The 62,098-nt window shown below is 49.9% G+C and overlaps 1 long non-coding RNA gene and 1 pseudogene across 2 annotated transcripts; both read right to left on the minus strand.

Moving 5' to 3' along the window:
• Positions 1 to 6,724, minus strand: part of LOC125098111 (putative elongation factor 1-alpha-like 3) — a 10,423-nt pseudogene extending 3,699 nt beyond the window's left edge.
• Positions 6,725 to 31,129: 24,405 nt separating this feature from the next.
• Positions 31,130 to 51,902, minus strand: LOC125098851 (uncharacterized). 2 transcript variants are annotated; one of them, XR_007126963.1, is made up of 6 exons: positions 51,671 to 51,902; positions 47,532 to 47,737; positions 46,805 to 47,314; positions 44,509 to 44,707; positions 42,038 to 42,111; positions 39,100 to 40,340 (listed from the first exon to the last, which is right to left on the minus strand). It is a non-coding gene; the product is annotated as an uncharacterized LOC125098851 (long non-coding RNA). The 2 variants fall into 2 exon arrangements; XR_007126962.1 differs by lacking the exons at positions 39,100 to 40,340; positions 47,532 to 47,737 and adding an exon at positions 31,130 to 32,026 and having other exon boundaries at positions 51,671 to 51,898.
• Positions 51,903 to 62,098: the final 10,196 nt, after the last annotated feature.

Consider the following 62,098-nt stretch of genomic DNA (forward strand, 5'->3'; position numbering starts at 1 on the left):
TATACACCCACTAAATGGTGGCCGTTACTCTAAATCTTGCAGGTGTTGCTCCTCACTTGAGCCAATATTTTTAGGAAGCAGAGATTCCTTGAATCTGATTAGTCCTTGGGTCTCATTTCATCTGCTCATTATACAGGAGGAGCAGAGAAAACATGCAGTACAGTTAAGTATGATTCAGGAATGAGAATGCAAACAAGACTCAAATACTCTAACATTTATACCTTCTAAAGACTAGTTGTTCCCCAACATCTTAGGCAAGGGCAGCATTATTGAGCATAAGGCCTTCTAGAAGGATATGACCTTAAGGATGACAATGCATTATATACAGGCCTTTTAAGTTGATACCATATTTGCTTCTCTAAAAACCTTGGCCAAAGCTCACCAGAGATATCATCTTTGCCTTCAGATATAGATCAGTTAACTGGGATTCCAGTTGATGCCTTTCTATGGGCCAACTTCCTGCTCAAACACCAGCCTCATTGATGAAGATAAGCTCTTCTGTTAGTTTGATGAACTTAGCAACTAACTTGGCTCTATGCCAACTCAGAGGCCTAACTAAGCCTATGAGGTCAGCATTATCCCCATCTTAAAAATGGGGAAACTGAGGTCTCTGATGTCACAGGTATTTCTTGAAAGTGGAGGCTAAACCCTAAATCTACTATCCAGTCCACTGACTGCATGTTTTGTTCTTTTAGCATTTAGAACATACTAGATACGGCACCTGGGTGGTTCAGTCGGTTGAGTATCTGCCTTCAGTTCAGTCATGACCCTGGGCTCAAGCCCCACGTCAGGCTTTCTGTTCAAGTGGGAGCCTACTTCTCCTTCTCCCTCTGCCTCTCCCCCTGCCTAAGCACGTACACACACTCTCTCTCTGTCAGATGAATAAATAAAATCCTTTAGAACATACTAGATGCCTAATAAATACCCAAAGGTACAAAGAATGAAATCCCCTATTTCACTAGCTGAACTATGTGGTAATACTTAGGAAATGAGGAAATGGGCATCAGAGCTTCAGGTTTCTGTTCTACTGTTGCTTAGTAGAGCCTCCCACTGCCCCCTTCACCACCCAATATAGAGGAACAGATCATACCATGCCTCCCTCACCCTTACCTTTTTCTTAGCACTTGTCATCATCCACTATATTACCACCATCTCCAGAAGACCATTAGTGTCCCAGCACCGTGTCATCTTGTTTGCTACCACACCTTCAGCACCAAGGACAGTAGCCAGCAGGCAAATATCAACCTACCACCCAAAGGAACACACTGCCCAGTGATAACTCTAATCTTTCCTAAGGACAATTGGGCAGTATGTGTCAGAAGAGTCGAAGATAATGCCTACCCTTTGTTTCACTAGAAACTTATTCTAATTAAGTTGAGGACACATGCAAGGATTTATTTATGAAGATGCTTATGGCAGTTTTTAACAAAACTAGAAACAATATTCTTAGAAGCTGGTGACCTTGGGCTATTAGTTAACTACACTGTGTCCAAGTTCTCTTATTTTACATGGGAATAAAATGCCTTCTTTACAGGGTTGTGTGCATGTAAAGTGTTTAGTCTGGTGTGTGGCACATAGTAATCTCTCAATACCATTTTCCCTTAATAAAGGGTATGACCACACAGTCTAATGCACCTCTGTGATCTACAACATAAAACACCCACTAAATATTCAACATGTTTAAATGGCAAAGGAAATTTTAAAAATAAGGAGTTTTATAGAAAATTACATAGTTTTAGTCCAGCTGTGGATATCTAGAAAGAACTGCATGAAAACTAGGTTATCTATAAGCCATGAAGTTTATGCTTCATATTTGCATGAAAGGGTCATTGTAAAAATGTTAGACATTACTTTTATCTTCAGAAAAAGATTATGCTATGTAAACGTGGAAGAAAAAGCTAAGAACCCTCAAGACAGTTGTGGAAAAGGTAGGCTTTAGGCAATAAAGTAGTAAGGGATAGCAGCTAGTATTTGAGCACTAACTGTATGCATGAGCTGATCTCATTTAATTCTCACAGTCCCATGAAGTGAGTCCATTAGGAATTAATATTAAGAATATTAATTCCTTATTGTGGGCAAGGGAGAAAGCTGGGGTTTGACCCCAGGTCTGATGCCAGAGATAGACTTCCTTTGTAGGGAGACACTCATTTAATAATTTTAAACATTGCTAGAATCTGGGATCCATGAGCACAGTAACTCTATCTTAGGCACACTTATATTGCCCTGACACTTCCTAACTTGCCTAGAGAAGTAGATGCTGTGAGCATGGACTAGAATTCCATACTTTGCGAGGACTGCTCAACAGAACTTTCTGCAATGATGGAAATATTTTGTAACCTCACTGTCCAATATGGCAGCCACATGTGGTTGTGCAGTCCTTGAAATATAGCTAATACAACTAAGGAACTGAAATGATTTTGTGCAACTTAAATTATTAAAGTTAATACCTGGATGGCTCAGTTAATTGTCTGCCTTCAGCTCAGGTCATAATTCCAAGGTCCTGGGATCAAGCCCTGCATCAGGCTCCCTGCTCAGTGGGGAGTCTGCTTCTCCCTCTCCTCCATCCCTCCCCTGCCCCACTTGTGTTCTCTCACTCACTCTCAAATAAATAAATAAAATATTAAAAAATAAGCTTAATAACCCCATGTAACTAAGTGCTACATTGCACAATGCAGCTCTATGCTTACTAGTTGTGTAGTCTTGAGTAACCTTTGTTCATCTGTAAAATGGGGATCATTCACAGTGATTGGCCCATTAGCATGCTATAAATTCTGGGTATTATATTCTCAAAGACACTCAAAGATTTGAGTAGGAAGGTTGCATTTAATTAATCCCATCCCAGTTCTCACCTTGGTGCTGGGTTCTATCATGTTGTCCCCATACCAGCCTGAGATGGGCACAAAGGCGACAGCTTCAGAGTTGTAACCAATCTTCTTGATATAGGCCTTCACCTCCTTGCTGATCTCCTTAAAGCAGGTGCTACTGTAAGGAGGCTCCATGATGTCCATCTTATCGACTGCCACAATGAGCTTCTTCACACCCAGCATGTAAGCCAGGAGTACATGCTCATGGGTCTGCCCATTCTTGGAAATGTCAGACTCAAGTTCACCTACACTGCTTGCCACAATCAGCACAGTGCAGTCTGCCTGGCCCAAGTGACAGAGGGGAGAAGGCCCAACTCAGACTTGGCCAGGGACACCCACTGCCCACCCCTGAAGCAGAGCCAAGACAACTCTGGTGGGACACCCACTGCCCACCCCCAAAGCAGAGCCAAGAGACACTGCCCATCCCTGAAGCAGAGCCAAGACGACTCAGAGCCAAGATGACAGAGGTGCCTGTGATCGTGTTCTTGTTGAAGTCACGGTGACCTGGGGCATTGATGATGGTGATGTAGTATTTTCTGGTCTCAAACTTCCACGGGAGATGTCAATGGTGATGCCACGTTCCCACTCTGCTTTCAGCTTGTCCAGCACCCAGGCATACTTGAAAGAGCCTTTCCCACCTGGGCGTGGAATAAGAGGGAAAGGCCCAGGGTCACCCCTATATCCAAAGCTGCCCCATCAACCAAGAAGGACGTTCCAAAATGAGTTGAGAGTCAAAGGGATGGGAACAGGGCGGTGTATGGAGAGACCTTTGAATTTTTCAAACAATAGAATTTATTACTTGTATAATTAAGTTTCTCTTTCAGAGCTGGTTTGAGAGTCACAGTGACCCAGGGCCAAATGATAAAGTGCCTAGGCAGGCATGTGGACCTGGCACAAGGTCAGCAAGCCTTCACATCAGTAATCGCAAACACGTAAGTAATGCTGACCCTGAACTTGGAGCTGTTTTAAGCACTTAACGTGGGTTAGCTCATTTAATCTCACAACAACTTAGTGAAGTATTACCCTTATCTTGCAGACGAAGTAACAGAGAAATTAACTGACTCACCCAAGATCATAGGATTAATAAACAATGGCATCAGGATTTGAACCACAAAGCATCAGACTCGAGTTCAAAATCTTAACCCCTACCCTATGTTAGTTAAGTGGTATCTATGACTGATAATTAACCATGGCAGCCTGGGGAAGTTGAGCTGGTTTCAGCCCTACCAGCTTCTGGTAGCATGTTCAAGTTAACATGCTGGTCTTGGGTATACTCTACCACTTGCCGGCTCCGGGGTCCTGAGCATCTGTTCATTTTGGCTCTAATTAGAGCGAAGAGTGGAGAAAAGGAAAGACTGGAGACCAGGTGGCTTCCTCAAGAAAACTAATTAGTTTGAAAGATAGAAATAGAACCCATGTGTCCTAACTTTCGCTACCGTAGGAACTTCTATTTTATGAAGTCCATTAGAGTTTAGAATATTCATTAGATAAGCAGCTATCCAAGAGTGGTCGGGGACGCCGAAACCTTTTAGGGTTTGCATGATCAAAACTGTTTTAATAATGCTAAGACATTATTTGCCTTTTCCCTCTCTCACTTTCTCATCATTGTGCAGTGGTGTTTTCTAGAGGCTACATGACAAGTGAAATCACAACAGGTTGATTGCAGAAACAGATGAGAATCCAGCTGTCTTCTATTAAGCCAGACATTAAAGATATCAGCAAAAATGTCACTTTCCCAAGATTCTTTGTTTTGAAAAACAGTTATTTTTCATACATAAAAAAGTGTCACATTTACATTAATATAAGAATTTATTACTACTATTTTTAAGTGAATGAAGCATTTTTATTTTATTTTATTTTTTTTTTTAAAGATTTTTTTTTTTTTATTTATTTATTTGACAGAGAGAGATCACAAGCAGACGGAGAGGCAGGCAGAGAGAGAGAGAGAGGGAAGCAGGCTTCTCGCTGAGCAGAGAGCCCAATGTGGGACTCGATCCCAGGACCCTGAGATCATGACCTGAGCCGAAGGCAGCGGCTCAACCCACCGAGCCACCCAGGCGCCCGAATGAAGCATTTTTAAACCTCAGTTTTAATTTTGAATATCATAAATATATAGATCTAATTTACATAAACAAACTCATTGGGGTGCCTTTAAGAATGCAGAGGGTTCCTGAGACCAGAAAGTTTGAGAACCACATCAGTTCATTTGTTTTTCCATAGCAAATGGCTAGGCTTCTACCATATTGGCTATGGATCAGTCTCTTTCTCATGGTTCTAATGATTTCCTTGGCAGCCCCTGCCACGTAAGCGCCCCCACAACAATTCTGACTGTACCCGAGGAAGCCAAGATGAGGAGAATAGCTGATGGCACTGATTTATGACCTGTTGATTTTTCTCCTCCATCCTATTTCTATCTCTGCAGCAGCTGGTTCTACAGACTACTCCGGTCTTGTCTGATGCTTCACCAGCTCTAAGATCCCTGGCTCTCCCTTCTCCTTCCCCTGCATGGGGTCTTGCTCCGCCCATCCCAGGGCTCTGTCCGTCACCATTTCCAATTCACTCCCATGGTTTAGTCTCTAGCCTGGGTTTCCGTCTTGAGCTCCAGACTTCAATATTCAGCTTCCCTCCTGGATGTGCGCACAGAAAGCCCCGTGGACACCTCAGATTTCCCACGTCTAGAGCAGACCTATTCGGACTCCAGATCAGCTCTGCCGCTGGTAGTTACTGACCTTCCAATTGCCAAAGCTGGAAACTTGGGGGTCACCCTCAACTCTTCTTCCTCCCTTGCCCCCTCCTCTACAGCTAACTCCTAAGTTCTGTGGATTCCCCACCTCCACATCCTTGGGTTCCACCCATTACTCTCCATCCCCACTGCTGCTGCCTGAGCCCAGGCCACCGTCCTCACTCCCGTGGTCGACGACAACAACCTCCCAACCTGCTTCTCAGCCCCTAGCATTGGGCCCTTTAGCCTGTTCTCCCCATGCTGCAGCAGTGTGCTCTTCCTAAAAAGATCTTGCCTGATTCCCATCACTCCCATGCCTGAAATCCTTTAGTTGCTGCAGGGAAAGTGACCAGGCTCTTTGGCAGGACGCTCAGGGCCCATGTCTCCTGCCCTACCAGGCAATGACTCTCCATCTCAGATGCTCTACACCTGCTGTTCCAATCTCCTTGTGGTCACAGACACTTACCCCATTTCCCCAAGGCCCAGAGGAGATCCCTTCCTTTGGGAGTCCTTCAAGGTTTCTCAGGACATGTTCATTGTCAATGACCTGGGCTCCTACAACACCCATGCTGTTATGGAGCTTATTGTGTGATGGAAGGGTGCGTGGCCAGAAGTTTCTGGGGGGCAAGGCTTGCTTGCCCTTACCACTGTATCCATGGGGTCTACCCTAAGGTCCATGGTAGATGCATGGAAAATAAATCCTTTCACTGCTTCTAAATGGCAGCTTTAGCTCCTGAGATATGGCATGGCAGCTGTGTCACAGAGATTTAAATCTTGGCACTATCCTCAGGTAAGCTATTTAACCTTTCTGAGTCTCATTTGTCTCACCTGGAAAATGGCAGCCACAGCACCTGCCTGGCATGATTGAGAGGGAAAGCACCTACCAGCCCAGCAGGTGCTCAGCAGAGGTGAGCATTCACCTCCCCCACAAGGAGGAGTCCCTCCTAGGGAATCCAAGGCTAGGAAGGAGGGGTGGGGAGGCGCAGGCAGAGCAGCCTCACCTCTGAAGTCTCCTTCTCAAACCTGTCAACTTGTCAATGCCACCACATTTGTAGATGAGAGGCCCTGTCGTGGTGGACTTGCCCGAATCTACGTGGCCAATGACCACAATGTTGATGTGGGTCTTCTCTTTGCCCATGCTGGGAGTTGCTCAGAGAGAGGACAGGCATGCTTTGGGGCATGAATTGCCCACTCCTGTCCCGAGCTTCTCTTCCTTGGGACTGGGTCAGCCAGTGGGTGGACTCTCCCCCTCCAGGCTGGGATGAGGGTGAGGCTGCTGCCCACCGAAATGAAGCTCCTTTGGGCTTTCAGATGCTGATTGATACCTCCACCCACCACCCCTAGTACAGGCTGGGCATTAGGAAGTGGCCCAAGGGTCAAAGACGGGCCTGGGGTGGGAGGTGGTCCCCGAACTTGCTGTCCCGGGGTATCAGGCCTGTGTGTTTGTGGGAGGGAGGCATCTTGGAAAGGGTGGGGAGAGAAGGAGCAAGGGGGTCAGAGCTCTAGCCTTTCACATAGGTGCCTCTTGGTCCTGCCTGGGCATCACAAACCACATGGATTTATCCCTGTCTCCAGCCGCCTGCATACGGCCTGACCCATGGCAAACCCTGAGTTTGGTGAATGATGCAGAATAACTGCTACCACCTGCAGGGCCCAACTCCTGTACGTACTGTCACCTTTATGCGACCGCTTACTCCACCTGAGCAATGAGGAAGTTGAGGGTCTGGAGCAGGTCCGCTGGGGAGAAAGTAGCAGGACTCAAGTTGTCTGACCCAGAGTCTCCACCAGAGCCCAGCGCTGCCTCTCAGTGAACCCATGCCTGAAGAAAGGCTGCAAGTCCGACCCTACTCATTTCCGTGGTCCCAGCCTCCAGCCCTGGCTTGCTAAATGAAAGTTTAGGGTAGGACCTGGGAAGAAGATGAGCAAGGACCAGGGGGCGGGCAGTCTCCCACAGGGAAGGGCTAGCCCCAGAATTGAGGACAAGCTACTGGACTGAGGCCAGTACAGTCCTGGCAGCCTCCAGAGGTTCTGGAACCATCCACACTCAGTTCCTGAGGACCAGGCCCTGTGCCTGGAGACCAGTTCGATGAAGGGGATGGTGGCGGAAAGAACAGGCTTCTGAGAAGGCTGACACAATCGGATCGGAGTCCTGGCTACGCCGCTCTCACTCAGTGGTCCTTTAGCCCCTCCCGGTGTGGATGTGCACCAGCTTCTTGTTGTGGTGGTGATTCAAGGAGATAAGCCCCTCCCTCATAAATCTTGATGATGCTGATAAAGGCTCCTTTCAAGAACTTATGACACAGTGGAAACACACGGGGGCGCTCTAACCACAAACCACAGGGTAACGTGCTCTTAGAACCTGGGCAACAGTTAGGTGGCACCTGGGGGCAGCTGGGGGGCTATTAGCACAGCACTGAGCTGATCCCACTGCCCCACCCTGGCCCTCCCTCTTCCAACACAGGTGGTGGCAGAGAAATGATCTGTGAAGTGGTGGGATCCTGAAGCTAATTTCCCGTGCATCTAAGCTTTGTTTGTCACTCATTATTTGGCATCTGGATGTGTCGACAGTTCCTTAGCTGTAAGTCCCACAAGTTCATTAGAGGTAAAGTGAGGCCCTTGGGATCATTGTGTTTATCACCATCCCTGGACGTTCAGCTTCTGATTCGGAGTATCTGTGGAGAGTTGGGAGGGAAACTGGTCTCAGGATCCAAAGACCCGGCGAGTCAGCTCTGCCAGTTCATGGCTCGTTCCTTTTTTTTTTTTTTTTTTTTTTTTTTAAGATTTTTATTTATTTATTTGACAGACAGAGATCACAAGGAGAGAGGAGGAAACAGGCTCCGTGCCGAGCAGAGACCCTGATTCGGGGCTCGATCCCAGGACCCTGGGATCATGACCTGAGCCAAAGGCAGAGGCTTTAACCCACTGAGCCACCCAGGCGCCTCCCGCTCATTCCTCTTGCTTCTGCCTCCTCTTCATTCTCACCAGGCCAGCCTCTTCTTGCAGTATGGAAGGAGGGAGCTTCCTCCCCACACCAGCAGGTCCGCAGCAGCCACCCCCTCCCCAGTGTGTATGGTACAGGAGGTTCCCAATGCATGGAGGGGCGCTCGGGAGCTGGGTCTGAGGGACAACCAGAATCTAGAGACCCCACAGAGTCACCAGCGTTCTAGAGGCAGGGGAATAAGGAAGGGGTGAGTGGGGGCAGAAGGGAGAGTGCTAATGGATCCTAAGCCATGTAAAGAGACAGCCCAGAGGAAGGCTTTGGAGACAGAGACCCCTCAGTGTGAATCCTGGCCTCAACCCTTAACAGGTGGGCAATTTGGAGCAGGCTGGTTGCCCTCCCTGAGCCACATGTAAAATGGAGATAACAATCCCTGCTCACATGTACTGAGCACGTATCGCGTGCCAGGTACTGTGCTGAGCCCTCTGCATGCATTTTCCATTTGCCCCTAGAAAACACCCTCTCATGTAGGTAGTCATATTAATAACAGACAAGGAAATGAAGGCTAAGTTGTTTATTCGGGAACACACAGGTCATAAAGGACGGAGGCATGATTGGCCCAGGCATTCTGAGAACACTCAAAACTATTATTTCACAAGGTTGTTGGGAGATTAAATGGTATAATTTACAGCTGTTAATTATTTTCAGCAGTTTGACAGGCAAAAAGGAGAGAGCTTAAGGCAATTTTTGTTTTAGATTTCCATAATTACTAAATACTTTTACGAAGTAATAGTTTTCTCCATGTATCTTCTCGCATGAATTCTCTGTTGTTATCTTTTGATTCTTCAACTAGTGGGGATTTGATGTCTACTTCTTTCCTGAGAGATCAGAAGACTTCAGGTTGTAGGACTATCCTGTCCAATACAGGAGTCACTACCCACATGTGGTGGTTTAAATCTAAATTAATTAAAATTAAATAAAATTTAAAATTCAGTTCCTCAACTTCAATGTCCACAGGTGAAGCACTCAAGAGTGGCCATTTTGAACAGGATGGACATGAAACATTTCTGTCATCACAGAAATTGCTACCAGACAGCACTGCTCTTGGAGAAATCGAGTCTGGTCTTCTGAGACCTAGAGATGGGGCCATAGTGCCAGGAGCTCTGGTTCCAGCTCAGTCACTGATTGGCTGGACTGCCTCAGAAAAATACATACCTCTGGGCCTCATTCCTTCTCTATAAAATATGGGCAGAGGTTAAACAAGGTAATGCATGAAGGTCTTTTAAGGTCTGACCTTCTGGGGGCAATTCTGGGAGCTCTGGATTCAATTTCTGGTCACCTCTCCCCTAATCCCTCTCAAAGCTTAAGCTTCTCAGCTGGCTCTGCTATAAAGAGGAACTTTGGTGAACTCCTTGGCCCTCTGGCAGTTACTTACTATGTATTTCTTAAGGGACAGCATCTGATTGGATGTGGCCAAATCTGGGCCAATCAAAATCTTTCTAACCAGATCCTGGTTTGAGCATCTAGGGTCAGTTAGTGGGTCTCTACATGCGGTAGAGACTGTAACGGAGAGAAGCATTTGGTGATGGCTATAGTGGGGGAGAAAGTCAGTCTAGAGCAAGACAGGGAGACAAGGAGAGGGAGACACATCAGATCTTCAGGGAGAAATAGGGAGAAAAATCCCCATTTCAACTCTTGGAATCTTTGAGACACCACTGAGTCTTTATAAGAAATTCTCCCCCACTTCCTTCTTTTCTGTTTTTTTTTTTTTTTTTAAATTCTATTTATTTGACAGAGAGAGAGCACTAGCAGGGGGACTAGCAGAGGGAGAGGGAAAAGAGGGAAAAGCAGGCTCACTGATCAGTGGGGAGCCTGGTGTGGGGCTTGATCCCAGGACGCTGGGATCATGACCTGAGCTGAAGGTGGACACTTAATGACTGAGCCACCTAGGTGCCCCTCCTTCTTTTCTGTTAAGCTCTAGTTAATTTCTTTTTTTTTTTCAAGATTTTATTTATTAATTGACAGAGAGAGACACAGTGAGAGAAAAAACACAAGCAGGGAGAGTGGGAGAGGGAGAAGCAGGCCCCCTGCCAAGCAGGGATCCCAGTACGGGCCCAATCCCAGGACCATGGCATCAGGACCCAAGCTGAAGGCAGACGCCCAACGACTGAGACACCGAAGTGCCCAAGCTCTAGTTAATTTCTATTGCTTGTCACCAAAGGCTTAAAACCCATGTGGGTTAAGGCAAAAAGGCTTGGTTTATTGTTGTTCTGAAAAGTTGAGTGAGTTTTCAGCTGAAAGAAAGAGAAAGCTAAACAAGGACACCCCTCATACATAGACACCAATAACAAACTGAAAGGAAAACAATCATCAGTTATTAGTGTGACGGATGCTTCTTGAGCACCTATACTGTGGCCAATGCCTTATAGAGATTATCTAATCTTCACAAAAATGCTTGAGAGGTAATGCTTTCCCCATTTCAGAGGGAGTTGAGGCACAGAGAGGTTAGGGGACTCATGCAAGGACGCACAGCTGGTGAGTGGCAGAGACATGGCGCATCAGGGTTTGGTGAGATGACAATAAGTGGGGTCTTCTCTGCAGAAGCACAGCTTGTGAGTGAGGAGGTTTCCTGGGTGGGGACCCACTTGGCCCAGAGAGTAAAGCAAGCCAGAAAGATCACATGAGGTATGACTCAGTTTTTCTGGCTACAAAGAACACAGCAACCTTTCTACAGCTCGGAGTGGGGAACGGTAGATTGGAGAGGAAAATCCTCTAAAATAAAAAGCCCTTGTAATCTCAGTATCTTTTGTTCTCCATATTAAGATTTCTCTTACAAAAAGCCTTTCCAGAATGAGTAAAAATCATTCCTCTCTTAACTCCGTGGAAAGCATTAAAGGGAGTAGGAGAGGGAAAAACAGTCCCCAGACCCCTTCTGGAATCCAAATGTTTACTTTGCATTTCCATCACCTTCATATTCAAAGGTCTGTTATTAAACAGTAAAAAGAGCCCCTACCAACGCACAAATAGGCAAATAGCCAATAAACCAAGAAAGAAACTCAGCACTTTGAGGAATGAAAGAGAAGCACATTGAAGCAATGTACCATTTTTTACCTTTCAGGTTTTTGAGCAAAAACAACAACAAAAACTACAAACAAAAAACATTGTTGGAGAAGACATGGAAAAATGGCCACTTTCATACTTCGTTGCTGGGAGTTTCAGTCAACATATACTTTCTACAGGGCATTTTGAAAATCTGAATCTAAAACCTTAGAACATGCATTCTTCTTTTTTTTTTAAGATCTTATTTATTTATTTGACAGACAGAGATCACTAGCAGGCAGAGAGGCAGACAGAGAGGCAGGCTGAGAGAGAGGAAGGGAGGCAAGCTCCCTGCTGAGCAGAGAGCCCAATGCAGGGCTCGATTCCAGGACCCTGGGATCATGACCTGAGCCGAAGGCAGAGGCTTTAACCCACTGAGCCACCCGTGTGCCCCTAGAACATGCATTCTTTTTACTCAGTTCAATTCTAGGTATTTACCAAAAGGTGGTACAATTATGGGGGTATTCTTTCTAGAATTATTTATAACAATGAGAGGGTCTCTGTGGTGGGCTGATCTACAGGGATGCTGGGGACACTCCCAGGGTTTAGGGCGGCTGTTAACATATCAACTGAAGGAGAAATATTTCCACAGCTTATCAGTTGTACCACCATCCCGTCTTATCTGTAATGCTGGCTTTATTTTATTTTAAAAAGATTTTTATTTATTTATTTGACAGAGAGAGACACAGCAAGAGAGGGAACACAAGCAGGGGCAGTAGGAGAGGGAGAAGCAGGCTCCCCACTGAGCGGGGAGCCCAATGTTGGGCTCCCTCCCAGGACCCTGGGATCATGATCTGAGCCGAAGGCAGAGGTTTTAACCCACTGAGCCACCCAGGAGCCCCTGTAATGCTGATTAAAAAAAAAAAATTAAATAGTCTCTTTGCCTGCTGTGGGGCTTGAGTTACAACCCTAAGGTCAAGATTCACAGGCTCAAGGGTTGATGGAGGGGTGGGGGGGTGAGGTAACTGGGTGACTGGCACTAAGGAGGGCATGTGCGGTAGTGAGCACTGGCTGTTTTATACACCTGATGAGTCACTGAATTCTACCTCTGAAACTAATAATATACTATATGTTAATTTAAGTAAAGTAAATTTATATTTAAGTAAAATAAATTTAAGTAAAACAAATTTATTTATTTATTTTATTATTATTATTTTTTAAAGATTTTATTTATTTGTCAGAGAGAGGGAGAGAGAGCAAGCACAGGCAGACAGAATGGCAGGCAGAGGCAGAGGGAGAAGCAGGCTCCTGCTGAGCAAGGAGCCCGATGCGGGACTCGATCCCAGGACACTGGGATCATGACCTGAGCCGAAGGCAGCTGCTTAACCAACTGAGCCACCCAGGCGTCCCAAAACAAATTTTTTTTAAAAAGAGAGACGCGGGCTCTACTGACTGAGCCAGCCAGGTGCCCCTAAAACAATTTTTTTTTAAAGATTTGATTTATTTATTTGAGAGGGAGAGGGAGAAAGAGCACAAGTGGGAGGAGGATCAGAGGGAGAGGGACAGGCAGACTCCATGCTGAGCTCAGAGCCCTACTCAGGGCTCCATCTCAGGACCCTGAGACCGTGACCTGAGCTGAAATCAAGAGTTAGACACTCAAATGACATCCTCCCAGGCACCCCTCTAAATTTTTTTTTTTTTTAAGGTTGTTTCTGCTTCTCCGTAAAGTTGGAGCTGGGATCTAGGATTCTGTTTCTCACTCTTCTGGTTGAGCATAGGTCCTGGGGCAAGATTATGTCATTACTCTGATGGGAAAAGGAATGTATGTGTGTTCTCAGGTTTTTAGCATGTCTTAGTTCTATTTTCCAGTATGATAAATACTGAAAGAAATAACACACATAAGCAAAAGATCTGTAGGGGCTTCAATAATGCTTAACAGTGTACAGGAGTCTCAGGAAGTCTGAGAATGGCTCATCCATACAGGTGAATGTCAGGGTCATTTTCAAGGTAAAAAAAGTGGGGCATGTGGATTGCCCAGGGTCGCCGACTAATGAAGACCGAAGCCTGGATGCAAATACAGGCTTGTCTGATCGGAGTCCCCTCTTTCTCCTGACTTGCCAGGGAGACCCTCTTTCAGTATAGTGTGATGTCTGTGTCTGTGTGTCTCCTGGTGGGGACCCAGGCACCTTCTCTGCAGCATCCAGCACCCCACCCAGGGCCCCGCCCTACCTGGGAGAGCAATGGTTGTTTGTTGAGTGAGTAAATGAATGACTCAGTCCAAAAAGACACAGTTGAAATTCTCCCTGGGAAGAGGGAGAGTGCAAAGTTAACCGAACTCTCTCCTGGCACCCTCGGCCCTGCTCCTTTGGCCCTGTTCTTTGGCCTCAAGTATTCTGGAAGGGCTGCCAGGGACAAGAAGCTGTGGGAACAGCAGTTGCTGGGGAATATGGTCCCTGTCCTCAAGGAGCTCCTGAACAACAGGTAAGAGAAGCCCAAAATATGCGAGTGACCCGAGTAACAAGTGCAACAGACAAAAGAAGGAGCCTGGAGGGGCTGTGAGGGCAGGGAAGAGGGGCCCTACCTTGATTGTGCAGGCATGGGGAATGTCAGGGAGGTTTCATTTCCAAGCTGGGGACTGGAGTTGGCCAGTTGAAGAGGTGGAGAGGACAGTCCCCAGGCAGGAGAAGAACGTGTGGAAGAGCCAAGGGAGAGAGAGCTTGGGGAGCACCAGAGACAGGAAAGATGTTCTGGCAATACCCAGAGAGGTAGGTCCCAACCACACAGGGCCACAAGGACCAGGGACAGAGCTCGCTCAGGGAGTGGGGAACAATATTGGTCCGCTCAGGCTGCTATAACAAAATACCACCAGTTCCATAGCTTAAAGAATAGCAATTAATTTTCTTAGAGTTCTGGAGGCCAAAAGCCCAAGGTCAAGGTGGCAACAGATTCAGTTTCTGGTGATGATTTCTTCCTGGCCTGTAGATGGCCACCTTTGTCCTGGGTCCTCGCATGGCATTGTTTCCTCTGTGCCTGTGCTGGGCAGAGGGCGGGGCCAGGTCACTGTTTTCTCTTCCTATAACTTCACAAGTCCAATCAGATCAGGACCTCACCCTGTGACCTCATTTAATCTCAATTACCTCTTCAAGGCCCTATTTTCAAATACAGTCACATTGGGGCTTAGGGCTTTATCACGTGAATTTGGGGAGAAACACAGTTCAATCCATTGCAGGTGCCATTGGGAGGTGGCTGGGAGGTGCTAGGGTCGGGTTGGCCTGTAGGAAGCTCTGTCTGGCTGCAAAGGGGAGGATGGGTGAGAGCAGGCAAGTCTGGAAGCTGGATCAGCTGTTGTTCAGGGGTGAGGAGTGCTGCCTAGATCAGAGGCACGGCATTTGGGGTAAAGAAGGGGCAGCCATTTAATGAGCTTGAATCCACAGGACTCAATGTATGGGGTAGGGGGGAAGAAGAGGCAAAGACGGCAGTCAGGTTTCCAGTGTGGTTAATGGGTGGTTGTAGGGTCAGCTTTCTGGGCATGTGACCTGCCCCATTTCATACTCAGAAGGGCTCAGTGCCTATTTAATGTCTTGTTGTCACTGTCCTGAAGTTATTAATAACTTTTTAAAAAAGATTTAAAAAAAATTTATTTGGGAGACAGAGACAGAGCAAGCAAGGGGAGTGGCAGAGGGAGAAGCACCTGCTGCTCCTTCCCTCTGAATGCTCTTTCTCCCTCTTTTCCTGTCAAACTCCTATTCATCCTTCAAGACCCTGCTCAGCTTGCAAACATTCATTCTCTTTCAGCTGATCCTTCTGCTTTTGGTCATGCATTCTAGGGTTTATCTCTCCCTCTTCTGTGCCTCATGGAGGCCCTACCATAGAACCAATCACTTGCTAGGGTGGGTTTTCTTAAAGTGTCTATCCTCTGCCAGAACCAGACAGGGAGCTCTCTGTTGCCTACTTTTCTATCCCACCACAGGGTCTGGCACCAGTGAGTGATCAGCAAATGCTGAACCGGACAAATAGCAACGAGGTAAGAATGATGATCATTCCCAATGACAGAGTCACATGAAAACTGCTGACAGCCCGACAATACAAGTATGTGGCAGAGTGGCGAGGAACACCGACTCCAGAGCCAGACAGTCTGGGTCAAACCCCAGCTCCACCCCTTCCCAGCTGTGCAACCCGCCGTGCCTGAGACCCCCTATCTTTGTTCTCAAACAGGCACAAGAGGGTAGTAGGGCTTAAATGACTTGGTGCAGTTGAAGGGCTACGAACGCTATCTGGCGTATAGTAAGTGTTTAGTAAACATGTAGTATAGATGTTAGCGAGGGATGAAATATGAAGGCGGACTCTTCACTGTTTTGTATTGGTAGTGGTAGCATCTACCATTTCCTAGACCCTCAACTACATTCCAGAACTTTGTGTAACTTTCACGGAAAATTCTGGAATAGCTACTAGTATTACCCCCTTTCCGTATGAGGATGCTGAGCCTCACATATCTCTGTGGGGTAAGTTGCAGAGTCCTTCTGAGGCGCTCCCATGCCCTCTTCCCCTGTGTCACCATTTCCAAGCCCTGCTTCTGGATGAGGCCTGCGGATGGGGGTAGAGGGGCTGTGGGGGAGTTTCCTATTTCTGTTAGTCCTGTTCCCAGGGATGCTGAGGGTGATGGTGTTGAGGGGGGTGTCCAGTGGCAGTACCTAGCCAGGTGCTTCATGCAGTGGTCTGGCCTGCCTGTCCTGGGATGGTTTACTTAACCCCCTTGGCTCCTGGAGAAGGAGGGGGTGGGACAAGAGGAGCCCAGCCACGTGGGACAGCAGTTGGGGGAGGTGGAGGGACACGCTGCCTGTCTTCTTCCTTCCTGTCCCCTCGGTCTGGGCTCAGTGCCCACCTCCCAGGAGATCCAGGAGAAGGGGTCAAAAAACCAGACTTACCTGATTCCTGGCTGAGCCAGAGTCACTGAGGGACAGAGAGGCAGGCCTGAACCATCCCCTGGGCAGCTTCCCAGGGGAGGTGACTTCTCAGCCGAGTCAGGAAGGATGACTATGAGTCAACCCAGAAATGTGGAGCACAAGAAAGGCCCCTCACCAACGCTGGTCTGCTCAGCCACAGCCCAGCAATTCACCATGGCTGTTACCAAGACATGACAAGAGACTCTCAGACCCTCTCCCTCCCCATGACATATATATATATATATATATATATATATATATATATATATATTCATAAACTCAAGGACAAGACCCCCCCCAGCAGCAGTACCCCTTTGCTGCAGCCCCACACCCAGCCTGATCTCTGTTCCAATATTTTGTCGCCCCTTTCTCTCTGCTTTCCATCATTCCCTCTCTCCTGGGAGTCTTGCTTCCTGGGTTTAGATGCCAGTTTCATATCTACTTGCATGTGACCTTGAGCACATTATTCAAACTCCCTCATATTGCTCCTCAACTGTAAACGAGGGTAATAATCCTTCCTGTCTGTCGGAGTCAATTAAGGGCCCTAGCCCTGTGAAGTACATGCCTTATTGCCTGTCCCTCAGTGGTGGTGGCTCAGCTTAGGATCGTGTCTGTCCTTATCACCCATCTTGGCCTTGCTCTGGCCCCACTCTCTCCCTTTCGCAGGGGTCCTGCCTCTCTGACTCCCAGCTCATTGTCCTCCCTTCTCCCTGGGCCTCTTTTTTTTCCCCTCCCCCCCCCTTCTTGAACCTGAGACTCACAATACCTGAGGGGTTATGGAAGGAGGAAGGATAAAGTATCTCCAAAGAGCGATACTGCCTGGCTTAGGTTCCCCGGTGGAAAGAGGGGACAGGGCTTCTGCCCAGCCTGAGAACCCAGGACACCGCCTGTCGATACAGAAGTAACCTCTGTAAACCAAACCCCCACACAGAGACACACCTTGATAGGTCAGACAACTGCCTGAAGCTGTCTTCCCATAAGTAAAGCAGGAAGAGAGGGACTTGACCTAGATGCCCCTGGATGCCCTCGGGGACACTATGGGAATCTCCATAGGATGTGGAGAGCATCTCATGGACATGGACTTGAATCCTGGGTCCTCCTCTACTTCTCTAGTCATCTTCTCCTCTCTAAGCCTTGGTGTCCTCATTGGTAAATTGAGGCCAGACAATAATCCCTGTCTACTAGCTCTAAGGCCTAGTGGGAGGAAGCAATGTTGAGAGGGGAAGAAAAAGAGAATTGTGCCAAGTTGGGGAATGAGCACTGCCCATCGCCGGCCAAGCTCCACACCTGGGCCAGCAGATGGCGCCATTGTAGCGCCTGTGTCTCGGCCCCAGGTCTCTTGGCAGTGGGCTCCCAGGATCCAGCCCCACTACCTGCCTCTTCTCGGATGGGGCATTTGTTCTATGCGGCAAAACTTGGTCCAGAGTTAATTAAAAGCCCAAATTTCGGAACCAACAGACCTGGACTGAACTGATTCTACTCCTTTAATGAAGGCAATGTGACTTTGGGTAACTTGCTTAACCTCTCTGAACCTTAGTTTCCCCAACTGTAAGATGAGGATGGCATCATGTTTCTGGGGTTGTCAGGAGGATTGATTCAGTCTAGGAAGCAAAGGCTCCCGCACCACCTGCAGGGGGCCAGTGCTCAGTAGCCTGTGAGCAAGGCACTTCCTTCACAGCTGCCCAAATTCAGTCACACCATGTTACACCCCTCACCCCACCCCCGCCCCATCCTGTCCCCAGGCCTTCACTCCTGACCTCTGCCTTCCCTCTGGAATGTTCACCCCCTCCCTGTTTTCATGACTTTTTGAGACTTGTTGGGGTTTTTTCCTAGTCGAATTTTTGAACTTAATTGGGATATAATTCATGTCATAAAAATCAGCTCATTTTAAGTGTACAGATCAATGATGTTCAGTAAATTTAACAAGTTGTCCTCAAGACTTGATTTTCTAAATCCTGTATCTCAAATGCGCCTCTCTCCCGAGGCCCAGACCCCTTACCCAATGCCCCTTAGATGTTGTCCCATAGCTGTCCCCCACCCCTCCATCTCAGTACCTCCCCAACCAAACTCATCATTGTCTCCCCCTCCCTTCTTCTCTTCTTGCTTTTCCCCCCTCCCTTCTTGGCTTCCTACCAATTTCATCTTTTTTCTCTGGGTTCTCGGTACTTTGCTCTGAACCTGGCACTTAGTAGGTTCTTGGTAAAAGTTTGCTCTATGCATGAATAAAATACATAGCATCCTCCTGTGACCCAAGTTTGAATCTTCATCCCTCAAATCCTGCTGGTCAGCCACCCTGTCTGTCTGGAGTCCATCCCTACTGCCCGGAGCCCCGCTGCTCATCTCACAGCCTGCCCCTCACTGTTGCAGTGGCCCCTTCCCTGGGCGCCCCCAGGCCCTGCCTCAGTCTCATCCCCTCTGGAATTCCATCCCCCCGCCCCGGTCTGTTCTCCCTGGTCCCAGAGTGAGTTCTCAAAAAAAAAAAAAAAAAAAAAAAGCCTATCTGACCTCATCACCTCCTCCCTAAGAATGTGCTACCCATTCTGCCACAGCCAAGTCCAGACCCCCTAACCTGACGAGGGCAGCCCATCCATCAGTGTTCTGGGAAACCATCTCTCCAGCTTCCGCCCCACCCCTCCCACCTTTTCCAGCTCCTCCAGGCTCTTGTCACCGCAAACCACGAGAGCAGTATGACACCACCGCGAAAAGGCGGGACCGGGCTCAGCCTGGCTGGGATTCGCCTCACAGCCTCAATGCCTCTTTGACCCTCAGTTTCCTCCTCTGTAAAATGGGAGTTGTAATAGCACCGATGTCCTAGGATTGTTGTGGGGATTAAATCAGGCGATGAAGGTGCAGCCCTTGGAATAGGGCCTGGCACACAGCCAGGGCTCAACAAACCTCAGTTTCATTTCTCTGCGAGCTCCCCAGGCACACAGAGGACGGTCTTTGCGGAGACTGACTGCGGAGACTGTCTTTCCCCTTTGTCTCCACCGGGGGCGCTGCAGCCCCTTGCACAGCCCCGCCCAGATGCACCCCTCAAGTCAGTTTTAATCAGACCTCCTTCACAGAACTCACCACACTGGGACCCCTCCTGCCACGTCCCCGGGGCGAATCCAATGCCAAGTCTCCAAATAGCTCTCAAATCTCTCCCCGTCTCTGCCTCCCGCTGCCACCCCCTTACCTCAGCAGCATTGTGCCCTCCCTACCTCCATCCTGCCCCTTCAGCATTCATCCCAGAATGAACAACTGTGCTCCCCGCCCCTCCCCTGCCACGGTTCATCGATCCGAGCTTAGTCTGGCGGACCCAGCAGGCTGGGCCCCTGCCCCAGCCGTGTGGCAGACCCCATTCCTTCTGCCTACGGGTTCCAGCCACACTGGCCTCAGGAGTGCTCATCTGCCTCCCACCCAAGCCCTCTGCCCCCACCCCATCACCCCCTATGAAGCCCCTTCAGAGCCTGCTCTCCTCAGAGACAGCATCTCTGACCCTCCTACTCCCATTAAATCAAGATGTCCCATGACATGTCTTCATAGCGCTCTGCTTCCTCCCCGTAACCCTTATCACAGTTTGTAATTATATATTTGAGCGGCTATTTGACGAACAGCTGCCTCCTGGCTTCCTTTGGAAGCTTCCTGAGAGCAGAGGCTGTCTTGTTCCATTGTGTCCCTAGTGACCCAGCATATACCAGTGGGACGGCCGAGTGGAGTTTGCCTGTTTCCTTATGTGTCCCCTCTGCTCTCTTGCCAAGATCCTAAGGGGAGGATGGTAATCCAGGTCTGTATTTCCAGACAGAACCCCGATTCCCCCTTGACCTGAAGCAGATGTCTCATGGGTGGATGACTACATCTTCTACTGGTCTTCCTACGGTTAATATCTTTTTTTTTTTAAGATTTTATTTATTTATTTGACAGAGAGATCACACACAGACTGAGAGGCAGGCACAGAGAAAGGGGAGGCAGGGTCCCAGCTGAGCAGAGAGCCCGATGCGGGACTCGATCCCAGGACCCTGAGATCATGACCCGAGCTGAAGGCAGAGGCTTTAACCCACTGAGCCACCCAGGTGCCCCTATTTTTTTTTTTTTAAGATTTTATTTATTTATTTGTTAGAGAGAGAGAGAGAGAGAGAGAGCATGAGCACAGGCAGACAGAGTGGTAGGCAGAGGCAGAGGGAGAAGCAGGCTCCCCGCCGAGCAAGGAGCCCGATGTGGGACTCGATCCCAGGACCCTGGGATCATGACCTGAGCCGAAGGCAGCCGCTTAACCAACTGAGCCACCCAGGCGTCCCTTTTTTTTTTTTTTTTTTAAAGATTTTATTTATTTGTCAGAGAGAGAGAGAGAGAGAGCATGAGCAGGGGGATCAGGAGGCAGAGGCAGAAGCAGGCTCCCTGCTGAGCAAGGGATCCCAATGCGAGACTCGATCCCAGGGACCCTGGGATGACGACCTGAGCCAAAGGCAGACGCTTAACCAAATGAGCCACCCAGGTGCCCCTAAGGTTGATACATTAACTATGCTTAAATAATCCAAAATAATATCTGTGGTAGGCATCGGACTGGCTCTCACTACCCAGTTGTTTCCCCAGGAAAGCATATTCTCTGGCCATGAACATCTCTGCAAGCCTTTGTAATGCGCTTTCCCAGCTCTGGTCAACACTGTGCTTCCGCAGGGCAGTGTCCCTCTTTTCTGGCTTTTATAGAAGAGAAAGTGAAGGCTTAGGGAGATTAAGTGCTGTGCCCCGAGGAGGCCAAGCCGGAGCACAAAGCCAGGCAGGCCTCCATGTCCCAGCCCTGTGACTTTCCACTCTGTATCTCACCGGCCTGTCCCACGCCATCTCCACAGGAGCAGATACATGTGTCATTGTCCCATTGTCCCCTGTGCTAGAGCGGTGCCTGGCCGGGAGAGGGAGGGCTCACAATGACTGTTGAATGAATGAATGTGTGAATGAATGCTTCCTTTGCGGCAGGGGGTGTGGGGGGGTGGGGGACAGATCCCAAGACACCATCCCCGTTTCCAGAGACCACCCGGAGATGCTGTCTCTAGCTGGGGCTCCATCTCAGAGCCCAGGAGGGAAGGGCGAAAAAGGGGCTGGATAAGAAGAGTCACAGATGGCAGCACTCCTGAGTACAGCACTTCACAGTTTGCAAAGCCCTGACACTCCGCGCCTCTTATGGAGATCTCCAAGGAGTTCTACAAGTAGCAGAATAAATAAACAAACAAGAAAAAAGAAAGAAAAGCTCTTTTTTTCCTTCTTTGCAAAGCCACTGTGTGTTCTCTGTAAACAATTCAGAACCTCAATGCTCAATGCAGTAAGTAACTACTTTGTACACACGGCCATTCACATTTATATTAAACATGATTGGGGCGCCTGGGTGGCTCAGTCAGTTAAGCCTCTGCCTTCGGCTCAGGTCATGATCTCAGGGTCCTGGGATGGAGCCCCACATGGGGGCGCTCTGCTCAGCGGGGAGCCTGCTTCCTCCTGACTCTCTGCCTGCCTCTCTGCCTACTTGTGATCTCTCTCCATCTGTCAAATAAATAAATAAAATCTTAAAAAAAAAAGAAATTGTTTAAAAATAAATAAATAAACACAATTAAGTAAAATGTAAAATTCCACTCTTCAGACTCACTAGCCACATTGAAAGTGCTCAGGAGCCACACGTGGCTAGGCGCTGCCCTACTAGACAGAACAGATACAGATCATTTCCATCACTGCGGAACGTTCTATCGGACATAACTGATTTATGACATATAAATAAGCAAAAGGAAGGGGGAAACCACCTGCAATGCCATTTCCCAAAGAAAACCACTGCTGACATTTTGGCGTGGATGTTTCCAGTTTTTTCTAGGGGCGGGAATTATATGTTGTTTTTTTTTTTTCAAAAACAGGTTAATACTGTATAAACTATTTATGGCCTGTTTTTTAACTTATCAAAGTACTACAAATATCTCTTCTGTAACACCTTTTTAAACAGTAGCACAGTATTTGTATGACTACCACAATTAATGTACCCAATTCTCTATTCCCAGGTGTCTGCATTGCCTTCCTCCCCCTGCCCTTTTTTATAATCTATCAGGGCAACTATTCTTTTTTTTTTTTAAGATTTTATTTATTTTATTTGAGAGAGGGGGGGGAGAACAGGAGTAGGGTGAGAGGGAGAGGGAGAAGCAGGTGCCCCACTGAGCAGGGAGTCCGATTCGGAACTCGATCCCAGGGCCCCAGGACCATGACCTGAGCCGAAGGCAGACACTTAATGACTGAGCCACCCAGGAGCCCCAACAAAACTGATTTAAACATTTTGTGTAAAAAGCGCTCTATTTTATTTTGAAATCACTTAATTATTTTTGTAAAAGTGATCGTTAGGGTGCCTGGCTCCGTCAGTTAGGCATCTGACTCTTGATCTCAACTCAGGCCTTGATCTCAGGGTTGTGGGTTCAAGCCCCACAATGGGCTTCATGCTGGACATAGAGCCTACTTTAAAAAAAAAAAGTGGGGGAGGCTCATTATAGGAATTTAAATTAAATACATAAAGTACAAAGAAATTTTTTTTAAAAACCCTCCCCAAATTACTCTACTCAAAAATAACCACATTTTCTTTCAACTTTATATTGTAAGATTTTTTTTTGAACAGACAGAAAGGTTGAAAGAATAACATGTAAACACTCATACACCCATCACCTCAATTCAGCAATTGAAACCACCACATTTTAAACATGTGGGGGCCCTATTTCTGAACTTCTTTGTGATCTAAACAGATACAAATGTGTATATATAAGAATGACGTCACACTTTACATGTTGTTCTGCAATCTGGTTTTTTAAAGTTTTTCACTTATAATGATCATATATTGCAAATATCTTTCCAAGTTTCACTAAATATCCTTGCACAGAATCATGTTTAATGGTCCCTTAGTATCAGTTAGATGAATCTATCATTCTTTCATAACCAGCCTCCAATGATGGGGCATTGGTGTTTCCAATTTTTCACGATCATGGGGGAAAAAAGTTCAGTGACAATCCCTGTGTCTTTGTGTCTTTGGGTGGTAACATTCTGAAGGTAAATTCCTAGACCGGAGATTCAGTAGCAAAAGGACAAGCCATCCACAAAGGTTGTGCCCATTTACAACGGATAAGGCACCAGACTCTCCAATTACAACATCCTCATCAATACTTTTACTCTTAGGGGAATTGTGTATTTAAGTTATTTATTTTCATCTCTCCAGAGACAATATTATTTTGATCCAACTTTTTGAATTTTAGAACCTAGCACAATAGCTGACACATAATAGATGCTCAACAAATGAATGTGGAATGTATGACTGTTGCATCTTATGGCTGAGCCTAGGGAGGGGCACAGCACAGAGAATTTAGGGGAAATTCATCTTAGCAGGGAGGATAGGTTTTAAAGTGGGCACATAAATAAAATATCCCATAAAATGTTTGTTGAATCAGCAAATGGTTGAAAATCCTTTAGGGAAGATGCCACCATGGATACCAAAAAAATAACTTCTCAGTTATTCGAACACTTGTACGCATTTCATGTACTTTTCCTCAGCACCTACTATGGTGCAGGAATTGTTTTGGGTAATACAGTAGAGGGTGAAACAAAGTCCCTGCCTTTGTGGAACTGACATTCTAATGGGGAGACATGATAAGCAAATTTAAAAAAATGCTCAGAATGTCCTTTGATGGTGATGAATGCCAGGAAGTAAAGGAAAGCAGAAGAGGGGCTAGAAAGTGGTAGAGGTGACAGAGGGAGGATGGGGTGCTTCTTTATGGGGAGTGGCCAGGGGAACCTCCTTAATGATGAGCAGAAGTGAACCCTGTGGATGGATCCAGAGTAGTCTCCTTTAGCAGAGGGGAGAGCAAGTGCAAAAGCCCTGAGGCATGATTATACTTGGCTGCTCCAAGATCAGCAGGGATGCCAGAGTGGCTGAAGGGAGGGAAAGGAAAGCAAGAGGAGAGTAGGTGAGGAGGGGCATGCCCAGCTCAGGTAGGACCTCCTAGGTCATGGGAAGGTGCTCAGATGCTCTTCAAGTGACAAGGGAGCCACTGGAGCATTCATTTGAAAAGAGGATGGAAGTAGTTTGACTCATGTTTTTAAAAGATCCTGCTGGCTACTGTATGGAAAATAGAAGGTGAAGCGGGGAGCAAGGGCAAAAGAAAGGAATCCCACCAGAAGGCTTTACACAGATCCGGGCAAGAGAAGATGGTGATTCAGTGTGAGTAGTAGCATCAAGGCGGTGAGCGTCAGATTCTGAACACCTTTTGAAGGTAGGGCTGGAGGTATTTGTGCCGGGTCAGGTGTGAGTGTGAGAGAGAGGGGTCAGAGATGACCCACCCCAAGCCATGGGAGGGATGGAGTTGCCTTTCGCTGAGGTGGGAAGACCAAGAGAGGATCAGGTTTGGGGGTAAAAATTAAGACTTCTGTTGGGCTATATTGAGTTTGGGTTTCTTGTTAAATAGCTGAGCAGGGATGCGTGATTCTAGAGTTGATTGGGAAGGTCTGGGTTGGAGAAACAAATCTACAGTCATCAGCAGGTAGGATGTGTATAAAGCCTCAGGACCAGAGGGGAGCACCCTGGAATGAGCTGGGGAAGTGGATAGGTCCAAGGGCCAACTTCCAGGGAATGCCAATATGTGGAGATTGGGAAGATGAAGGAGAAGGAGAATGAAAATGGGTCCCATGAGATGCAAGGGGAACTGAGAGAGGAAGGTCAAGATTTGGGGAGGATGTGTTCAAGTAGGAGAGCTCAGTCACCTGGTCAGATGCTGCTGATGAGGACTGGGCATTGACCATTGCGTTGGGCAGCATGAGGTCATCAATGACCTTGACAAGAGCACTTTCAATGGGTCAGAGTGGATGAAAGCCTAACTAAAAGGCACTGAAGAAAGAAGGGGACAAGCAATTAAGATTGTCAATCAGAAAACTCTTGGAGAACTTTTACTGTAGAGGGAAAGCCAAAGAGCCTGTGTGTGTGTGTGTGTGTGTGTGTGTGTGTGTGTGTGTGTGCGCGCATGTTAAGACTGGGAGAATGGCAGCATGATTGTGTGTTGATGGGAAAGAGCCAGCAGGAGAGAAGGAAACCTGTTGCTGCAGGAGATGCAGGAGGAATTGCTGGATGAGCCCTGGAGGCAAGAGAGGAAGCAGTATGGTGCCCTTGCAGTGGGGGTGGACTTGGAAGCAAACACAAGAGCTCCTTGCAACATGGAGAGGCAGAGAACTGGCCCAGACACTGGCAGGTGAGCACAGGTTGAGGTGGGAGCCAGGAGAAGTTTCCTTCTGATTGGTTTGGTTTTCCCAATGCAACAGGAAGCAGGGTCATCCTTCAGTGGACAGTGGATAGCGCAGTTTCTTTCCCCGGGGTTGCGCAGATAGCCGTGGCTTCCGTAGACCACCAGATGATTAGGTTGGCTTGTATTTAGGGCCACACAGTCTGAAACACCTTTGAAAGCCTGGATCACACTGGGCATGGTGAGAGCCCACACTCTGCTGGGAGTGGGGGATCTGGGGCCAACTGGGGGCAGGTCCCATGAGGTCATGTCCCTGTCAAGGTGTCCGTGCCTACAGGGCAGGATGGGAGTGTAAATCCCTAATAGTGATTCGTGCATACGGTGGCATCATCTGGTGTAACACCCTTATTTCACAAGTTTATTTCACAACATCATTATTTCATCTTATTTCCCAGCTCAGGGTAGAGACGTTCAATGACTCGCACGAGATCATGCAGCAGAAACCCCATCGCCCCCTCCATCGTCATCTTCGTAGCCACTGGCCTGCACTGGCCTCTCAGTGCTGCGGAGCTACCTCTCACTTCCTCCTTCCAGCCTCTCTGAGTGGCCACTCTCATTGGACAGGTAGGCAAACATCACAGCACAGGTATGATGCAACCTGGGGGACCATCCTCTCACCCCTTCTGTAAAATATCTTGAGCAGAGACTGACTGGGGCTGATAACCCTATGAGACAAGGCAGAAGGGAGCTCCCCTTGAAACCCGAGAGCAGTAAATTTAAGACCAATAAGGGGAAGTTTTGCTTTGCACAGAGGGCGTACTGGCTAAAAATACTAGTGGCTACAAGAAGTATTTAGATGAATTCATAGATAGTTGATCTTCACACAACAGTTGGAGTGATCTTTTAAAAACATAAATCATATCATATCACTTCACTGTTTAAAACCTCCCTCTATACTTAGAGTAAAATCCAGACTCTGCCCCTGGATGGCTTTCCTGCCCTTTTCTCCTGCCCGTCAGCAACCTGCTTACTTGGGTCCAGCCTTGCTGCTCTCCTTGCAGTCTCTTGAGCATGCCAAGTGCTTCCTGCCTCAGGGCATTTGCATGTGCCCTTCCAGCTGCTGGACTACTCTCCTCTCTGCTCTTTGCCTGGGTGACTTTCTTATCCTCCATGCTTCGTCCAAGTGTTACCTCCTACAGGGGGCTTTCCCTGCATGACCTCTTTCTCATCCTCTGTGCCTCATCCTAAGTGTCACCTCCTACAGGGGGGCTTTCCCTGCATGACCACCCAGCTGACTCAGTACCTGGTCACTTGGTCTTGTCACCTTGTGGTTTTCTTCCTTGCCCTTATCACAAGACACATTACGTTATTTATTTTGTGTCCATTTCCTTCTGCAGAACAGTGGGTTCCATGAGGGCAGGATCCTGTCTGTCTTTTCACCCTCATGTCCCCAGAACAAGTACTCTGCTAGTATAATGCATGGCATGTGCTGGTTATTTATTCAGTACTGACTGTGCTGGACATAGTCCTAAAACTTTCATTTAAATTAATTCACTCAATCCCCACACATCAACCCTATGTAGAGGTAGTATTAGTATCATTCTTATTTTATAGATGAAGAAACTAAGGAACAGATTGGTTAGAAGTTTACCTAAAGTCACAGTTAGTGAGTGGCAGAGAAAAAATTAAAATCCAGCCACCCTACATGCCCATTGACTAGAGAGTAGATGAAGTAATGGAGGTCCATGTAGATGATGGAGTACTAGGCAGTGGAGAAAATGAATGAATGACAGCTGAAATGCAAGGTCATATATTTAGAAACACAGTGACCTTGAAAAAAATCAAGCCACAGAGAAATGTCTATGGGTTGTACTATTTACATAAAGGTAAAAAAGCAAACAAAACAGTATGTTGTATAGGATCCATCCCCATATGAGGACACTATTTTTTTTTTCAAAGCAAGTGAACTGTGACCACAAAATTCCATACTGTTTTGACTTCTGGAGGGAGGCAGGGAACAGAACTAGGAGGCACACAGGGAGCCTCAATGGTGCTGGTGAAGTGCTAGTTCCTAAGTTGGGCAGTGGGTCCACAGATGCTTATATTCATAAACCAGACATTCAACACACATTTTTTGTTGTAATCATCAAATATTACAGAGTAACAAAAATTGAGAACTTCCGTAGTTCCTAGAGTTGTTATATGGATCAAATGGGAATGTGGATAGAGTTGTTCATTCATTCCACGGGCATCTGCCATATCAGACACAAGAGAAGACACAAAAAGAGAGAACATGATCCAATTAGGAAGAGGTAGCTCAAGGCAGAGCAGTGAAGAGGACCAGCTCTTTGCAACCAGAGAGGCCTGGGTATGAATCCCAGCTACTGACAAGTTGTGAAACCGGGGGCAAGTTACCCAACCTCTCTTGTCCTCAGTTTTCTCATCTGTAAATCCAGGAATAACACTCTTGGCAATGCTATGAGGCTCAGTTAAAGCTCTAGAGATAGCTGGCTCGCCTTGGTACTGAGCACTTAGCAAGAGTTCAGTAAATATCCCTGTTTGTACAAATCGCTGAGTGGAGAGGAGTGGAGAGGAGCGTTTCACTCTGCCCTGGTGAGCATTGATTGAATGGGAAGTGAAGTTTGCACTGACTATTGACAGCTCCAATGGGTGACAGAAAGTTGGAGGCAAGGCAGAGACTGCATTCTTGTCTCTGAAAGATCCATCTGGGCTAAAGTGAGGGGCTTAGACCAGAACCAGGAAGTCTGTTTAAGAGGCTGTTAAAATAGTCCAGGTGAGAGATTATTATAGAGTCCTGAACTAGCAGGTCTGGAGTGCACAGGGACAGGAGGAGTGGAAAGGACAGATTCTAGAACAACTGGGAAGGCAAACCTAATTGGACTGGAAGACCGTGTATGGAGGCAAAGGAGAGAACTCACCTGGGATAATATCCAGATGTGATACCCCGAGACAGGAACCCAGAAGGCCAAGGAGGTTGGAGGGAAAAGCAAGATGATGCCTCCAGAGTTGGTTGAGTTGATTTGGGGTGTAGAGGGGGCACTAAGTGGAGACGCGAGGATATGCTGCATTTACACCCTGGGCGCTCAAGCAGAGCTCAGCGTAGAGAGGGTAACTGGGAGTGGGTGAGGTTGTCCAGGAAGGGTATGGAGGGCACGCAGTAGTGCAAGGTGCTCGTGATCCCAGGGGCAGGAGGAGGAGGAGCTGGGGAGAGGGCAGAAGAGTTGATGGTGAGGTGGGAGAACAATAGGAACACGGGGTTTTCCTGAAGCTGAGCGAGGCGAGGGCTTGCAGAAGGGTGTGGCCAACCCCGAAGTCAGAGATCACAGAGAGGCACCGAAGAAGCCACCAGATCTAGCCATCAGGGGTTGTCAGTGCCATGGGCAGGAACATTTTCCCAGCACGGTAGGACGGTACTTTGGAGGAGCTCCACAATGAAGGGCTTTTCTTTCCCAATGTACCTGGAGTGAATTATGGCCCTTCCCATGTCCCCTCTAGAGCTCCCGTTCTCCCTGCCCACCCCCCCACCCAGGTCCTCAGCATATTAGATCAGTTTTTATTCCTGCTGGGACTGTAAACTTCAGGAACCACCACCAGAAATCCTGCAAAGCATAGTATCTCATTTGAGCCTGTTTCGGTCCAAGAAGTCGTTATTATTTTCATACCCATGTAACAGATGAGCAAACAGAGGCCCTGGGTCAGGGACTTCCTTAGCCAATACAGAGGATAGGATCCATCCCTAACTTGCGGGTGGTAGTCAAGAAAAACAAACCCAGGACACGTGAACCTATGACATTGATCTGCGTGGGTCTCAGACTTGAGCCGGCACACTGATCACCAGAGACTGGTACGAATTCGCAGACTCTTGGGCCCTAACTGCAGAGATTCGGAATCAGCAGGTGCAAAGCAGTGTCTGGGGACCTGTTTGGTGAACCAGCACCCCAGGTGATTCTCCGGCAGGTGACCGAGGGCCTCTCTGGGGGCAACCCTTAACTCAACCGCGCGCCGCGCACACGGTGGAATTTCAGGCAGCCGAGTGGTCCTGGACCCTGAAGCTACTGGTTTCTGGTTAGGGCCCTGGCTGCAGCTGGGAGCTGGGCTGGGGCTGGGGAAGGCAGAGGGTGGTAATAAAGAAACAACAGGAAGCTCAGCTTTTATTAGCGCGGGGTAGTCGCAGCTGCAGGTGAGTAATCTGATTTCTGCGGCGTCCTGTTTTCTCCGCTGCCTGGCGGTTCCTCGACACCCACTCACCTGCCACCAGCCACGGGAGAAAGGGCGGGCGGGAGGGAGGATGGGCGTGGGGCGCCACCCGCCTGGGTCCCTCGCCCGCGCCCACGCGAGCACAGCCGCCGCGCCGCGGCCACCGGCGCGCACCTGGTGCGTTCCGCTGCGGGAAGCGGGGCCCGCGAGGCCGCGGGGGAGGTGGCGCGCACGCGCACTCGCGGCCCCGTCTCCCCTCCCCACCGCGCGCCTCCCCGGCGCCCCTCCCGCGCCAGCTGCGCTCCTGGCGCCCCGCGCTTAGGGGAGTCGGAAGGCCTGGTGCCCTCCTGGCGTCGGGCTGGTGAGACGGGGAAAGTGATGTGAAAGTAAGTGCTGGACCAAATACCCAGAAGTCAGGAAGACCCTAAAAGAGGCAACTCTCAAATGCTCCGTGCCTCAGTTTCCTTATTTGTAAAATGAGAATGATGAACTCTTCCTCATGAGCCCATAATGCTAGCAAAGTGCCTAGAACACTCGTGCACAATAAGGACAGTAGCTGTCATCGTGGTTATTGGTGTTGCTGTTAGCCCTATCCAGAAGCCTCATTCTCTCTTCTTACCCAGGGACGCTGGCCTTCCGTACTTCACAGCCCTCATCTGGGAAATGGGGAGGTTGGGGAAGGCTTGGATGGGAAAGTCTGAGGGTCTGCAAGACCCTGAGAGACCCTCAGACTTGCCCAAGACTGGGGGTGGGTTCTGTCCTTAACTGAATCAAGTTTTCCATTGTGAAATGGGGTTAATAACACCTTCCCCGACACTCCATAGGGATGTAAAGACCAAATGAGAAACCCAGAAACACTTTGTAAATTCTGAAGTGCTGTCCACGTGAAAAGAACTGAAATTGTGATTTTTTTTCCAGGTGCCTCTTTGTCCTAAAGGGTCAAGGATTAATCAAGAACCAAACTAGAGGGACGCCTGGGTGGCTCAGTTGGTTAAGCAGCTGCCTTAGGCTCAGGTCATGATCCCAGCGTCCTGGGATCGAGTCCCACATCGGGCTCCTTGCCTGGCAGGGAGCCTGCTTCTCCCTCTGCCTCTGCCTGCCACTCTGTCTGCCTGTGCTCACTCTCGCTTCTCTCTCTATGACAAATAAATAAATAAAAATCTTTAAAAAAAAAAAAAAAGAACCAAACTAGATTTAGCCAGTGAGCTTCCAAGGATCCGCATGAGAAGGGCTACCTGGCATTCACCTTCTCTGGCAGAGCGTACTGTCATCGGCACCAGGGTGGAGAAGGAGGGAGATCCCACCCTCAGGCGGTTCATGGTCTAGTTAGCCAAGAGGTAAAGGAGTCATGGGGGCTCTGAAGGTGGGGGGAGTGGACCTCCCACCCCCGGGAAGGATACAGGGAAGAGGACTTCTCAGGGGAGTCGGTCTTGAGAAGACTCTTTGAAGGATGGTTGTAGTTCCGGTGGGGAGAAGGGGAGGCACGTTCCAAGCAGAGACAGTTCCAGGAGAAAATCTGGGGACAAGAAAGGATGTAGTGTGTTCAGGGAAGGGCATGAAATGTGTCAGAAGTTCTGGATGGGGAGGAGAGGGGTGCAGGGTGAAGATAATTGGGCAGGACTTCCAATGTCACCGTAGGGAGCCTGACTTTGTACTGGAGTTGATGGAGAGCCTTGCAGGGTTCAAAGCTGGGGAGCCGTGTGGTCAGCTGTGGGTTCTGTGGGTTCACAGTGAGATCGCTGTGGCAACAAGGATGTAAGATGGATAAAATGAAGAGGAAAGAGAGGACGGATTGAAGCTGTTGCGGTGAGTTGAAGGTGGTGTGAACCAAGGCAAGGGCAAGGGGGCAGGAGGGGGGACAGATGGGAGGGAACTTTCCAAAGCAGAACAGCAGTATGTAGGGCAGAATAATTTGAAGGAGAGAAGGTAAGGACAACTGGATTTTCTGTCTCTGGAACCCAGGAAAGGAGCAGGGGGAGGTCACTTTCAGGGTACATGTGAGACATCCATTTCTTCAAGAGCCGTCTGTGCCAGACCCGCAGATGTGGGAGTAGGTAAGATCCAAGATCATCCATGGGAAGCTAGAGAGAGAGAAGAGAATATTGTATTAAGAATCTTTGGTTCTAAGTGACCCAAACTCAATTCAAACCAAGTTAAGGGGGGAAAATTTTAAAGGAAAAGGAGAGATTGAGAATGAAGTGGCTCCTTTACCTTTACGTTTCAAAGCGTGTGTCAGCTTCAGGCACCGTTGGATCCTGGGTTCCTAATGATGTCGCACCCCATCAGTCAGTTTTGTTTGTTTCTGCCTGTCTTGAAGAATGGACCTCCTTCTCTCCCATGGCAGATGGACCATCTCCAGCCCCAGGAAAGATGCTCACATGTTCACATTCTGTCAACTCGCACTCCAGAAGGAAAGGCTAGTGGTCCCTACTAGCTGTACTGATGGTCCCAGGAAGGGCTCTCATTGACCCAGCCAGCATCACATGCCCCAGCCCAGTCATTGCACCCAGGAGAATGTGGCACCCTGGTTGGCCTCCTTGCCCTTCCCAGCATGTGGGACCCGTGATGGGTTAGCCCACATGGACGGGAAATAAGAGGGGTTGGAAATATGCCAGACAGGCTCAATAAACTACAACCCCACTCAGTTCAGTCCAAGGCTTGAGGGCGGAACTCGGAGGACTCTGACGTCTATAAGTTGGCAGAACTGAAGAAGGTGACCGAGGAGTATGAGAGAGGTTCTGGGTCTTCTAGGGAGGAGAGAAGTTCTGCAAGGAGGGAGTGGACAGAGGCAAATTCCAGAAGGGGTGATAGTTTCCTACTGTTCCGGGCCCTACCCAGCCACCCTCACCTGGGTGGAAAGGCTGTGGACCTTGGACCAGCCAATATAGGTGCTCCCCCTCCTCCAGTAGAGCCCAATTCCTTATTTGTGAAATGGTGATTCCAACAGAACACCCACCTTAGAGGGTGACCAAGAGGTATGAGCAAGATGGCGCTGGGAAATGCTTGTCTCGATGCCCGGCACATAGTAAGTGCTCAATAAATGGGAGCTGTGTACAGAGCTGGTGGAAGAAATCACAGCAGGAACAGCACCGGGATTCCTGCTGGCCTGATAGGGTGGAAAGTACAGCCAATAAATTCAGCACGACAGAGGCATCATTCATTCATTCATTCATTCGTTCACCAATCCTTAACTGAGCACCTGATGTATAGCAGTCTCTGACAGACACGGCAGATGTCACAAAGGGTAGAACACAAGAGTCTACAGTAGTGTGGGATAGAGACATGGTGGCCGACAGTTAGGACCTAAAGTGATAAGCGCTGTAGGGACTGGGCTGTGGGAGCCCAGAGAAACTCAGTCCTATGGAGGCATCCAGGCAGCCCCCTAAGAAGTCCGAATTTGAGCTGGGTGAAGACAAAGACAGCTGACATTGCCTGTGTGCTCACAGTGGGTCAGGGACTGGATGTGCCAAGCATATGAGGTGGGAACTATTGTCCCCGTTATGTGGATGAAGAAATGGGGGCCCAGAGAGGGTAGGTAGCTTGCTCAGAGTCACCATGCCTATAAGTGGGGGCACTGGGGCTGGCCAGGGGCCTGACTCCCCTTGGATGAGTTTAGCAGGTGGAGAGAAGAGAGCCAGGATGGCAGGCAGAGGGGGAAAAGACCATGTGACCCAACCATCTGGGATGGCTGGATTCCCATCCCAGGGAGGGAGTCAGGATTCCCACACAGGAAAGGCCACACCTCTGAGAGTGTGGGGCAGGGACAGTAGGACAGCACAAGTTGGGACTGGGCACCTCCAGCAAGTCTGGTGCCTCTTGGAACCTAATTCTCCTTATCGGTAAAATGGGGGTAAGGAAGTCTGCTATCTTCATCCTCATTTCACAGATGAGGAAGCAGATTAGATCAGGGCCATCTGGCTGCAGGGCCCCCACACGGAGCCACAAGACCGTGTTTCTGTTGGAGCAGATGAGATATGGAAGTTCACTGCCAACCCTCCTCTCTGTCTCAAGGGTAGCCATGAAGAACACCCCAAGGGCAGTGGGGAGAGTCCACAGGAGCGGCCCTTAGAGGGCCCCAGAAGACAATCCATGCTCATATACAGAAATCCAATCTCTTAATGCCCTCATAGGCAATGTCATGCATGCACTGGGGGTACAGTGCCTGTAACTTGCAAATGGAGAAACTGAGCCCAGAAAGAGGGAAGTGACTTGTCTAAGGCCACACAACCAGCTGGTGGGAGAGATACATCTACAACGCAGGTTGCCTGACACCTGGTCCTGTGCTCTTTCTCCATTCCAAAATCCACTCCTCACAAATGACTTCTCCCCTGCCTAGATGCCCGCAGTCTCTGCCGGTGCTGAACATTTAGTATGGACCAGGTGTTTCATCTGCCTTTATCTCTGGTCCTCCGAACTACCCTGAGAATATTATTATCCAGGGTAGCCATAAGGTCTAGAAATAGAGATAATGCATGGTTTACTGATAGTACGTTACAAAAGGTGTAGAGTAACCGTTGCCCCAGACTCTGCCACCCTAGAAGTGATAAAATCCCATTTTACAGAAGACAGAACTGAGGCTAGAGATGTGACCAGATTGCCTCAGGGCCTCACAGCTAGGAAACAACAGGGTAAGGATTAGTGTGCGGGCATTTCTGACTCCAAAGCCGGGATGTCCTGTCCCCACCCCGAGCAGCTGTCAGGTAAGGGATGAGAGGACCTGCCACGGTGGGGGGGTGAGGAGTGCCAGCTGGAGGTGCTGATCCCCAGGGATGAGCGAGGTAACGGTTCTTATAGTGGCTCAACCAAGAGTCCTCAAAGTCAGGCTGCCTGGGTTCAAGTCTCCTTCTGCTACTCCCTCGTGCTGTACCCTCGGGTAAGCCCTGGGCCTCTCTGAACCTCAATTTCCTCATCTGTAAAATGGGGATGAAAATAACATTGCCTGCCTCAGTGGGTTGTTGGAGGGTTAAATTAGAAGAGTGTGTGGCGGGGCACCTGGGTGGCTCAGTGGGTTAAAGCCTCTGCCTTCAGCTCAAATCATGAGCCCAGGGTCCTGGGATTGAGCCCCACATGGGACTCTCTGCTCAGCAGGGAGCCTGTTTCCTTCTCTCTCTCTGCCTGCCTCTCTGCCTACTTGTGATCTCTGTCAAATAAATAAATAAAAATCTTAAAAAAAAAAGAAGAAGAGTGTGTGGCATACACCGAGGGCAGTGGAAATCTGGCCTCTTGTTCGCTGGTACCCTGTACGTATGGCATGTGGTTGGGGCATTCTCTCCTATCTACCACGAACAGTGCTCTCACAGCACTTCTGTGTTCTAGAGTTGGCTGCCGGGGCTCTGCCGAGTGCTAGCTGTGTGGTCTAAAACTTAGAGGGAGGGGCCCCTGGGTGGCTCAGTCGTTAAGTCTGCTTTTGGCTCAGGTCATGATCCCAGGGTCCAGGGATGGAGCCCCGAATCGCATCGGCCTCCTTTCTTGGCGGGAAGCCTGCCTCTCCCTCTCCCACATCCCCTGCTTGTGTTTCCTCTCTTGCTATGTCTCTCTCTGTCAAATAAAATTTTAAAAATCTTTTATAAAATAAAATAAAATGAAGCTTAGAGGGAGACCAAGGTCATGCTCATGGAGTTTAAGCCCCTGGTCCCTCACTTGCATGGCCTTACATGTCATTTTGTATTCATAATTTCATATAGTTTTCTTAAGGGTGTTTCCCAATATCGTATAGTCTACTAACATCCTGCAGAATGTGGATCCGCCCCTGTGAGTGCAACATACTTGGTCTCTCCGGTGCCTCAGTTTTCTCATCTGTTAAATGGAAAGAGAGTTATCGTGCTGAGTAGAGGCAGTCATACGTGTAGGCTGCTTGAAAAGGGACTGGCACATAGTCAATGCCCAAAAGCCGTTGGCTTCTCAAGTGAATCTCCAGCTAGTAAACATGCTAAGTGCTCGTGAATGTGCTACATGGTTTCCATTGGTCATGTTCTTTAATTATGTTTAATCGTGACAACCACACTACCCATTTTATAGGTGAGAAAACAGAGGCTCGGAGAGGCAAGGTCACAGAGCTTGGAAGCCAAGTGGCTCTGATGCCAGAGCCATGCCCCTACCCATTGCCCTGATACCTCCCTGCACTTGATCTTAGCCCGAGAAGTGATGCCCTGATACCTCCCTGTTTATGAGGGGGTCCCTGGCAGCTGGACCTGGAAGACTGAGGTCACACTGCAGGCAGGCACTGGCCCCTTGCAGGGAGTCCATGAGACCTCTGCCGGGGAAGACGCCCACCCCCACCCCTACCACCCAGGCCAGCTGGGCCCCGGACTCTGCCACACCTAGTACCCTTGTCCCTCCTGATCCCCTAGAGCTTCCTCTTGAGCCCCTGTCACCAGAGGCCCTGGCCCAGGTGGGGCGGGGGCCAACGGGTGACAATGACCGATTTAGAAAGTAAAGTTGCTTCTCAAACAAATAAGAAAGAAGAGGAAAGAAAGAAATGGCCTGCCCGCTTCCTGCCTCACTCTCTCTCCCAGCACCTGGGGCCCAGCTGCGTGCTTTTCACTGCGTGTTTGTTCATCCTGCCTCGAGGAGCTTCTTCTTAAAGCTCCAGGGCCCCCTCCACATGGGTGGAGGGATGATCGCGGAGCCAATGGAAATAAGCACCCTCCATGATTGCTGCATTGTCCCTGTCTAGAGGATTGTGTGGGACAACAATACCAATCATCCTAACAATCTGGGTTTCCTGCACTTGGCAGAGGGGGTTATGGGCTTACTTGGGTGTGGCCATCCTGGCTGTGATCTCTGAGGTGTGAAGGCCTGGGCAGGTCATTATGTCTCTCCGGGCCTCAGTTTCCTTGCCTGAAAAGTGGGGCGGGGAGGGCTGGTGGAGGCAAGCCTGAGCACCTAACACGCAGTGCACGGCCGGGTGGCAGCTACTCGATGCATCACTAAAGCCGTGGTCACCCAGGAGCACAATTTTAAGAGCCTCCCCAGACGTGGTGGCAGAGCTCAGTGGAATGGGAGGTGGAATGATAAGGTCTGGTATGTTCTAGCCTCTGTTGCAAGGGCTTTATGTACAATTGCTCATTCCATCCTTACCGCACCATGTGGAGTAGACACTGTGTCATCCCTGTTCACCGATGAGACCGAGACACCAAAAAGTGACCTGACCAAGGTCACTACCTCCAACAGGTACAAAGCCAGGATGAACCCAGCCTGTCCAGGTCCAAAACCAGTGCTCTCAGCTGCATCCTTGGCCCTCAGGGCTGCTCTGGCTGCACGACGTCTGCTTTGCCCGGTCTCCACGAACAAGCCATTTCCTTCTTGGACTCAGTTCTTGATCTGCAAACCCTTAATACCTGGCTACAAGACATTATACAGTCCTAAGGGAGAGGCATGGTCAGATTAACCGAGCATGCAGAGAAAGACCTCGAATAAAGGTACCGTGGGCTCTGGAAGCTGTGGCCATCACTCCTGCAGTTATTAGTTTCAGAGCCACAGGCGAGAGCCAGCCGAGAGGATGCTGAGGGCCCTGCCCAGCTCTGAAAATCTAAATCCTGCGGTTGCAGCTGGGGAGTGACTCCAGGAGGCACCTGCTGAGAGGTGGCTCCACCCGTTGGGGCTAAATAAATCCCCAAGGCTGCCACCGTGCAATCTGCCAGTCATCTGCCGTAATTAATGGCAAAGTCACCAACCCTGCTTCTCTGCCTCCCTCCCATCCCCCACGAGCTGTGTGGCCCTGGAGAAATCGCTCAACCTCTCTGAGATAGGAAAAGGACACGACCTTGCAGAGTTTTGATGGATTAGAGATAATGTAGACAAAGTGCTCAGTACAGCACGGGCGACGTGGCTGAGAAGTGGTGATGAGGACCTGAGCTCGGGGCCCAGCTGGGTCCCATTCCTGACTGCACCATTTCCTGTCGTGTGCCTCTGGGCGGGTCACTTGGACTCTCTGAGCCTGGAAAACGGACAGGCACAGCACCTGGCATACAGTTGTTTACCTAAAGACTGTGCTTGGCTGTGGCCATATTTTGCACTTTATAAGGATGTCCAGAGGTCCTGAAAGATCCTGGGGGTATAATGTTCCCTCCGGCACTGGATTTCTTTGTTTGCCCCTCTAGAACTCCCCACGGCCCTTCTCCATCCTGTTCTGTTCCCTGGTAGGTGAATTTTATGGGTGACATCAATAGCCTCCTTTGCCCTTTAGCTTCTGGTTGGGAAGCCAGAGGCCAGAGGGTGTGTGGTTACTCCCCCAGCCCTTCACCTAAGGACTCCAGTCTCTACAGGGGGCCCCGTGCGTGTCTACATCTCTGGGCCCAGGTCTAGGTAACTTCTCCCTCTCCGTCCTTCAGGCTAGAGGTGGTAACAGCTCCTCTTTGTTGCCAGGCCTAGAATACTGCACCATCCCTCCTGATTGCCTTGAATCCTGACCACGTCTTTGTTAATAACCTCTTAATTAAACTCTCTGCAAATGACTCCACTGGAGCGCACCATCTGTTTCCTGCCAAGGCCCTGATCATGGTTTTAGCGTGACATGTATCCTGCAGTACTCGTCAAGGACTCCAGGTACAGCAGAATCATAAAAACCCACAGTGCTTTCCCATATACGTATTTATCTGCTCGAGCATCTGCTGTGTGTCAGGCTCTGTACAGGGAGCTGGGAGCAGAGATGACCACAATCTAGCTCCTGACCCCCAGGAGCTCCTGGACTAGCTGGGGAGACAGACACCTTAACAGATGACCACAATATTTGCCAAAAGCCATTACAGAAGCATATACAAAGCCTGAGGCTCGGCAGGGGAGGGACAGTCACACTCGGGGGGAGGCTGGGAAGGCGGAGGGACTTCTGAGTGGCAGCATTAAAAGATCGTTAATAACATTTTATTTAACTGAGTATTTCAAAATATTATCAATGTATAATATCATCAATTAAAAGTGATATAAAAATTCTTAAGGATTTTTGCATTTTGGAGGCACCTGGGTGGCTCAGTCATTAAGCGTCTGCCTTCAGTTCAGGGCCTGATCCCAGGGTCCTGGGTTCGAGCCTCGCATTGGGCTCCCTGCTCAGCGGGAAGCCTGCTTTCCCTCTCCCACTCCCCCTGCTTGTGTTCCTGCTCTCGCTGTCTTTCTCTCTGTCAAATAAATAAATAAAATCTTTTTTTTTTTTAAGTGGGGGTTGCATTTTTTCCAGGTCTTCAAAATCCAATGATGATTTTACACCTGTGCCACGTCTCCATTGAGCCGGACCCCGTTTCCGGTGCTCAGCAGCCGCACTGGTCTTGAAAGGCATCTCATTGAGCAGCGTGGGTCAGGGTCTGCGGAACCTCACAACAGATCTGCCAGCCTCATGGTGCTGTTTCTCCCACTTTACAGATGAGGAAGCAGACTCAGAGTGGGGTCACACTCCCTGTGGGACATGACTTGAACCTACATCTCTGGTGGTTCCAAGGCCTGTCTCTTCCTGCTGCTCTGTTCTGCCTCTGGGCCAATCCCCGCTCCCTAGAGTGAAGTAGCTGACAAGGGCTGAGAAGACAAAACTTCAACTGACGTCCTCTGACCCCAAATCCTGTAATGTTTCTACATCAGTTGATTCTATGGGACAGATTGGGGGAAGGTAACAGGCCTCCAAACTGGGCTCTGACCTGTCCCTGAGGATAGGGTGGCTGAAGAGAACCAGGGACTCCTCATAAGTTGTACAATTCTCTTTTGGGGGAGCTGTGATTGGGTGGAAGGCCTGGGCTGTGCCGGAGGGGAGGTCTGCAGTGGTAATGGACTAGGGGCGCTGGACAGCAGCCGGCAGATCACCTTGGCATCTTGGCCTCCACATCCCAGTGGAAACACTGGATTGTCCAGAAACACCCACTCCCGAGCCTAGTGGGGTACTTGGAGTTCACAGTGAATTGGTCACGGTCATTTTCACCCTCATACAGGGAAATTTAGATGGGATGATAAGGGTGAGGCCTTCTGATGGGCAGCTTACCCAGGCTCCCATGTGCAGAGACCTGGGAGGATTCTTAGACCCACATCCAGGCTTTGGAGGAGAAACCAGAATAAAGGCTGGAAGCAAGGGGAGGGGGGTGTCCCTGGCAAGTCCAGAGTGTGTGTCTGGTGGCTCCAGAGGTGTGTGCGGTACTAAAAATCATGATTAGTAGCTGAGCATACACCCACCTGTTCACGGCCATCCACTGTCCATCTGCCTATGGAATCATCACGCCATCCAACCGGCCATCCACACTCCATCCACCTGTCCACTCCTCCAACATCCCTCTCTCGATGCCTTCATTCTTCCCTTCAGCCGTTCATTCATCTCCCCCCATCCTGTCCTCCACCCGGTCTGGGCTGGATGCTGAGTGTGCAGCAATGGGGAAGACTCCGATCTTCCTTCAAACCCAGTGAGGGAGACGGACACTTTGTCTAAACGAGGGAGGTCAGTGTGGTGATGGAGGGTTCTAGGAGGGGGAGTGGGAGCTCTGAGGAGGAGCTGCCCAGATGTCCCTGAGAGTGTCAGGGAAGGATTCCTGAGGAAGGAACACCCAACCTGGTCTTGAAAGAAGAACAGGGGCTTGTGAAACCAGAAGAAGAGAGCCTGGTAGGTAAGTTGGGCAGTGATGCTGGCTGGCCAGTGACACAACAGAAGCTGGTGAGAGGAAATGAAGGAAGACTGGCCCCCTGCCGGGATCTCACCCCAGGGTTTCCAGAGTGGCTTAAAAATGATTTCTGACAACTCAGAAGTCTGTTCCAGCCTTCCCCAGCCATGCCTTCACTTAGCACAGCACGAGATTTCAGACCTGGAAGACCTAGAGAGCATCGGAGTTAGTCCTGCTCCTATAAGTCAGGGAAACTGAGGCCTCAAGAGGAGAAAGGACATGTCAAGTCATGGAGTCAGGAGTGAGGGGGCGAGCTCAGGTCTCTAACTCCCATGCCCATGTTCTTTCTGCTAGAGTCTAGGCTCCCCTCCCCCATACTCAGGATCACCTGGGACCAAACACTTGCAACCCCTCAGTGCCAGGCACGGTGCTGGGCCTGGAGAAGGAGACCTTCCCCGTGGCCCCCACACTCCCGCCCTGTCCCCACAAACAGAGTTGTAGAGCTTATTCATGCTCTAGCCGTTGTCCCGTGTAATTTCCACAACAGTCTCAGAGGACTGGCATTACTACTCCCTTTTACAGAAAAGGAGGCTCAGAGAGGGAAGGGGTTTTGCCCAGAGTCACACAGCCCGAACGCAGTGGAGCCAGCATCCTGTCTCCCCATCCTGTACCTGGCCCGAGACATCAGGCGACACCCCATATAGCCTTGAATGTCCCAGCCCCAGACTGATGCTGTGCCATGGAAGTCAGGGGCTGTGGACAGTTCAGCAGGGACAGGACATAGGGTAAGGACCCCAAAAAGGAACCCCCAGAGATTGTTTTCACCTGGAACCTGCTCTACCCCACCCAGCAATGGAAAATGTGTGTCAGAGGAAGCTGCTGGTTGGGGATGGGGTAGGTGTGCGTGGGTGACAGCATTTGGAGGGGCGCCACAGCGGGGGGGGGGCAGGATGTGCTGGGGCTGGGGGCAAGGTCAGGGTGCTGGAGCAGGGTGCAGTTTCTGCCCCCTGCCTGCTGCCTTTTTTCTCTCTGGTTCTCACTTTCTTTCTCGTGCTCTCAGAACTAAGAGTACAACTTTCACTTCCAGGCAGACAGGCAGACTGTCCTGTGAAAGCTATCCCCACGCTCTACCTTCCAGATCTCCTTGGTCAATTCTCTGCTCAATAGTTTGGTCAACAAGCATTTATTGAGCATCTGCTGTGTGCTCAGATGCATGGATGCAGCATGGTCCCTTCCTGGAGAAGTGCATAATCCGGTGGAGACAGAAATATGACAAGACAGGTACAACACCTGGTGACACAATCCCGTGGGGGGTGGTGGGGGGGCGTAGTGGGCAGAGAGACCTTCTGCAAGACAGCACACCAAGCATAAGGGAGGTCATAGTAACTGCTCTTCCATGTGCCAGATTAAAAGGCTAAGCCCTTTAAAGGCTTTTATATCTTTCCATCCTCAATCCTGAGATAGGAGCTTCTAGTATTCCCATTTTACAAGCGAGAAAGTTGAGGTATTAGAATAAAAACTTACCCAGGGTGTCACTGCTAGATGCCAGGAAATGGGGAAGCCAGGACTCAAAACCAGGCAGTCTGCTCTTCACCACCCTACCAAAGAGAGGGAAGAGGGAACAGGTTTGGGGGCAACAAGAGGGAGGGCCCCCCCAAAGGAGATGGTGTATTGGCGTTGATAGTGGAGGAAAAAGTGCTGAGAGGAGAGGCTGGGGAGCATTCAGGGTCCAGGGAAGGAGTCTTTCCAAGCATCGCCTGGGCACTGGGGAGCTGGGGACAAGTTTTGAACAAAGGAGTGACGTGGGCATGTCTGTTCTAGAAAGGGACGCCTTTTAAAGTGGTGACCAGAGCAGGCAATGGACAAAAGTTAAATGTGATTGATTTCAATGTGTTATTAGTTTCCTGATGCTACTATAACAAGGTACCACAAACCTGGGGTTCAGGAAACAGAGATTTATTCTCTCTCTGTTGTGGAGGCTAGAGGATTGAAAACAAGCTGTCATCAGGTCGTGTTGTCCAAGACTCTGGGTAGAGTCTTTCTTTCTTGCCTCTATCCAGCTTCTGGGGGTGGCCAACGATCCTTGCCATTTCTTGGTTTTTAGCCACATTGCCCCCGTCTCTGCCTCTCTCAACAATGGTGTTTCCCTTGTGCTGCTCTCTCTTCTTAGGATACCAGTCCTACTGGACTAAGGGACAACCCCACTCCCATATGACCTCATCTTAATTAATTATATCTGCAGCAACTTTAGTCCGAAATAAGGTCCCATTCTGAAATTCTGGGAGTCAGGACTTCAACATAACTTTTGGGGGGCGGACATAATTCAACCCATAACAGATGTCATTTAAGAGCTTGTCATAGAGGTAAATATCAAATCTGAAAAAAAAAATCTTGTGTACATCTCACGTCACAGCTTGAGATTCAAGTGACCTGGCCTCACCATATTTGTCCCCCACACTAGTACTTTGCCCTAGTGAGTACTAAATAAATGTTTGAGAAATACTTTCCTTGTAGTCCCCTAAGGCTCTCAGGTCTGTCCTTAAGAAGTTAGAGAAATAAACTAAAAGTCCCCAGAGAACAAAGTCAAGCTGCCGTCTGTCCCAGATTCCTGGCAGGCAGCTGTTCCCGGGCACCCTCCTCCCCACTGCCTGGGCACCAGCTTGGGGAAGTAGCCAGTCATAAGAAGGACGGAGAGGACAGGACTCAGCTCCCTTCCTCTCCTAATTAAGCAAACCCACTATGCTCCATCCTCTCCCTTGCTTCCCTCTCCAGACAGGCTCAGACTTCCATTCAGACAAATGCCCGTGCGTTACGCTTGCTTCCCTGACCTGGTTCAGGCCTTTCCCTTTACCCCTGGGATGATTGCTCCAGTATTTGAACTGATTTCTTTGTTGCCAGCGCCAATAGGGCCATCCTAAACATGAATCAGGTGATTTCTCTCATTGCTCTAAAACCTTCGATGGCTCCCTATTGCTCTCAGAATAAAGTCCGGATTCCCTAGCTTTTCATTTCTGGCCTTGGGCCTGTTGGTCCCCAGGTAGCTACCCAGACTTGTTCTGCACTATTCCCCTACATGTGCACCATCCTACAGGCAGGGAAGACTCCATAATTTCCACTTAAAAGAGACTATGGTGTGCATTCAAGTTAGCAGGGGACACCTTGGGGGCTTGTCTTGAAGTTGTCTTTGTAAGTGGGGACACCTGCGCATGGCAGTGCTCTCCTGTTATCTGTATCCTTGGTGTATGCTGTCCCCTCCACATGGGATGATCTCCCCACATCCCAATTTTTCAACATGGAACTCAAAGGACATCTTCACTCTGATCATATAACAGAAGGACCTCTCCCTGATCTGCATACAGAGTACTTTGGTTGAATTTCCTAATGAGTTTATCCTAGCCCCCACTTGTGCTGCCTCTGTTCCCTTCAAGCTAGGCGCTAGCCCCAGGCTTGTGGCTGAAGGTCAAGAAGGGCAGGTGAGAAAAGTGCCCGAATGGACACCTGGCTGCTACTATACCCTGGCAAGGTCTTGCTGCATGACCTCGGGCAAGTCACTTTCCTTCTATGGGCCTCAGAGTCTTTTTCTATAGAGTGGGGTCTAGGGGGAGACATCCAAGCAAGGTGACAGCATGAGCTAAGTTTCTGGCCAGACCTTGGTTTTATGGACAGGAGGAGCTTTGGGGGGGTCCTTTATTTTGTATTAATTTACATATATTTGCATACGTGTTCTAAGAGGCACTGACTACATTTCATTCATAGAAAGAGGGGGTGTCATCTAGTGGATGTCCAGGGATGGAAAAAACCACTGGCTCGTGGTTCCATCCAAATCTTAGCAGCCAGAGGTCTTTAGTAATTAGCCTTCCCTCCCCCTCCCTTTACAGAGGAGTTACTGAGGCTCAGAAGGGGTATGTGAGGAGGCCAGCATCACACAGCAAGTGAAGAGAGCGCCAGGCTTCCTCCAGGCTTCCCACCGTCCGCCAGGGGATTGCACTACGCACCTGGTTTCTCTCTCTACGCAGGGTCGAGGGTGCGAGGAGAGGCTCGGTTTTCTCTGTAGGCCCTTCTCTACGCCCGGGAGTAACAAAGCCTGCCGGCTTGGCAGCCTCTGTAACCACCACAGGAAACCAAATTGTAGTAGAAAGTCAGATGCGAGTGGAAAATCCTCTCAGAGATGTGAGATCGTTGCTTTCACCTGTTCTAAAAATAACCCGGTTTATTAGAGATTGATAGATGACGAGATAACCCGCAGTTACTCCCCTGACGCTGGGGAGAGGAGACAGTGCTGTCTGTTGAACAAAAGGGGAGTTGGGAGGCGCCGCAGGGCTTGGTGAACTGGCTGGACCCAACCCAGGATTCACAGAAAGTTAGCAAGGGAGTGGACAGGTGCTCCTCGGGCCCGTGGGAACAGCAGGAATAAGACAGTGGGCACTGCCTTCGAGGATTCTAGTCCGAGGAGTGGGAAGACAGATAACCGAGGAATTGCCAACTGGGAGGAGGGTTCCAAGGGAAACAATAAGTTCCGGGGTGAAGAGGAGTGGGGGTGGCCAGGGAGGCCTCTAGAAGGAGGGGGCACTTGAGCCGGGACTGGACAGTGAGACGGTTTTGTGGGGAGGGCATCTTTAGGAGAGAGACCAGCCGGTACCAAGGCCTGGAGCTCCTTCCTGGTCCTTCTGTGGTTCACGAAGTCTGATCAGGGAGCTCCACAGGACCAGAGACCACCTCTGCTTTGTTTCATAGTCTCAGCCCCTAGGAGGTGCCTGGCACAGAGTAGATGCTCAACAAAAGTGCGGTGTTTGGATGAAGAAGGCTCACGGACGTGGCGGGTGCTTCGTAAATATTGAAGGAATTCTTGACTCCTTTCCTCTTACCCCCATAGCCAGTCAGTCAATGGTTCCTACAGATTTGCCTTTCTTTTTTTTTTTTTTAAGATTTTATTTGTTTGTCAGAGAGAGAGATCACAAGTAGGCAGAGAGGCAGGTAGAGAGAGAGGGGGAAGCAGGCTTCCTGCTGAGCAGAGAGCCCGAAGTGGGGCTCAATCCCAGGACCCTGAGATCATGACCTGAGCCGAAGCCAGAGGCTTAACCCACTGAGCCCCCCAGGCGCCCCCAGATTTGCCTTTCTCAGCGTTTCTCAAGCCAGTGCCCTCCTCCATCCCTACCACCTCTGCCCTAGTCCAGACCCCTCAGCATTAGCTATGCTCACTGCGAGCTGTGAATACCCACTATGTGCCAGGCCCCGTGCTAGGCCCTTTATCAGTAGTATTGCCACTTAGCTTTTAAAACAACCCCAGTGGCGCCCTCATTAAGCAGCTCAGTCGTTAAGTGTCTGCCTTGGGCTCAGGTAATAATCCCAGGGTCCTGGGATTGAGCCCCGCTTCTTCTTCAGGCTCCCTGCTCAGCGGGGGGCCTGCTTCTCCATCTCCCACTCCCCTTGCTTGCATTCCCTCTCTTGCTGTGTCTCTCTCTGTCAAATAAATAAATAAAATCTTTTAAAAAAATAATAAAAAATAAAACAACCCCGAGGGACAGGAAACCTTTCCTCCCTTTTACCACTCAGTCTCTTATGTGATCTCCCTGTCTTCTCGCCCCACCCTTCCAGTCCCTCCTCTATAGTTCAACCAGGATGGTTGGCAAAACTCAAAATCGGATCTGTCTGTGCATGGTTTACAACCTTCTCATTGTCCCCAGGAACGTGACCCCATAGCTTAACGAGGCTCAAAGGACCTGAGTTCCATAGGTCGGCCTCATGGGCCCCCGTGTCTCGTCTGGCTCTTCCTTAGCAACCCTTGGATCACCCAGGCCACTTCTCAGCTCCACACCTTTGTTCAGGCCCGTGCCCCCTGCCAGGAGGACCCTTCCTGCTGCTGCTTCACCACCTAAGGCTCAGCTCTTTCCATCTCTCTGGACTCCGCGCACCGTGGGCTAGGTTGGAGGTCCCCTAGGCCACCCCCTCCCCACTCTGTGTTGACTTTATCAGCACCTGTAGTCATAACAACTCTACTTTATATGATCATTTGTCTTTTAATTAATGTATAGGATTATTTCCGACTCATTAGGTCATGTGGTTCCTTAGTCACTACAGAAAAAGAAACCCCCGCAGCATTTCCTGGTCATCTGGAGTGACAGCAGTGGTCAGGGATTCTGCTCTTTCCTGGGTTAGCTTTGATCTGAAATGAGTCACACGGTCCAGAGACCATGTGTATGTGAGTAGAATGGCGCTGAGGGTCTTGGTCCCTTACAAACCCTGGATTCCAGGAGGAGAAAAAGGTCAATAAACCCAGTAGTTCATTCTCACCCAATGCCTTCTGGTCCTGGTCCTCCCTCTTTCTGGGGTTCAGGGGGTTCCTGGAGTTTTCTTGCTTCCACCCAGGCAGAGGGGGATGGTGTCCAGCTGAGGGTTCTCCGTCTGCCAGGCAGGGGTCTGAGCCTATATGGCCAGCCCCTCCGACAGCTTGGTCTGGACCATCTGGTGCCCTTGCTGTCGGCTCTGTGCCTCAGACCAGGAACCCACTGCAGCCGTGATTCCACATCTCGCTACCTGAGAGGACCACGTGGCCGCCACTCTTCCTTGCGAAGCTCTGGCCCCTCGGGCTTCAGGACCTGCTCCAATTTCATGCAAATGACCACTTTGGCCGGACCTACAGGTGCTTGATTCCACGCTGTCCCAGGAGAGACACAGGCAAAGACAGCCACGGAGCCCTAGTGCCCGGCCAGGTGTTCGCGCAGCATCAGCTTCCTCCAGGCTTGGCTACCTCCGCTCCAGCTCAGGGACTAGACTCCTGTCGTTCCGGGCGAAATGCAAACCCTGTAATAATGGTAATTTTGATTTACTAAGGCATATTCTATAGCACGTACCATACTGAGTGCTTTACAAGTATCAAATAATTTAATCCTGATAACAGTCTTACGAGGTGAGTAATTATTGGTCCCCATTTTATATATTCAGGAAATGGAGGCACAGAGAGGTTAAGTGACTTGCCTATAGCCACACAGCCAGTAAACGACAGAACTGGGACAGAGACCAAGCAGGCTGGTTCCAGAGCCACTTGGCTGGTACACTCAGACACTTCAGCGAGTCGCGTGACGCACGTCTGTTTGCTTGTCTGTCTCCATTGAGAAGGAGAACTGAGTCTTGTTGCTCCTTTCTCCAACACTGTGGCACAGCAGCGGGCACCCAGTAGGTGCTCAATCAAGCCGCCCTTGACAGGAGCCAGTTCATAACCCCCTGCTTTGGGTAAGAGAGCGCAGGAGAGAAAATGTGTTTCATATTATGGCATTTTGCAACCATCTGTCCTACAAGATCACATTCATGGTCACAACACTGCTGGGCATGGATTATTGGACCCACCTGTCCGATGAGGAACCTGAGGCCCAAGGAGGCTAAGAAATTTGTCTAAGTCACCCGGTGAAGAGTTGGCGGAGATGGAACCTCATCCCAGGTCTCCTGATTCCAAGTCCAGTGCTCACTCTACGCATCAGAAATGGGGCCGGGAAGATATTGCTGAACCCAAACCCAGTCCAAGGGGCATGGGGGGGCCTGCCAAGTCAGGGGTCAATAACCTTTCCCTCTCCCAACAGGAGGAAGCTTCTGGGGACCGAGGCTTGCTTCCCTTCCTCTCAGCCCTCAGGGTCTAACACCTCTTCAGGGCAGGAAACTCTTCCTTGTCACAAAGCGCTAGCCCTCCCTCCCCCATTCTCCCCCTCCCCCCAGGCCGCTCCCCTCCCTATCCCCCTCCCCCTCGAGGGTCTTGGTAAAAGCATCCGCTTGTCAGTGTAAATCTACAGGGTTCAGACCAGCAGCTGGAGATGGATGGGCAGGAAGCAGTAACAATGGATGAAAGACCCTCTGTGCCCAGGTGGGTGGGGGAGGGAGAGGCAGGAAACAGAAGCCTCTCTCCTACAGAGGCCTGGAGCTGCGGGCTGGCGGGAGGCCTGGGATGCAAGGACCTGCGGGGGTTTATTTGGATTCCCCGAGGACCCAAGCTGGGAGCCCTTCGCAAACATCAGACCAGCTCATCTCCGTGGGGTGCCCGGTCCAGGATGTGTGACAAGAATGTCGCTTTCATGCGTCTCTGTTGGTCCCTAGGGCCTAGCACAGGGCTGGCTACCCAGTGGGGGCTTGTCTGTTGAAGGAAGAAATCAATCTGGCACTACTAATAACTAAAGAATTGCAGTTTTTTAAAAAGGGATCTCTACATCCAACACGGGGCTCAAACTTACACCCCCGAGATCAACAGTCATATGCTCTTCCGACAGAGCCAACCAGGCGCCCCCGATTTTCTTTTTTAAAAATATAAGAACAGGGGCGCCTGGGTGGCTCAGTGGGTTAAAGCCTCTGCCTTCGGCTCACGTCATGATCCCAGGGTCCTGGGGTCGAGCCCCGCATCAGGCTCTCTGCTTAGCAGGGAGCCTGCTTCCCTTCCTCTTTCTCTGCCTGCCTCTCTGCCTATTTGTGATATCTGTCTGTCAAATAAATAAATAAAATCTTAAAAAAAAAATATAAGAACAGCCGCAGTGATCCCTTTCCCCTTCACAATTTTTGCACAGGCTGTTGTTTTTGCCTGCCGTGCCCTTCCCTCGGCTTTCTGCAAGGTCAGCACCTTCTCATCCTCTAGTTGGCAGCCCCCAAAGTTCCCCCATAAAGCTCTGGGGGCCTGCTTTGACCTCCATCCCCTGCTAGGGTAAGCCCCATCCCCTCGCCCCTCTAACCCACCACCCTGTGGACTTCCTTGGTGGCACTTACAGAATAAAACATCTTCTCACTTACTACACATTCTTATTTTTGTGTTCCCTGTCTCTCCCACCGGAATGTGAGCTCCAAAAGCACGTCTTATTGTATCCCCAAGGGGCAGGTGCTTGGAAGATGTTCCATAATTTGTTAAGCAGATCCAGAGGGGAACAACTGAGTCCTATAATGATGTCATTCACACCCTATGCTCTGCATTCTGCTTCCTTGAAGAGAACAGAAGGAACCTTACTCCTGCGCTGAGGAATGTAAAGCCCCAGCCCATACTGAGAGACTAGCTCCCGGGTCAATAATCGTGGTGATCGCAGATCACGATAGGACTTTGCTTCCCCCACAATCATTTGTGAGGTTCATCAAAATCTAGGTGTGCACAGTAGGGGGAGGCCGTGTATGGGAATGTCTACTGTTTGTCCAGCAGACTGCAGTGGAAACTGGGGTGGACAGGCTGGGTCCATCAAATGTACCCATTTCTAAGATGGGACAACCAAGGTCCAAAAATGCCAAGGTCACACACACACACACACACACACACACACACACACACACATCAGTCCAGAGTTTTACCAGCAGAGAGTTCAATAGACCTGTGGATTCACTGAGCCCGGAGACAGGCATTCAGATATTTATTGAGCACCTACTAAGTGCTCTGGGCTGGGAGCTGGGCTGTAGCAACAACTAAAGGCTCAGAAACTCAAAGCATTTATGTAAAAGGCCCAGCCAACCTGACACGAAGCCACTTCAGTGACCTTGAAAGCAAGTCCCTGCGTGGCCAGGTATGATAGCAGGGCATGAGTCGGGGAAAGGAGTCCCCAAGTGCCAGGAGGCAAGGGAGGGAGAGCTGATCTGGGGCTGGACCCAGAACAATAGTGACCTAAGAAGCCAACTTAGCTGGCGGTAGCAACCACTCGTGTGCCTGCTATTGGGTTGGATTGGTGCCCTTCTAGTGGAGTGCTTTGTGTCCTCTCAACTGTGTGGGACCCAGTCAGCAGAGAAGACCGAAGACCACTCATTCACCCAGGAAACTCCCACTGAGCACCTGCTGTATGCCACAGCCTAGGCCGCACCCTGGAGTCACAGTCCCATCTCTCAGAGGCCTCCGAACTGCTGGGGGCACACAGACGAGCCGTCAGACCTTCAGACACCTGAGATCAGGTCCCCCCCAAGACAGCACAGACCAGCAAGGAAATCCTCCCTCAATGCCTCGCAACTCCCACTTCTGGGACCGTGAAGAACATCACCAGGCCAGGCAGAACTGTATCCGGCCTCAGCTCCTCCTCCAGGTCAACCTGTGACCCTAAACAAGGGACTTAACATCCCTGAACCTCAGTTTCCCCATCTGCAAAATGGGGAGAGTGGTAACAGGACCTGCTTATGAAGCACTGTGGGAATTTGAGGAAACAAGTCGCCCAAGCTCTTGGCATACAGAAACAGTGAGCACTCGGGTGGCCAGGGGCCTGCTATGGCCTCCAGGGACCACCATTCAGTCCCACAGGCTTCTGTCTTGGATGGAGTCAGTCAGTCAGTCATGTAATGGGGGGTCCTGGCTCTGGGCTCGGCCGGGGGCCTGGCCAGGGTGAGACCCAGCCCCCGCCCAGGAGCCACTCACCACCCAGGGAGGAGCCCGTATAGCAATATACTTGTAACAAAACGTGGCCAGTGTTATTCTAGATCTCGCTCTGGTTCACAGTTCTGTGAGGGGGCCTTGCTGTCCCCTCCCGATGGTCCTTCACAAGGCACACGTTGTTATCCTGATTCCACAGGTGAGCAAACTGGGGCTCAGAGAGGCGAATCTACCTGCCCAGGGTCATAAGAACACTGTCTCCAGAACCTGTCCTCTGTCTTTGCAAAAGCAAATCTGGGGCACATGTTTGCTCATTAAGTCAGTGAACCCTTTTGCGCCCGTGCCACACACCAAGTCTGGACCTGGATGTACCAGCATGGAGCTAAACAGGGCAGGGCCCCTGCCCCCACTGCCAGCCAGGGGACACGTAGATTTGGGGCCTGCTGGGGCTCTGTAACCGATGAGGGGCCTTTTGGCACTGGTCTAGGCATCCCCCCATCGGCCCCCACTTTAAAGTGCTGGGAGGGCTGCCGGGAAATGCCCAGGGAGGGAGGCTGTGACAGTGTGACAGCTTCAGGCCCCCAGGGCCACCATGTCCGCCCAGCCTGGCTCTGACTCACCACCCACACCTGGCTCTGGCCTCAGGCAGCCACGTTGCTGGAAATAGACGGGGCCGGGTGGGGAAGCAGGAGCAGGGGAGGGGAGGGAGGAGGGCGGGCAGGGAGGTGGCACCTGCATGCGTGGCTGCCATTCCCACCCTCCCCACCGGGAAGCAGAGAGATGTCATCCACCAGAGCCCATTGGAAATAAGCCAGGCTCGGGAACGCTCCTGGGGGCTGAAGACCCCCGCCTACCTGGGAGGCTGCTCCGAAGCAGTGAGGGTTATTATAAAAATAGTGTTGATGCCTCACTTCCCACCGAGAGTCTCGGTGGCTCTTGAGCACTTGTGTGCCAGGCTGGCCTCCGTAAGTGCTTTGCATGTATTGGTGATCTCACTGAACTCCCACAGCAACCCAGGAGGTTGTACGTGATGAAGCCTGTTCCACCGATGAGGAACTTGAGGTTCAGGGAACCACGGTAAGTTGCCTCAGACAACACAGCCCCTGCATTAGGCATCGTGAAGTCACCTCAAGCTCCTCCTCCCCCCTCCAGCTCAAATGGCTCATTCTAGGTCACATGTGCCAGCTCTGTTCCCATCTGTCCTGCATCCCCTTCCCTCTTGACCAAGGTAAAGCCTCCCTTCTTCCTGCTCTGGGAAGCAGAAATCACATGATCATCCTTCTCCTTTCCTCCCTACCTATCTTAACCTTGCTCAGCTTTCAGCCCACATCTGATCATGCTGTCTCCCTGTCTAAAACCTGCAGTGGCTCCCTATTGCCCTCAAGATAAAATATATTCCAGAGCCTCCATACACTGAGCCCTTCCCACTTCTCCAGCTTCATTGCTCACCAAGTCTTTGCTTGGGCAAGTCAGGACATTTCCCAAGGCTTGCTCTCCTGGTGGGCACACTAACACAGCTGCACAATGATGGGGATGAAGGGACTGGTGCATGTCAAGTACCTAGCGGGGACCTTGGTGCATAGTAGGTGTTCGGTAGACCTTCTCTGCTACCGGCTCTGAGCCAGAAGCTGGGGAGTCCGTGCTCTCAGCCAGGCTGGGGTCAAGAGCTTTATGATGGTCTAGCCCAAGGACTGACTTGTCCATGCTACTGGAATTCATCATGTTAAGAAATTTTGAAAGACGGCAGGGCAGCAGGAGTTGGAACTAGGGAAGGCGAAAAAGGCGAAGGACCTGTTGGTAAATGTGAAGGGGTACAAACATTGGGCTGACAATTCTTTTAAAAATTCAATTACCACATGATCTAGCAGTTCCACTTCTGGATGCATGCCTAAAAGAATGGAAAGCAGGGTCCCGAAGAGAGATGTTTTAACCAGTGTTTATAGCAGCCTTATAATAATAGCTAAATAAATAATAAATAAATAGGTGAAACATGGAAGCAACCCCAACGTCCATCAACAGGTGAATGGATAGACAAAAGGTGATATATACGTACAACAAACTATAATTCAGCCTTAACAAGGAGAGAAATTCTGACATGCTACAACATGGATGAACCTTGAGGATATAACACAGAGTGAAAAAAATCAGTCACAGAAAGGCAAATACTGTGTGATCCCAGTTATTTATTTTAAAGATTTTACTTTTAAGTCATCTCTCTACCCAACTTGGGGCTCGAACACACATCCTCGAGGTCAAGAGTTGCATGCTCCGCTGACTGGGCTGGGCAGGTGTCCCAGTGTGATCCCACTTACAAGGTGTACTTAGCGTGGTCCAATCCAGAGAGCTAAAAGTTTGAATGGAGGGGTGTTGGGTGTAGAGATGACTTGAAAATAATATCTTTAGGGCGCCTGGGTGGCTCAGTTGGTTAAGCAACTGCCTTCAGCTCAGCTCATGATTCCAGAGTCCTCGGATAGAGTCCCTCATCGGGATCCCAGATCCACGGGGAGTCTGCTTCTCCCTCTGACTTTCTCCCCTCTCATGCTCTCTCTCACTCTCTCTCTCTCAAATAAATAAATAAAAATCTTAAATAAATAATATCTTTAAAAAAAGAGAGAGGGAGAAAGGCAAATGGAGGGTGCCAGGGGCTGTGGGGGAGCCGGGCAGAGACAGAGTTTCAGGTTCACGAGATGAAAAGGTCTGGAGATGGATGGTGGTGAGAGCTGCACACGATGAAGGTCTGGAACACCACTGAGCCGTGCACTGAAAAATGTTTAAGATAGTACATTTTATGGGGCGCCTGCGTGTCTCAATGGGCTAAATCCTCTGCCTTCGGCTAGGGTCGTGATCCCAAGGTCCTGGGATCGAGCCCCACATCAGGCTCTCTGCTCAGTGGGGAGCCTGCTTCTACCTCTCTCTCTTCCTTCCTACTTGTGATCTCTGTCAAATAAATACATAAAATCTTTAAAAAAAAAAAAGTACATTTTATGTTTATGTATTTTGCCACAATAAAAAAAAAATGGAAAAGGGGGACAAAAGAAAGCCGCTTTCATAATTGGCTTTTTTTTTTATCCTCACCACAATCTAGAAGGTAGATACACTTGATCTTAGCCAAAAGCCCGAGAAGCGGTGGATGTACTCACTCTATAGGAAGGAAACCTGAGGTCAGAGGAGTGAAGATTCACGGGGGGATCAGGGACAGCCTGGTCTGGGACCAGCTTTGTCAGGCTCGAAAGCCCATGCTATTGTCCTGTTTGCACCCAGCACCTTGAACATGGAGGAGGGAGAGCATCGGCTCAGGAGAAGAGGGCCATGCACATGTGAGTGTGCTTGTGTGTGTGTGTGTGTGCGTGCACACTCAGGTGCACGTAGAGGGTAGCAGACAAAGAGCTTGAATGGAGGCCTCAGGCAGGACTGGTTCCAGAGCTTCAGGCACATATGAGTGCAGGGAGTGGAGGTGAAAAGCTGGGGTGAGGTCACCTGTGGCACAGGGAGAGAAGCCTGGCCTGGATCCTTCCTCCCAGCCCCAACTTTCCAGATGAGGAAACTGAGGACCTGTGTCTCAGCCAGGCCTCCACAATGCAATGGGTAAGTGATCCGGAGGGCTAACGAAAGAAAGAAGAAGGACCCAGGTCAGGCAGCACTGGGAACCCCTCCCTTCCCCGCCACTTCCCCAGGACCACACCCCCACCCCCACCCCCACCTCCAGGCTTGGCCTGGTCTCCGGCCTCACAGGTGGGAGTGACTCAAGCCAGGGGCCTATTCTGGTGGCCCTGGCCCCTGGGCCACAACGGAGCTCTGGGCCTCTCAGCTGTGATGTCAGTGGGCTCTTCCTTCCTCCCACATCTGCTTGAAAGGTCACCTATCTTAAACTCTGTCTCACCCCACCATGTCCCTTCCCCCAAAATGGGATGACTTTTTCTAACCTATGTCAGCTGTTCCGTTCGATATTCAAACAGCTTTCCGTTCTGATGCCTGTCACCAGGGCCTCCACTGCCAGAAAACCCAGCCCCCGCTGGTCCCCCCGGGCTGCAGAAGCCCACCCTCCCTGCTTTCGACTTCATAAACAATTTCCTCTGTAGCTACTGCTGTGTCAAGCACTGACCTGTGCCCCTAGGGATAGGCGTCTGCGTCCCGGAGTTTACGTTCTCATAGAGGCAAACAGATAACCAATAAAGAAGTCAACGAATATAGTAACAAGATAATTTCTAAATATGACCATCGGCTGTAAAAAAAACAAAACAGGCAAGAAGACAGTGATTGAGTGGCTACTCTACCATGAGTGGTCAAGGAAGGCTTCTCTGAGGAAGTGGCAAAAGTCTAAGGGAGAGCATCCCCAGGAGAGGAGAGAGCAGGTGCAAAGGCCTTAAGGGGAGAATGGACAGGAATGTTATAGGAGTTTTCCAGGTGGGGTTCCCCAACTAGCAGCACCCTCTGGGAATTAGTCTCAAATGTAAACTCTGGAGCTTCTGGCTGGCTCCGTCAGAAGGGCATGTGACTCTTGATCTTGGAGTTGTGAGTTCGAGCCCCACGTTGGGTGTAGAGATGACTTAAGACTAAACAAACCAACAAATAAAATGCAAATTCTTGGGACCCACCCCCCCAGATCTACCGGACCCTTCTGGGGGTAGAAGCCAGCAAGCTGGGTTTTTAGCAAGTCATCCAGGTGATTGTGATGTACCTTCACCTTTGAAGGTCACCGCGCGGTAGAGCTCAGGAAGAAAGGCGTGTGTGGCTGGAGGGTGGTGCGGGGGAGAGAGCTAGCCGCCACCCGCCACCTGGCAGCCTCGCCCCTGCCCATCCCACTCACTGCCTTGCCTCACTTCCTGGCCCACTCTAGGCAAAGCTGAACGCCCTTCCAAGGCTCCTCATTGCCCTGAACAGTCTTTCATTGGAAAGAGCATCACCCGGTCAAGAGAGATGTCCCCTGGAAAGTCGAGCATATCAGCCAGAAAGTCAGTGTGAGCTCTGTCATCAGAATCATGTCCCATGGACAGAACACGAGGAACTTCTGGGCCGGAGAGGACACAAAAGCTCTGTGCGCCTTCTCACATACCTCGCCCCACACATCTCTTCCATCTGGCTGTGCTGGAATCATATCCTTTTGCAATAAACCAGTAATCTATTGATAATGTTAACCTTGCCGCTGGCAAGCAATGGCCTTCCTGAAGCTTCGCTGCTGGGACTCCTGTGGGTGAGGTCGGCCGTGGGGCATCCCCTCCTCAGCCTACACAGGGCTGCACCGTGTCCAGACACGCCGGGCCACGAAGCTCTGGTGACACTGGCCCATCCAGGTGAGGCTGTGCTTTGCATCTCTTTGGCTTTTAAGATATTTAAATATCTCCCTATCTCCCATCCCACTCTAAAGACTTCATTGGGGTGCCTGGGTGGCTCAGAGGGTTAAGCCTCTGCCTTCAGCTCAAATCATGATCACAGGGTCCTGGGATCGAACCCCGCATCGGGCTCTCTGCTCAGCGGGGAGCTTGCTTCCCCCTCTCTCTCTCTGCCTGCCTCTCTGCCTACTTGTGATCTCTCTCTGTCAAATAAATAAATAAAATCTTTAAAAAAAAAAAGACTTCATTAAAACATCAAGAAGAGGGGTGTCTGGGTGGCTCAGTGGGTTAAGCCTCTGCCTTCCGCTCAGGTCATGATCTCAAGAATGGAGTCCTGCATTGGGCTCTCTGCTCAGTGGGGAGCCTGCTTCTCCCTCTTTCTCTGCCTGCCTCTCTGCCTACTTGTGATTTCTCTCTCTGTCAAATAAATGAATAAAATCTTTAAAAAAAAATCAAGTAGAAGGAAGGAAGGAAGGTAGGAAGGAAGGAAGGAAGGAAGGAAAGAGAGATCATGGTTTTGGAGTCAGAAGGTGGGGCAACTCACTTTGTCTCTTTGAATTTTGGTTTCCTCACCTCCTAGAGCAATTACGAGCATATATGTAGTACACACAAGAATAAAGTACTGTATGCAAAGTCCCCCGTTCACAGATATGCTAAAAACCAAAGCAAAACAAAACAAAACACACAAAGAGGCATGCTGTGTGTTCTCCACAAGTGTGCCTCCAGACCCACCATCCCTCCTCCACCCAGGGAAGGGCCCCTGCTTTCCTCTGGCTTCCACGTGTGTTTGGCCAATGGAAGCTTCAGGGAGACACTAGTGAGGAAAGGAATGGAGGGTAGGAATGGAGGGGATCTATTGCCCTGGGCTCCTCCTCCCCATTGTCTGGGTTGACTGTGCAGAGTTCTTCTGCCCCAGGCCACAGCTCCTTTCCCGAAGCCACCCCTGGCCAGGCTAGCAGAGGCCAGCTCTTCCGATCGGGGCTGGACCTGGGTGCCCCTCCCTCCCTTAACCCTACCAACCCCTTTAGAGATTAAGGTCCTTCACAAACTCTCTCTTCCTTTGCCCCTCCTGGCCGGCCATCTGTTTCCTATGGGAACCTTGGCTGATGCAAGGGGCCAGTTTCCTAATTTTTATCAAGGTGCTCTCTCTGTCTGTCACACCTGCTGCAGAAAGAAGGTCCCTGTATCCTTGGTGCCCCAATCTCCTTTCCAAGTTTTGTAAGATCTGGGTCTTGTCTGCCCAGCCCCCTTCTTACCAGCCCAGGTGTCCAGGCTCTGGGACTCTAGGACCGACAGACACACCAGCATCTTCACTGATCCCGAGAGAGATACAGGCTGAACAGAAGGATTCTGAGGTCAGCTGCTCAGTAGGCTTTCCTTTAGGAATTAGTATTAATAATAACAGCCACCGGATACTAAGTACCTACTATACCTCCAGGTCCTATATTAGAACTTTCATTCATTCAGCAAATATTTAGTCATTGATGTCGTACCATTGGAAGCAGATACAGCAATGAACACAGACACAAGGACACTACCCTCTTGAAGCCTTAGGAGACGGGCATCTGTTGTCCTAGTTAACCCCTGAGTAAGGATGCTGGGGTCCAGAAACTTGCCAAAGGCACTCAGCTGCTAAGTGACTGAGCCAGGATTTGAACCCAGACCTCTCCACAGGAACCATCATCTACGAAAAGTCCAGGAGGATCATGGGGCAGCTTGGGGAGTGCAAAACCCAACTCTCAGAGAGACAGAGGACCTGGGAGGAGGGTGCCCTGGGCGTGGGGGAAGAGAAACGGGGCTCCCATCTGTATTCCAGATGCCTGCCGTGACTAAAACATAGGGTCAGGGGCCCGGGGTGACACAGCCAGGGAAGGAGGCTCCGCGAAGCGGTGTTCCTAGCGATTACTTGTCTGCAATTTCCTTCTTGACGTAACATTGGTGAGTCATGGTCTCAGAACTTGTCTAGTTTCACAATCCACGAACAGGATTGCAGACGCTGTCGTGACTCCTGCCAGCACATTCATTTTCGTCCCCCTTGGGACATCAGGGATTTATTTTGGAAGGTTGGTGGGAGCAAGGCAGGGAAAGGTAAGCACAAGTCCTCGGGTGCCCCTCAAGGGGCAGTCATGCCGAGGGTCTGGAACGGCTACACAGCTGATCAGAGCTCTGTCTCCCCAAACACAAGCAGACATGCATTTAGTTGAGCACCTACTGTGTGGGCAGACAGTGAATTAGGCCAAGTTGGGCCATGGTTAAAGCCGTAGACCCCAGGATGACTGGATTCAAGCTCCTGCTCTACAACCTTCTGGCTGTGTGATTTCAGGCAAGTCCCTTCACCTCTCTGAGCCTCGGTTTCCTTGTTGGTAGAATAGTGGAAATGATAGCCCCTCCTTGACCGGGAGGATTAAACAGAGCAAGACACCTACATGCTGAGAAGAGGACACGGCGGGTTCCAAGGGTGCGCGAACTGTGAAGCGTCGGTGCCATCCGCGAACGCAGGTGAGGAAACAAACACGCAAACATGTGAACATCGCCTTTGTCTACTTACAGTCATAACCAAACTGTGCTGAGGCGGACACTCAGGTAACCCGTTTTTCTCCCTTCCTGCTGCTCTCTGGCATTCACATTGCACACTTGGCAATCACCCAGGATCACTTAGTGTGAATCCTCTCGGTTCTCACCTCTCTGGGGGCTCCGTTCAAATATTGCCTCTTTAGGATCCCGTCCAACTGTCCGATCTGGTTAGAAACACGTGCGCTCTGTCTCTACCTCCTCGCCCCTTCTATTTCCACCAGAGAACTCACCCTGACATTTTCCCATTGATGGATTTGCTCTCTTTTTTATGATCTGCCCCTCCCATACAAATGTTAAGTTTCCAGAAGAGAGGGAGTCTGGCATCCTGGTCCCTCCTGGATTCCCAAAGCCAAGTACAATGCCTGGCACATAGTAGGTGCTTAAAAAACGTTAGTTCAGAGAACAACAAACCAATTCCCTCTTCCCTGGAGTTGTCTTCTGGGAGGAAGGTCATAGTGGTTCTCAAGCAGGACGGTTGCCTGGGAGGCCTCAAGCATGCCTGTGGGGGTCACTGGACTAGCCCCGCTGTGCATCTGAGCTGTGGCCTGGAGAGGCAGCATTTGGGTGTAACAGGAGGCCCGGCTCCCAGTTCTAGCCCTGATTCACGGGGAGACCGGGAAGGGGCTGCTCTTCCTCACTTCGCCTCACTCTCCCATCTAGAAAACCAAAAGGGCAGAAGAGGTTGGAGGGTTTGCTTTTTGGTTTCTTTTCTTTTCTTTTTTTTTTTTAAGATTTTTTTATTTATTTATTTGACAGAGAGAAATCACAAGTAGGCAGAGAGGCAGGCAGAGAGAGAGGAGGAAGCAGGCTCCCTGCTGAGCAGAGAGCCTGATGTGGGGCTCGAACCCAGGACCTGGGATCATGACCTGAGCCGAAGGCAACGGCTTAACCCACTGAGCCACCCAGGTGCCCCAACTTTTTGGTTTCTTTTAAACTGAGGTACAATTCGCACACCATAAAGGCTCAAAGGTTTTTTTAACGTTCTTTTGTCGTAAAATCTTTTCTTCAGAAATTAAAGTTTTTAAGTAGATCTAATATGTAAACAAGATAAAAGTGGGGCTGTTCCAAGGGGTGGGGGGGTGGCTTGAGAACCTGGCCTGCTTAGTGTGTCCCTTGCTTCCACCAAGCTGCCCCCTCCCCACTCTCAGTGGTCCCTGAGGCACTTCCACAGGATCCCAAGACTTGGAGGAATCTGGTTTGAAAACCACTGGACAAGAGTCACACTCTAGGGTCCCTCCAAGGTGCGGAAGCCCTGGGGAGTGGCGAGGGGCCCCTGCTCTCCCAATTTGCAGATGGGAGCTGTTCCTTGAGCTTCAGTCCAGCTGCCTCCCAAGGGTCATGAGAAAGAAGGCAAGGGCAGGCTCAGGGCGCAGGAAGCGGAGCCGGCCAGCTGGGAGGCAGTGACAGGCACTGGTACTGTGGCCTCCTGGATGGGCTGGTGACATCACAACCCCAGGAAGCAGCTGCCCGAGAGGCCCTCGCTGTCCCTCAGGCCCCCTCTGGGAAAATCAGCCACCAGCTGTTGCGGGCTTTTCTCACTCGCTCGCTGCTCTGGACTGTCCCCTCCCGAGCCATCATCTTCGGCAGCAGCGGCCGCTTCCTCTCATTAAGGACCTACTGTGCACCAGAATGGCACTGCCCTTACAGCACGTGTGTTCCCAGTCGTCACACACATGTTATGAAGTAGGGTCTGGTACCATCCCCATTTTACGGATGCTGAGCCTGAGGCTCAGAGGGACAAGAGAGACCGCACCAGACGAACACCAGAGTCCAGATCTGAAGCTGGTCCCGTCTGACTCGGCCCAGGCTCTCTCCGTGAACGATCACATTGTCAGATTCAAGGCAGGACAATGCAGGGTGGAGAGTTCTCACACAGGGCGAGGTGAGATTGTACATTTCTAACTCGGTTTTCTTTTCTTAACGAGTGTTCCTGGCCTTTGACCCAGGCCTTCTTAGGATGCCTGGAAAGGTCTTACCACACTGCCTGGCCCTTTCTACAGATGTTAGCTATCTAAGAAAGAGTACACTTAATCATGATGAGAAAATAAAATGGAAAAAACAAAGATGTTAGCTGTAAAGATGACTCCATTTTGCACAGAAGGAAACCGAAGCTTGGAGGAGCAGGGGAACATCCGTGGACACCCTAGAATAGGGAGGTGCCCAAGCTAGGCCTGTGAGACCCCAGAGTCACGGCTGCTTCCCTTCACCCCTGAATCTCTCAGCCGGGATTGTCCCCCTGCTCACATGCCGCATCAGTCTCCTACAGCTTGCCTTCTGAACTACCACAAAGCTGGTGGCTTAACACCAGAGGCACGGAGTCGCTCACAGTTCTGGAGGCCGGCAGTCCTAAAGTAAGGTGTCAGCACGGTTGGTTTCCTCTGGAGCTCTGCAAAAGAATCCTCGCTTCCAGCCAGCAGCCGCCGCCCCCAGTCCTCTACGCTTCTTGTCACCGTCACCCCAATCTTTGCTGGGTCTTCACCAAGCCATCTCTCTGTGTCTCTGTGTCTCAAATCACTCTTTTCTTGTACAAGGACTCCAGGACTTGGATTTAACGCCTACCCTGCGTATAGGCTGATCTCCTTTTGAGATCCTTAATTACATTTATAAATACCCTATTTCCAACGAGGATTACATTCGCAGGTACCAGGGGTAGAACTTGGACATACTTTTTTAGGGGGACAGAATTCAACACACTCTGTCACTGTTTGGTTCAGCAAACCTTCATCGAGCACAAACCATGTGCCAGGCCTGGGCTCAGCAGACGTATCTCTGGTCTAGGGGGAGAGACAAACAGACACAGGTAACAGTGGGATGGTTTTCAAACTAAGAATAGAAATAAAGGCTGTGAACCACAAAAGAGAGCAAGTAATAATGTCTGGGACAGGATGAAGAAGGGAGCATGGGATGTGTCCTATCAATCCATAGAAATTTATTAAAGACCATGTACAAGATTCTTAGGGTGGGAAATGTATATATACCTGAAGAAAAGCAACACAGAACTGAATGAGCCTGAACTAGAGTTTTGGAGGCAGAAAGACCACAGTTCCAGGCTCTAACCTGTCTGTGCCTCAGTTTCCTCATTTGTAAAATGGGCATACCAGTAGCATTTGCTTCACAGTTATCACTGTATTTAAGTGAAACCACTGAAGCATTCAGCTGATGAATATTTCCTGAACATTTTCTTTTTCTTTTTCTTTTTTTTTAAAAGATTTTATTTATTTATTTGACAGAGAGAGAGATCACAAGTAGGCAGAGAGGCAGGCAGAGAGTCAGGAGGAAGCAGGCGCCCCGCTGAGCAGAGAGCCCTATGCGGGGCTCAATCCCAGGGCCCTGAGATCATGACCTGAGCTGAAGGCAGAGGCTTAACCCACTGAGCCA

Source organism: Lutra lutra, chromosome 4 (genome assembly GCF_902655055.1).
Source record: "Lutra lutra chromosome 4, mLutLut1.2, whole genome shotgun sequence".
NCBI lineage: Eukaryota > Metazoa > Chordata > Mammalia > Carnivora > Mustelidae > Lutra > Lutra lutra.